General features: G+C 34.0%; 1 protein-coding gene across 3 annotated transcripts; it reads right to left on the reverse strand.

The window, feature by feature from the left end:
• Positions 1-20,526: 20,526 nt before the first annotated feature.
• On the reverse strand, positions 20,527-56,898 carry LOC131168679 (uncharacterized). 3 transcript variants are annotated; one of them, XM_058128313.1, is made up of 8 exons: positions 56,458-56,898; positions 55,329-55,512; positions 54,883-54,980; positions 41,356-41,461; positions 40,891-41,119; positions 34,373-34,415; positions 22,760-23,013; positions 20,527-21,165 (listed from the first exon to the last, which is right to left on the reverse strand). In XM_058128313.1, the coding sequence occupies exons 5-8, from the start codon at positions 40,902-40,904 to the stop codon at positions 20,754-20,756; spliced, it is 723 nt and encodes a 240-aa protein (XP_057984296.1). In that variant the 5' UTR covers positions 40,905-41,119; positions 41,356-41,461; positions 54,883-54,980; positions 55,329-55,512; positions 56,458-56,898; the 3' UTR covers positions 20,527-20,753. The 3 variants fall into 3 exon arrangements, with proteins under 3 accessions (XP_057984296.1, XP_057984289.1, XP_057984302.1); XM_058128306.1 differs by having other exon boundaries at positions 55,163-55,512; positions 56,458-56,824; XM_058128319.1 differs by lacking the exons at positions 40,891-41,119; positions 41,356-41,461; positions 54,883-54,980; positions 55,329-55,512; positions 56,458-56,898 and adding an exon at positions 40,214-40,281.
• Between the last annotated feature and the right edge of the window lie 15,191 nt (positions 56,899-72,089).

Genomic DNA, 72,089 nt, shown 5'->3' on the forward strand with positions numbered 1-72,089 from the left:
CACTGAGTTTCACTGTGAAACTCTCACAAATTCTAAGTATATTCTGAATTCTTTCAATCTAGAGAGAAAGCTCACGATGATATACTTCTAAGGTTTCAAATTCTTTCAATTGTTATTTTGAATTGAAGTATATTAGTGCTTAATTGTTGTACTAATTAGCTCTTGTTGAGAGTGTCTTTGTACACCAAATTTGTTTCTTGTTTTGTAGATGGTTCAGGTTTTTGAATCGTTATTGAACCAAGTGTGGAGTATCGTTTGGAGAGGCGAACTCTAGCATATTGAAGGTGAGATTGTAAATGCTACTCCTGCACGTCAAAGGAGTGTGTAAGGTTACTCCTACTCACAAATGAGTGTTATAGTGGAATCCTTAGGTGGTGTGCCTAAGGCGAGGATGTAGGCGGGTATAGCCGAATCTCGTAAAACGCTCGCCTCACTCTCTTCCCTACTAATTTTCAATTCATATAAACTGCGTGGTTGGATTTTAATATTTTGTTCATAATAATTGCGTGGCTTGGATATTAAATAAACTGAAAATTAATTTGACTTTGGGATTGCGGAAACCAAAAAGGGAGTACGTTGGTTGATCAATATTTATTGCGGAAATCGTAAGGGAGTACATTGATTGGTTAACACTCAAGACTTCTTAATTGAAAATTTATTTAAATTATGAATTTTCGGAAGAGTGTTGGAAATTTACTGTGTTGAGAAATCAAGTTCACTAATATAGGGATTTTATCAACTACATACTTAAATTCTACTTTGAGTTGCTCAAGTGTTGAATCTTTGAAACATTGCTGAATTCATTGTGAATTGTGTTTTGATTATCTTGGTTGGATTGAATTAAATTGCTAAGGGATATTCAAATTTATATATTCATTCATAAAGGTTTATAACTAAAAAAATTTCCGCTGAACTTGTGATTAAAAATCAATTTTGTATGTATGGTTGCTGAACTTAAAACAAGTTGAGAAAGAATCAATTAAAGAAAGTATTAAGAAGTTTTTAAAAACTCAATTCACCATTTCAACCACCCCCCCCCCCCCCTCTTCTTGGGAATACATCTTCCTTTTCAAAGGAATTTGAAAATTATGGATTATAGTAGTAGATGTCCAACTAGTTATTTACATTTAGCACTCTTTAGTGCTACATAAATATGTGTGCAATATCAAAATATATTTTAAATTTAAACTTTTCTTGAAAATTTATAAGTAGTGTAGAGACCCAGAAAAAAAAATAATAGCAATGAAAATAATAAAAGGAAAAAGGAAAGGAAAGAGAAATAAAAAAAAAAGGAAAAGAAATTAAAATAAGGGTGTAAGAACCCGAACCCGAGTAGGTTCTTACATATAAATTTTTCAGCGAATGCAAATAAATTTAAATTATTTTTATTACCAGAGCACTAATTAGCTTTATTATAAATATATGTCTCAACTATTAAAATGCAAATTTCTAAAATTCTAAAATACACAAATATATTCTAAATCATATAATGCTAATTTTTGTATTCTATTCTACTCTTTCTATTCCCGCTCATGTACTTGTTACGCTAGATTTCTAATACACTTTTTAAAATGATTTGAAATATAAAATAATGATTAGGGTGAGACGACGCTCGGTAAGTAAATAAGATTATTATTAGTGTGTGGCCAAAATGAGTTTTCATAATATTTTAATTTTGTAAAATAATATTTAATACTATAACTTCAAAATTGTTGTTGAAATAAATGCAAATTTAAAAATTTCTGTATAAAACTTTTACTATCATCTATAGTAGTAAAATTTTATAATCATATACTATAACTGTTAAACTGAACTTTTTAACTTTTAAAACTATAACTATAATACTCAATCATGTATATATATATATATATATATATATATATATATATATATATATATTTTTCCTTGTTAAATCATTATCTAAGTACAAACATGTCCCCGTTCACATAAATATATACTTTTCATTTAATTTATCAATAGTTCTGTATACATAATTATATATATACATGTACTATAAAAATTTCTTTTAAGCCTATTAATCGTTTACCCCTATGACTGGGTTACGCGGTCTGAAAATTGGACTTAACTGGCTAGTCGGGCAAACTAAATCAACGTACATCATCATTAAGTGAAAATTTTCCTATTAAATCCTGATCCGACCCAAGTGTGCACTCAAGACAAATCTACTACCATATAAAACCACTCTACAAACTGCGTGGGTGTACTCTGATCCGTTTAAACTTTAAGTTGTGGTACCGAACATTTGTAATTTTCTGTATCGTATGAGTCATAAGAAGTTTTAAAAATATTTTTATTATATAATTTGTACAATTAAAATAATATCATGAAAATCTCATTTTTACTCATATTTTCATGAAATACGCAACATAAAAAAAAAATTAACTCATGTAATCTTTACTCATATTTTCATGAAATATGCAAAGTATATATAAATTCATGCCACACAATTTTCGTGTTAAAAATATTTTCTTGAATAAAAATTAATGATGTAAAATACCTGAGGGGTTTAGAACATTTCTTAACTAAAAAATAAACGCAAGTATATTAAAGATAAAATTGGTATAATTAAACATGCGTAAAAATAAATTGAGAGAATTTTATGAAAACAACTAGCATAATCAAAATTTACTTACAAATAAATTTGGGTAAAAATTTTAAATAAAAATCTAACATAATTGAATTTACTTACAAATAAACTTGGGTATGAATTTTAATAAAAGTCTAACATAATCAAATTTACTTACCTCTTATCTAACCTTGTGCTACGATCACAACGAATATCATTTAAAAAAAAATGAGATCGGAAAGAGTGGGAGAGTGAGAATTTTAATTATAGCAAAAATTCTTCATCCACCACTAATTCTTTCACTCACTAATTTTTCTTTTCTTTTGAAAATTTTTTTGTGAAAAATGAATATTGAAAACTTCCTATTTATAGGAAAATTTTGAAAAAAAAAATTGAATTTATAAAAGTGTGGGGAGATTGGTAAAATTATAATTTTTTAAAATTAAGGAATGGGGCATTGATGAGTTAGGTATGCGATGGGGATGGAGGTCATGTGGGAAAAATGGGAGTGTTTGCCGAAACTCTCATTTAATTAATTTTTAATTAATTACTTAATTAATTAATTAATTTTTTATTTTTTATAATTTTTTTAAAATCATTATTATTATTATTATTATTATTATTATTATTATTATTATTTTTAAGTTATGTTTTAGTTTTTTTTTTTTTTTTGAATTAAGTTCAAATTTTGAAAACTCATGTGGGTCCCATATAACTTTGAGATCCAAGTGGGTCCTACATAACTCTAATAGTTCGCACACGATTTTATGAACCCTACATAATTTCGAAACTCATGTAGACCCCACACGACTTCGAGACTCATGTGGGCCCCACACAGTCTTATCAATCCCATATAGGATACCTATATTATTATTATTATTATATATTTTTTACAAATCATGTGTGTCAAAACACTATTTTATGTATATGTACTTATTTACGTATACAAACAGATTATATCCTATTTTATCTTCTGAAATTCCATTTTGACCAGACTGACCTCTAGGGAGCGACTGAATCGCAATGATCTCTGAGCACTCGCTAAGACAAGGTCTTTCTCAGGCATCAAACATGAAATTAAAAATCCTATAGAAAAGCACTTCTATATTGATATTAACTTAATGACCATTTTTATTATTATTATTATTATTATTATTATTATTATTATTATTATTATTATTATGTTTTAATTGTATATATATATATTTTTAGGTCATTACATTCTCCTCTCCTTATAAAAATTTTGTTCTCGAAATTTGCTAATTCAAAATGAGTATGGTACAATTGGTTGCGTTATTTGAAAGAGTAAATTGATGAACGATTTGACTAAGTCTTATAATAGATTGAGGGTCAATTTGGTGAAATATTTTATTTTGGAAACTGAAGTGTGAATCGTCGATTTAATAGGGTTTGAAATGGAAAAAAAATTCAGAAGATGTGGAAAAGGATAATTATATATATACACAATTAGTTGCGCTATTTAAAAGAGTAAATTGATGAACAATTTGACTAAGTCCTATAATAGATTGAGGGTCAATTTGGCGAAATATTTTATTTTGAAAACTGAAGTGTGAATCGTCGATTTAATAGGGTTTGAAATAGAAAAAAAATTCAGAAGATGTGGAAAAGGATAATTATATATATATATATATATATTATATACATGTCCTATAAATTAACAATATATATATAACAAAATGAAACGAAATCAAGCCTTTAGAGTCTTAGCTCAAACGTCAACATCTATCGAAGTGCTAGTAGTGTCACTGCTAACTGCCTGGGTTCTTTCTTAGCGGAGTTGACCTTTTGTAATGTTGCCGGCTTAGGTCTTAAAAAGGGAGAGAACACCCATTTGTTCGGCAAAGTAGGAGGAGCTACCATCTTCCCCTTGTGGCCTTTGGTAGAGATGCTCATAACGAGCCATCGATGGCCCGTACATAAGTCTTAACGCGTTTTGGATCTCTTGACAATGGTGGAGTAAGTCAGCATTATCACAAACCCTTAGTGTGGTAACTGTGATGCTACCATTGTAAGGGTTATGGTTCATTGGTATGATGTTAGTTGTAAGTTTCATAGATGAAATATTGTCGATAGGGATGAGGGTACAAGTGGTTTGGAAAATGGCAGGAGCACTGCTCGGGGTGATAGTGGCGGAGGAGGTAAGATGGATAATTGGTGGGGCAGTAGTTGAAATAGTGGCTTCTTCAACTGATTCCCGCTTACACCTATGGTTCTCAAACCAAAAGCGTACAATTCTCGACTCAATTGGACCATACCATCAGAGTCGTGCTGCAAGTAAGATAGCCCGCTCCATAAAAGGGAGTTCCTCTTGACTACTGTAGAAGGCCTCCTCTAAAATCTCCAACTATGCCTTGTTGGGTTTTCATCTTTGGTTTGGCGATCTAATGCTGCTCTCAGCAACTTGAGGAGTTAGGTGATTTGACAACATTTTCGAGTAAAGGGACAACCAAGAGAAAAGTTGGGAAGAACTAATCTTTATAAACCAAAATGTGGTTGTTCAAGATGGTAGAAAGTTGTGATGTTTAGAATTCGAGGAAGGCAGACCCTTTTTACAGGGGAATGGCCGCATGTTGTGGAAATCGAGAGAGAGTGACATGTGCCGCGAGAATCAAGAGAAAGTGATGCGTGTCATGAATATCGAGTGACGCGTTTTGTAAAAATCGAGGGATAGCGATGTGTGTTGCAAAAATCGAGAGAAAGCGACGCATGTCTCGAGTGACGCATTTTTTTAAAAATCAAAAGAGAGCAATATGTGTCGTGAAAATCGAGAGAGAGTGACGCGTGCTACAAAAATCAAGCGAATGACGCGTATTGCCAAATTTGCGGACTCAAGGTTCTATTCATGTTTCTACATTTTTATTAATACTTTAATTATAATTAATTTCATACTCAAGTCAACACTTGGGTGGGTGGCCTAGTGGTAAGGAACCGGTCGTGCATCCATGTGATCGTAGGTTCGAGTCCCTATTATGCCCAAGTGGTCTCATGCCCTAACCTTATTTCGGGGGTAAGTGAGCTATAGCTAATGATTTCCACCCATGAAACTATTTTTTTTTCACTATATAAAATTTATATAGATATATATATATATATATATATATATAATATAGTAAAATTTAAGTTGTATTAACTTTTATAAATTTATACAAAATTAAATTAAATTAAATTAAATATTCCGTCAAAATTTGTACTCCTAAATCAAACTTGGATATTTGATGGGAATTGAATATGCAATAAATATATATATTCATATTTAACTTGCACATGCTAAGAGATTTTTTTTTTTGAATTTAAATATAATATAGTAACATTTAAATTATATTTAATTCCTTATAAACTAATACAAAATTAAAATCAAAAATTTTGTCAAAATATATATTCCTAAATTAAGCTTGAATGTATTGATAAGAACTAAATATGTAATGTAAAAATACATATTTGTATCCAACTTGTACATGCAAAGGAATTTTGGGTAAATCCAAATTTCATAATAGATCGTTTGTTCATATCTATTTGTATGTGTTATTTCTTATATTTTTAATAAAAATAATAAAAATAAAAATAAATAAATCTTGAATATTATTATATTATTATATTTATGTATATAAAAATTTTAAATTATTAATGCATCCGACCTAGCAATTAATTATGAGTCATCAATATGAGTACGTATTTTTACAAACATAAATAACATATTTAAATTAATTAACGTGTTTTCAATAATACTACTATTTTTCTTAAAAAATATAGGATTATTACCTGCCCTTGGGAGCCTTCACGTTAATCTCATTTCCTCTAATGTTACTTTCTTTAGGATTCATTCTTAAATAATGATCAAATGTTATTTTAAAATCATAAATCTATTATTAATGTATAATAATATAACAAACTAAAAGAAATATCCTAAACTACACAATTCTATCCAAATCATATTTTATATTTAAATTCTAGTAAAATCTATATATTAGAGTATGCAGAACTTATATCATTTTCTCTAATACCAATTGTAAGGACTTGAACCTGAGTGGGTTCCTATATATAAATTTTTTAGCAGACTCATATAAATATAAATTATTTTTATTACCGGAACACTAATTAGCTTTATTACAAATATACGTCTCAACTATTAAAATGCAAATTTCTAAAATTCTAAAATACACAAACATATTTTAAATTGTATTATGCTAATTTTTTTATTCTACTCTACTCTTTCTATTCCCGCTCATGCACTTGTTACGCCAGATTTCTGATACACTCTTCAAAATGATCTGAAATGTAAAATAATGATTATGGTGAGACGACGCTCAGTAGGTAAATAAGATTATTATTAGCGTGTAGTCAAAATGAACTTTTATAATATTTTAATTTCGTAAAATAATATTTAATACTATAACTTCAAAATTGCTTTTAAAATAAAAGTAAATTTAAAATTTTCAGTATAAAACTTTTTACTATCATCTATAATAGTAAAATTTTATAATCATATAGTATAACTTTTAAACTAAACTTTTTAACTTTTAAAATTATAACTATAATACTCAATTATGTGTGTGTGTGTGTGTGTGTCTATATATATATATATTTATATACTTTTCCTTATTAAATCATTATCTAGACTCAATTATACTTTTCCATTCAATTCATCAATAGTTCTGTATACGTAATTATATATATACATGTATTGTAAAAATCACTCTTAGGCCTATTAATCATAAGTCATGTTAATCCCCATGACTGAGTTACGCGGTCCAAAGATTGAACTTAATTGACTGGCCGACCAAACTAAATCAACGTACATCATCATTAAGTGAGATTTTCCCTATTAAACTCTGGTCCGACTCAGGTATGCACTGAGAAGAAATCCACTACCATATAAAATCACTCTGCAAACAACGTGGGTGCATTCTGATCCGTTTAAACTTTAAACTGCAGTGCTGAACATTCGTAATTTTCTGTATCATCTAAACCATAAGGGGTTTTAAAAATATTTTTATTATATAATTTGTGCAATTAAAATAATATCATGAAAATCTCATTTTTTACTTATATTTTCGTGAAATACGCAACATAAAAAAAAATCAACTCATGTAATCTTTACTCATATTTTCGTGAAATATGCAACGTATAAATAAACTTATGTCACACAATTTTCGTGTTAAAAATATTTTCTTGAATAAAAATTAATGATGTAAAATACCTAAGGGGTTTAGAACATTTATTGACTAAAAAATAAACGCAAATTTATTAAAGATAAAATTGGTATAATCAAACAAGCATAAAAATAAATTTGAGAGAATTTTATGAAAATAACTAGCATAATCAAAATTTACTTACAAAAAAACTCTGGTAAAAATTTTAAATAAAAATCTAACATAATCAAATTTACTTACAAATAAACTCGGGTATGAATTTTAATAAAAGTCTAACATAATCAAATTTACTTACCTCTTACTTAACCTTGTGTTACCATCACAACGAATATTTAAAAAAAAAAAAAAAAAGATTAGAAAGAGTAGGTGAGTGAGAATTCTAATTATAACAAAAAATTCTTCCTCCACCACTAATTCTTTCACTCACTAATCTTCCTCTTCCTTTGAAAATTTTTTTGTGAAAAAATGAATGTTAAGAGCTTCCTATTTATAGGAAAATTTTGAGAAAAAAAAAATTGAATTTATAAAAGTGTGGGGAAAGAGGTGAAATTATAATTTTTTAAAATTAAGGAATGGACATGGATGGGTTAGGTATGAAATGGGGATGAAGGTCATGTGAGAGAAATGAGAGTATTTGCCGATACTCCCATTTAATTAATTAACTAATTTTTTATTTTTAAAATTTTTTAAAATTATTATTATTATTATTATTATTATTATTTTTAAGCTATGTTTTAGTACTTTTTTTTTTGAAAAAGAATTAAGTTCGAATTACAAAAACTCATGTGAGCCCGAGCCCTATATGATCTTATGGGCCACACACAACTTCGAAACCCAAGTAGGTCCTATGTAACTCCAATAGTCCTCATACGATTTTATGAGCCCTACATAATTTCGGGACTCATGTGGACCCCACACAACTTCAGGACTCGTGGGCTCCACACAGTCTTGTGGGCCCCACAAAGGATACTTATATTATTATTATTATTATTTTATCATGTATTTCTACAAATTATGTCTATTAAAATACTATTTTATGTATATGTACTTATTTACGTGTACAAACAGTATCTATCTTGTTTATCCTATGAAATTTCATTTTGACTAGGCCGACCTCCAAGGAACGATTGAGCCACAATGGTCGCTGGGTACTCGCTAAGACAAGGTATTTCTTAGGAATTAAACATGGAATCTAGTATCCTACAGAAAAATACTTCTGTATTGATATTAACTTAATGACCATTATTATTATTATTATTATTATTATTATTATTATTATTATTATTATTATTATTATTATTATTATTAGTATGCTTTAATTGCATATATATTTTTGGGTCATCACAAAGGGCATCAATAGGGACTTGTCAACGAACTTGTTTTCTTCGTCGACGAAAGTCCTTCTTGGTATCGTCAACGAGAATACGTGTCTCGTCAATGAAGAATTACTGAGAGCAGGGAAAATTCAGGTTTTTAAACGCTTCATCGACGAACCTGATGTTCTTGTCAACGAATCCTTCTTTGGTTTGTCGACGAACCTTTCTGACTTGTCGATGAACTCTAGATTATAAAGAGACCCTAGATCCATTTTAGCGTAAAATTTCTATCTCCTCCCGCTCTCTCTCGCTCTCTCTCTCTCTCTCTCTCTCTTTAGGGTTCGGCCTTACCACCTTCTCTCTTCGATTTTGGCTTGAATTTAGTCCAATTCGACGATCGAAAACAACCATGGGATTCTTGGAATGATTTTCTCCAAGTTCACCAGAGCAGAAACTTGATTTAGAATTCATGGGTATCACTCCAAAATTAGGGTAAGTATAATTTTTTTTAATATTAAAATTATTATTGGGAGTGTGTGGGCCTAGGAAAGGTTAAATGATAAATATTCTGGGGTTGAACTGATTAAGTTAGGATTTTTGGAATACAGGGTTCCATTTTCCCGTTCGTTTTAGGCAGAACTTCAAGGAACAGGTAAGGGGAATAACTTATACCAGACTTTTTATTAAATTTGAATCAGTTATTTTCGAGTATAAAAACTGTATAATTATAATATGATTTTCTAAACAGTTTAGGCAATTGAAAATAATGATTTTGATTATAAATCATAACTGGGGAAAAATCGTGTGACATGAAAATAATCCTTATTGGTTGTAAATATTGTACGGTTGTGAATACTGCCTGCTTGTTAGTGTTGTCTGGATGTGAGTACTGTCTGTTTGGCAATACAGTTTGTTTGAGAATACTGCCTACTTGTGAATACTGTTTAGTTGTGAATACTGCTTGGCTATGATCATTGTTTGGTGGTGAATACAGCCTATTTGGGTGAATATTGTCTGTTGTGAACATAAACGTACAGTGAGATACGTAGCTACCCTACGTGGGTCACGTATAGTGAAGTACATAGTTGTCCTATGTGGGTTATGTACTAGGTAGTATGTAGTAGTCCTATGTAGGCCACGTACTGAGATGGTACACAATAGTCCTATGTGGGCCACGTACATAAACATACAGTGAAATACGTAGCTGCCCTACGTGGGCTATGTATAGTGTAATACGTAACTTGTGACGCCCCAAAACCCACCAAGTGGGGCCCGGGTGCCACGTGTTCCAATCACATGTATCTAATACTATAATTAACATGCACGCAGCAGAACATAAATAAATAGCCTCAAATAAATACCAAAGTTCTATATAACAACCCAAAAACGAACACTGCAACATTCAGATATCTATATCCACAACCAGTATTTAAAACATAATCTCGTACAAATATATCTATACATATATCAGTATCTCACAATACCCAAAAAAACCACCAAATACAATCACAGCCTAGGCATTCAAACCCGGTCTCCAGAAGAACCTGAAAAATTGTTAATCTACTAGGGTGAGACACTTCTCAGTAAGGGTGAACTAAATTATAACAATGTGTGACAAATGAGTTTTAATATTTACATATTAGAATAAACTACTTCTCACATAATATCAATAACAACTGAGAAAACGTATCACTGATAACATCACTAACATATGATATCATACACACATCCAAAATACACAAGTACATAATTTTCATGCAGGCGAAAGTCCCCGAGAATAGGGAAGATTACCCGCCTATACAAGTAGCTTCCCTCTGTTCTAGTACTAAAAACTACCTACCAGAGCACTCATCTTACTCAGTAAGACCTTGGGTGAAGAATTATCTCGCCGCCAATATACACATTTTTATTATTTTAAAGGCGAAGGTTTCTGAGGATCAAGATGTCTACCCGCCCATACAAGTAGCATCCCTTTGCACTGATACCAAGAAACTACCTAACAGAGCACTCGTCTTTCTCAGCAAGTCCCCGGTGGTATGTTTATCTCGCCGCATGCACACACATGCATTCACAATATGTTATACCATTATTTTTATGCTATAATTAAATTCACATACGCACAACACATCCACACAAGAATCATGCATCTCATACTTCATCTTCCAATGTCCTCAGTACATGGCCCACACAGAGCAACTGCGTACATGTTAGTACGTGGCCCACACAGGCACCTAAGTACTTCTTATCTATACGTGGCCCACACAGGCACCACTACCCACACAGGGTACATAACATGACCCACACAGGCGCCATTATTAACACAGGATATAACGTAACCCACACAGGCACCATTACCCACACAGGGTACATAACATGACCCACACAGGCGCCATTATCCACACAGGATATAACGTAGCCCACATAGGCACCATTACCCACACAGGGTACATAACATGACCCACACAGACGCCATTATCCACACAGGATATAACGTGGCCCACACAGGCACCACTCCAGCTTCCGCAACACATAGCCCACACATGCACCACTATTCACCAGTATCTAATCCCCATGACCTACCTGTCATACATCAGTAGAACAAGCTCCTCGACCTACCAATGTCCTACCCCATATAAATGACAATATGACAAGCTCCTCGACTTGCCAACGTCATATCATGATTTACATCTAGGCAATATAACAACCTCCTCATGCCAATGTTATATTGAGATGCATACGAATAACCACACCAGTTAGCTCACATAGACACATCAATGCATTTCCACACAGGAATCTAACAGATCAAGTCATTTCTCACACAGTATCCCAACAGATCAATACATTTCCACACAGGATTCAAACATAACAATTTATTCATCATGTCATAATCATTCCAAACATTCCCATATGCAAACCCAAATGCCACAGCAATTTATATTCAATTTATTAGGAAAAATTATTCCCATGTCACACGAATTTAATATCATATGCAATTATCCCAAATATAAATCTTAAACAAAAATCATCATTTTTCTAGTAATCAGGCTATTTTGAAAATCATATAGATAAATAATAAATTTCATATGCTCGTAAATAACTGGTTCGCCTTAATAAAATACTGATATAATTTTATTCCCCCTTACCTAATTCTTTGAACCACGCCTGTAGGGCTCCCAAGATTATTCCCGCAGCACTCACCCAAACCCTGATTCAATCAAATCAACACCAATAAAATATTATTTTAACATTTCCTAATTTATAATAATTAAATAATAATTAATTTCTAAATAACCCATTTATCCTAGTTTTGGTGCTATGGCTACAACGATCCCACAAGAAATTCGCTCCGCTAGATTTGTAGAGTATTCCCTAGATTCTCGTGGTGGTGTTCGATCATCTATTTGACTTAAAATTTAAGAAAAATTGAAACAAGAATGAGAATTGGCTTACCCCAAGAGATATGCGCACGTTACTCCTACGATAAATCCACTTCGGTAGATATGTCGGTGGCGGAGAATGGAGTTCGATGGTATTTTCAGATTTTCAATTGGGCAAGAATCCACCGTGAAATCGTAGAGAGAAGAGGAGTGGAGAGCGTGAGATGAGAGAATTTTTTTTTTTTTTCTTTCTTTCTTTCCCTTTCCTTCATGTTCTGCACCAGCATGAGAAGTAGTTTTTTTTTTTTCTTCTTCTTGTCTCTATTTTGTTCTAGGTGCTTCCAGAGAAAGCTAAACACTAAGCTTTCTTTTTTCTTTTTTCTTTTTTCTTTTTTCTTTTTCCTCCTTGGTTCAGAGACTTAACCACTAAGTCTTCATTTTTTTTTTTCTTCCCTTTATCCATATTTTTACCTTTATATATTCTTATATATATATATATATATATATATATCTGTATATGTATTTAAATATACATATATATATACCCAAAATCCTCAAATTTCTTAATTTAATTAATTTTCTTAATAATAATTAATTAATTATTAATAATAATATTTTTTTTTTGGGTCGTTACATAACTGCCCTACGTGGACCACGTATAGTGTAGTACGCAGCTGTCCTATGTGGGCCACGTACTAGGTTGTACGCAGTAGCCCTATGTGGGCCACATACTACAAGGTTTACAGTTGCCCTAGGTGGGCCACGTACTTAGTTCAATGGATTGTATTGTATTCCATGTGGATGAACTATGGTGTATATGTTTGCAGACTATGTGGGATGATTGATGTGAATATGTGTGTATACTGGTATGTGACTTAAATGCATGAATATTTATGCCAAAGTAAATCTCTCCGCCCGATGGCTTATTGTGAAAGGTGAGTGCCCTGATCGGTATCAGTTTAGCCATACCCAAATCAAAGGGTACGGTTACAAACGGTATCAGAGTAGAGGGAAGGTACATGTATGGGCGTGTAATCTTACCAATCCTCGGGAACTTTCGCTATAAATATTAGTTTTGATTGTATGAATACAGTCTGTATGCGCCTTGCCATTTGTTGTGATTAATGGATGTGTTTATTTTATAAATATATATTAAAATTCTTCTGTCACACACTGCTATAGTTTATTTTTTCCTTACTAAGAGGTGTCTCATCCCAGCGAATTATTATCTTTTCAGGTCCTTCAAGTGGTCGAGCTTAGAAAGTTCCGGGGCAGGGTTTAGAATTTTGGTAACTTGTGAGTGGTAGTAAGAACTGAAATATGTATAATTATGTTTTGGAATTTCTAGTTATATAATATATTTGGATGGATACTTCTTTTTGGGTTGTATATAGTACTCTGGTATTTTATTTGAGGTTGTTCATTATTTTTCTGATACGTCAATGGTATCAGAAATGGTGATTGATCTCATCACACCTCGGGCCTTACCTGGTGGGTTTGAGGCATGACAAATAGTCTTTATTGTTTTTTTGATATAAATTTTAAGTTCTATGATGATTTAGAAGAAGATTAATACAACTTTATAATATTTAAAATTTATACAACTTTAATTCATGATTCAAACTTCAAGTTTAAAGACTAAATTTGAATTTGAAATATTATAATATAGTAACTTCTATTTTATTTTATTTATGAAGGACTATGCTAATACCCTCCCCCCCCCCCCGGGAGGGCTTATTGTAAAAGGTGAGTGCCCTGATCGGTATCAGTTTTAGCCACACTCGAATCAAAGGGTACGGTTACAAACGGTATCAGAGCAGAGGGAAGGTACATGTATGGGCGTGTAATCTTACCAATCCTTAGGAACTTTCGCTATAAATATTGGTTTTGGTTGTATGAATACAATATGTATGCGCCTTGCCATTTGTTGTGATTAATGGATGTGTTTATTTTATAAATATATATTAAAACTGTTCTGTCACACACTGCTATAGTTTATTTTTTCCTTACTGAGAGATGTCTCACCCCAGCGAATAATTATCTTTTCAGGTCCTTCAAGTGGTCGAGCTTAGAAAGTTCCGGGGCAGGGTTTAGAATTTTGGTAACTTGTGAGTGGTAGTAAGAACTGAAATATGTATAATTATGTTTTGGAATTTCTAGTTATGTAATATATTTGGATGGATACTCCTTTTTGGGTTGTATATAGTACTCTAGTGTTTTATTTGAGGTTGTTCATTATTTTTCCGATACATGAATGGTATCAGAAATGGTGACCGGTCTCATCACACCTCGGGCCCCACCTAGCGGGTTCGAGGCATGACAAATAGTCTTTATTATTTTTTAGATATAAATTTTAAGTTCTATGATGATTTAGAAGAAGATTAATACAACTTTATAATATTTAAAATTTATACAACTTTAATTCATGATCCAAACTTCAAGTTTAAAGACTAAATTTGAATTTGAAATATTATAATATAGTAACTTCTATTTTATTTTATTTATGAAGGACTATGCTAATACCCTTCGCCCCCCCCCCCCCCCCAGTCCTTGGCGAAAGATCTTTTAAAAGACATTTGTAGTTTTTGTAAGATAGAAAAAGAAAATTATTGTAGAAAAGAGAAGATTAATACAATTTTATAATATTTAAAATTTATACAACTCTTTAATTCATGATCCAAACTTCAAGTTTAAAGACAAAAATTTGAATTTGAAATATTATAATATAGTAACTTCTATTTTATTTTATTTATGAAGGACTATGCTAATACCCTTCGCCCACCCCCCCCCCCCCCACTGCCCCAGTCCTTGGCGAAAGATCTTTCAAGAGACATCTGTAGTTTTTGTAAGATAGAAAAAGAAAATTATTGTAGAAAAGAGAAAATATTAAAAAAAGAGCATAAGAAAACCTCCGTATAGAGAGAGAATCAAATAGAAGAAACATTAAAGCAAAAATATCCTTCCAATGAAATCTGATAGAAGAGATAAGACAACCCTTTAAAACAACATAGAAAAGTCTACAAAGATGTCAATTATATCATATCCGAAAGCATAGAACAAGATTTTTTGTTTTTGTTTTTTGTTTCGTGAAAATACGAGCATTTCTCTTCAACTAAGCACCCCATAAAACAACAAGCATTCCACACCTCAACAAAGCTTATTCATCTCTATTCCTTCCAAAACCTCCAAAAGAGATGTGCAATGCTTCCTAGACTATGTAAATATATTGCTCCAAAACCTCTTAGAAATGAACAATGAAGGAACAAGTGAGATGTGGATTCTCTACAAAATATAGAGAACAACCATATGAGATAGAGCTTTAAAAGGCCTCCTACTCTACCATATATTGTTTATGTTAGTTCTATTAAAAACAACAAAGCTTCATTCTTAACAAAAACTTTGGCCTTCCAAACGATAGAATGAAATGAGAAAGACTGAGATTCAAGGATGAAAAACTAAAAAAATAAAAAAATGAGGATATACCCCTAAAAAGTCTAGAACTAATGATCGATAGTTCCTCCTAAAGAAATGATGAATTCTTTCCACCAAGCATAAAAAAGATAACTCCAACATCTCTCTATCATCTACGAAAATTCCATGAGAAAAGGAAGAGCTAGGTTCATTGTGCAAAAGAAAAAGACAAAAAAAAAACCTATACAAAAGAGTAAAAGAAGTGTGAAGAGATTTTATTTCTAGCACCTATATAGAAAATTCAAAAAATTGACAAGAAATAGAAAGAGATACCAGACAAGAAGCGGAATAAAGGTGATTCTACCACCTTGAAAGTAAGGCATCACTCCAATCATCTAAACTACTTAAACATCTTCTCCACTTCAAAATCCTAAAAGCCACCCAATCAACCTAGTATACCACCCAAAGGCACTCCTAGATAAGTTGGTCAACCTAAAAAACCACAACAAGCCATTATTGTATAAAATTTGTGGGACCTAGACTCACTTAAACTACTATAAACCAAATCACTCTTCCCTAAATTGATTTGTAAACTTGGCATCCTCTTAATAGTTGTAAAATAGTGAGCACATTTAAAAAGATTTCTAATGATCTTCTAAGAAAAAAATAGTATCATCTATAAATTACATATGAGAAACCACTATTCTCTCCTCACCCACTCCAATCCCTTTTACAAGCCATTCACCTATAGCCCTATAAACTAATTTACTCAAGCTATGCACCACAAGAACAAGCAAAAAAGGAGAACATGGATCCCCTTGCCTAACCCCTTTAAAAGCCCTAAACCACGACCTAGTTTACCATTAATAGTGATTAGAAAAGATGCATCAGATAAACACCCTTCCTCCAACCCACCACCTCTTACCCATCCTATTTCTAATGAAGAATTTATCTAAAAATTCTAACTTACTAGTTCATAAGCCTTTTCAAATCCACCTTAAGCACAATCTTTTTCTTTACTTCTTTAAATATCCTCAACAACCTTATACAATCAAAATAGCATTCCACAAATAGCTTACCCTATCCCAAAAACACTTTGAGCTTCAGAAATAGTATCATCAATCATAAAACTCAGCCTATCAAATAGAACCTTAGCAATACACACTTGCAAGTAGACTAATAGGCCAAAGTAAGCAATTTTAATACAACTATTCTTCTTAGGCACCAAAGTGATAAAAGTGAAGTTAATACTCTTACCCCGAATCCCATTAAATAAAACTCCTTAAAAATCTTCATTAGATCCTCTATACCAACAATATTGAGAAAAAGCTATATTAAACCCATCTAGACTTCTCGCCTTATTCCTATCTACCTCAAACACAATCTTCTTCACTTCACTTTCCTCAAGGCCATTCCAAAAAACCTATGTTATCACTAGAAATTGAACTCCACTTTGATTCCTCAAACAAAATCCTACTCCTTTGCCACTCCACAAACAAATTAGAAAAAAAAAAAAAGAATTAGTTGTAATCTCATTCGTTATCAAACTAGGATCAACAACCTCATCTCCACTTTATATTCTTTATCCTTCTACTATTAGCCAACTTATAAAAAAAAAAAAAAACAAATTTAGAATTGCAATCACCCTGTCTTTCACCCAAGCATCCAAAGCCAAGCATTTTCATGTTGGAGGTTTCAAACTCGAATATTGTTAAGAGAAAAAAAAAACAGAGAGAGAGAATGGGAGATTGACTACATGTCATGACCCCATTTTTTTTTTTTTTCATAATTATCACAATATTACATATATTCATAATATTTTATAATATTACATATGTACCATTGAATGGCCAACGGAAGTAAAAATAAACCTTCCATACATTATACATACTAGAATACTACTTCACAACCATTATATCTACCATACCCAAATTCCATATTACAACCCAAAAAACCCAAAATATTTATATAAACAAACCAAGGTCCCAACAACACTCACCCTCAACGAGAACGCCTAAGTCCCGCTCTGGAGCTCCTAGGCTCGATTTCCTGTAAGACCTGAAAAGTTGATATATATATATATATATATATATATATATATATATTTATTAGGGTGAAACACTTCTCAGTGACGGAATAAATTATTACCAGTGTGTGGCTAACATGAGTTTCAGTGAAATCAACACATTCATTAATTTGCGTATCTGACTAACATGGCTTTTGTAAAATATAACTCACACTTATACAGTTAAAAATATATATTTTCTTTCACAATATAAATCAGCTCAGTAAATATCACCATTTACATAAATTCATATATATATACGTAGAAGAACCACCTTTTGGACAAACAACATCATCATGTATTAACCCCACATGATCGGGTTGTGCGGTTCAAAGACTAGACTTAGCCATGACTAGTCTACCACCAGGCTAACTCAAAATACCTTGCCTACAAGTCCGATTTGCCTACCACAACCTAGTTCGGACTACAGGGGGTATAACAACTCTTCGCAACCAAATCAACTTTCTATTACCAACACTTCTCAATACAGTGTGGCTGCACTATCTCATTCACTAGTTACAGTACCGTGCTCTCATTACATCTTATCCTCGGGGTTCTTAAACCATATAATGCAATTTAAGTAATAAAAACAGTATCATGATCTCATTTTCTCAACATACATTTTACATCAGTATTTCCAATCATTCACAACCAGGTTTGAAACCGTCATTTCACATTTCATAGCTCGGTATAAAATCGTCATTTTACAACTTGGTATGAAACCGTCATTTCACATTTCCACCGCATTCACAATTTTTCCATAAATCATAAATCAGTATAAAACACATTCTCACTGTATAATTTCATAAAAATCTTCAAATTCAATTATGTAATAAAAATATAACATACTCATGCCACACAATTTAAACGTTAAATTGTAATACGATAAAATGCCCGAAAAAATATATTTTTGCTGAAAACTAGGTATGATCATCTCCAAAATTTTATTTAAATAAATATATATATTTTTCAAAAAACGGAGATGATTAACTTACTCGCTTTGGTTTTTCCCCAAATACATATAATAATCAAAACTGTCAATTTCATATGCCTGATTCACACAGAAAATTATATATAACATTCACGATTTCACATACTCAAGTTTAATTAGTTCAAATTTAAGAAAAACTGACATAATCTATTCCCCTTAACTTATCCCAGGAGTGGTGCCTACGACCCCCAAACTACGAAATCTCCCCGATTAAAACGTTGGTGATCGAAATTGGAACTCAGAGATATTTTCCGTTCTTCAATCGGTGCAGGTTTCACCGAGAAAATTGAGGAGACAGAGAGAGAGACGAGAATGGCGGAGGGGGGTCCTCGAAATGTCTCTCGAAGGATCAAGATCTTTCAAGTTACTTTATATATATATATATAATTATTATATAATATAATATTATTTAATTAATAATTCTTATTAATTAATTTATTTCTTTATTTATTTATTTATTATTATTATTATAGGATCACTACACTGCATCCTATTGTGTTGCCAAAAAAAAATGTATTCATACCATCCCCCCCCCCACCCCCCCCAAAAAAAAATCCTATAACTATCCTTAAAAATTATAATGATTTTAGTTATATTCACAATACAATAAAGAAGTGAAATATTGAAATGTATATAGGTAAAAAAAAATACTACATCTACATACGTATATCATAACAAAAGACATTGTCAAGACAAAAGGACATAGACTTGTTCTATAGTTTCAAAAATTGCATGCACCTCCTTGGAGCAAAAAGAAGCAACTTTATTAAGATTTCAGAACTCCCATTAACCTCACTTGAAATTTGATTTTTACATTTATGACTTGTCTTTTTGCCAAATATGAGAAGAATTTCGTGTCTTTTGCAAAAGCTCAAGAAAGGTTCATAAAATTTTAAGAAGCTTAAAAGAGACCCATGTCTTTTTGTTAAATATTAAGAAAGATTCAAGAAAAATCTTTAAAGCCTGGACTCTACATTTGACTCGTAAAATGTTTTCCAAAAATAGACCAGTTATAATAAGTTAGATACAGTTAGTTATATAAAATATTATGTTGATACCATAAATAATAATGTAAAATTCTTTGAGTGCATAACAAAAAAATAAACAAAGAATAATTATTTCAAATTTCACCATGTAAATGTTTATTCCTTTTGTATTACATGTTGAATGAAATAATAAAAAACATATAAGAAATAACCATTACCTTTCCAAAATTTTCACTATATTTCATCTTATTCCAAAAAAAACTATTCTGCAAACCAAGCAGGCTAAAAACATGTATGCATCTTTTCATCAAATTTCAAAAAAGTTCAATGCATTTTATGCAATCTTTCATATATGTTTTTATGAGCCCTCTAATATTTTTGGGGCATATCTTAAACACGTGCTTGAAAAAGCACATAAAATGCATAAAAAATAAAATAGAATAAAAGCCAAGGAATTTACTCATTACCTTGCCCACTCTCCTATGTATTATAAACCAAACAAAGAATATGAGAAGTGCTGTAGTACTACTGTGTCCATTCGTCCAGCTCGACAAAATCTCAACCGCAAACAAAGCCTATGAAGACCTAGCCAAGATGTTTTAACTTAGAACTGGCCTGATAATTTAAAATATCATATACTATCCATCACTTACCTGAAATTTTGAAGAGTCATTACATGGAAACACACATACATACAATTGCCCTTTTTCTAGGCATCTACTATGGTAAAAACTTCAACAGGGGATGTCTGACTGATAATACAAAGATCTTATATTGGGCAGTATACCCAAAAAAGAGAACCAATAATACAAAGATGATGCTTGGTCCCAGGGGCGAGTGTACGTGTAGTCAGCCATCAGAACCATCTGAGTCTGAGTCACCATTAGATTGTGGCCCCCAAAACTTTGAGAGGGGCTCATCTTGGTGGGTAAGAGCGGGAGAACCAGCACTGGCGAAGTCCCTAAAGCATAAAAGTCCCTGCGCTTCACCACAGCTAGCAGTAACAATCTGGCATACTTTTACAGCCATGGCAGTGCATCCAGAGTAGGAGTATGCCTCGGATGAACAGCAAAGCAGGGAATTTGTCTGCCTGCCGGAGCCGGCCTCCCACACATTAACAAAGGGATCTTCCGGGCCACCCGTGATTATTTTGTATGAATCCATGTGCAACAGCGTTATGGAACCCTGGTGCCCATCCAACTCAGCAACAGGTTCTGGTTTTAGTGTCCCCTGGTTTTTCCTAATATCCCATAGCATCGCTCTGCAACATAAAAATCCTACCATTAGTGCCTAAAGTGGGGTTGGACCTAATTTCGGTGGGGTCCGTGCATTATATCATGTGTACTAATGTCATGAAAGAAGATAATTAAGTAATCTAATTATCATGCTTCTATGTTCATTCAGCCAAAAATATTGCCTCAAATGTTCAACTTTCCAATAGGTCTTTGTTGACTTCCATGGATTCCCTTGGATTTTGGACCAGTCTCATAACTGGGCTGAAACAAAAGAGGCGTGTATTTTGACTCCTAGGATGCCTTGGCCTAAACCTTCTGAAACTGATTTATGTCATCCATGTGGTTTGTTAGTAAGATTGTGCTGACCAGAAGGCATTAGTGCCTTATACCATACCAACAAACATAAATCACAAAAAATTAGCATTCTAATTTTTTTTTTTTTTGGTTGAAACCAAAAGCCATAGAACATAAACCAAAACAGATCATGGGGTAGATTTCAAGTTCTGGCACAATGCCAATAATTACATGGCAACATCTATTGTAGTGTCAACTGGAGCAAACCAGTTTTGAGATAAATAAAAGGTCATACTGTCTAAAGAAAAACAAAGAGCTGCATGGGATGCTAGAAACATACTCCATCCCTCAAAAACAAGTTATCCACTTCGCAGCAACAACCAAAAACCCTTGGACAACCATGAAAACTAGTCAGTTCATTGCATTTTGGCATAGCATTTGAATGCACATGCTGAGACGGGCTTCTTAGTCAGAATATCAGAATCACAAAAAAAAAAAAAAAAAGGGCATACTAGTGGCATCCAAGGGTGGAAAACTTGCTTATAAAACTAGAACTGAAACAAACAATCCTCAAATTAATGCACAACTCAATGGCTCAAATCAAATTTAGTGAAAAGTTCAAAAGCTCAACATACAAGCATTCCAACTTTTATTGTCACACATTACATGATAAGTTGTGAGATTGACCTAGTCATCTAAAGCAACAGATCCGAGCCAGCCAAAATATTACTCAAAAGAATATAAGTATCCTCAAATCGCTTATAAGAAAAAAAAAAAAAAAAGCATACTAGTGGCTTCCAAGGAGGGAAAACTTGCTCATAAAACTAGAACTGAAACAAACAATCCTCAAATTAATGCACAACTCAATGGCTCAAATCTAATTTAGTGAAAAGTTCAAAAGCTCAACGTACAAGCATTCCAACTTTTATTGTTACACATTACATCATAAGTTGTGAGATTGACCTAGTCATTTAAAGCAACAGATCCCAGCCAGCCAAAATAATACTCAAAAGAATATAAGAATGTCCGGATTCAAATATAAATACACTACAAGCAATCATGCAACAGTGCAAGTGTACAACAAAAAACTGATTGTGCATGATTGATAAGGCTTTTGATGGCTACGATGCTGAAAGTTGATGTGCCAATATTCAAAATGAACCTTACGAAGGCATAAAATCAATAATTACATCACCACCCCGCATAACACTTCATCAAGTGAAGCAGATGGGCAGTTTATAAGAATCTTCACACTGGCAAATAATAATACCATAATTCCAAATATTTATATCCTATAATATGCCTTTTTCCAAAAGAAACTCTTACTTGCCAATTGCTCCTGTGCAGATCATGGATTTCAAGGGCGTAATCTCAAATGAGTACAGTTTTGGCAGAAAAAGTGCAGCAGTAATGACTTTTTGCATTGTCCTCAAATCAATTGCAACAACAGAAGAACCTGCAGCAACATAAAGCAAAGATCCATGGCATTTCATGCCCACTGGTACACCAGGCGCAGAAGTCATTCCCACGCAGCATGAAGAACGAACAGCAGAAGATGTAGTTGTGTCCCAAAGCCTCACCTGTGTGAAATTCTAGAATCACTTCTACAGATCTACACACAACACGTGATGAAAAATATTTTCCTACATATTACCTATTATGAGTAAGATAAAGCCTCTTAATGAATATTTTGTAACTTTTTTCATAACAAAAACCCCTACACTTTATTGTTTCTATAAATTTACAGCATTATAAAAATATTTTTGAGTAAGGGAGAAAATTCAACTCTAACAGGCATAGATGGGTCCAAAGCTTGGGCTGGGATGCGATGGAGTTGGTGAGGAAAATGGGTTAAACCCATTAATTGCCTCTCAATGGACCGGTCAAAGCTTGATATACATTGCTGGTATACATTGCTGGTCCAACCCCTAGCAGCTTAAAATTTTACGTAAAGTGGTAATCTAACATGGAATCAAAGATTCAAAGCTATGATTGCTAGTAGGCTTTGTGTTCTAGTCTTGTTGTCTGTGTTTATTGTTTGGTGGTTAAAAATTATCTTAGTCCTAGTAATGGGTGTTATTATTGTTCATTTCTCTCCATGTGCAATCAAGTTGTATGTGCAAAGGAGGGTTAGGGATCGAGTGGAACCACTAATGGAGAAGCGTTTTTAGAAAAAGTGTTGAATTTAACAAGTGTTGATCTAGAGAAGTGCTCAAGTCATAAGTGGTGTTTGGTTATGTTTAAAATAAGTGATATTTGGATCTCATTTTTACTATAGGGCTATATAAATTTATATTGTTATATTTCATCAATAATTAATATGTTATAGTATATGATAAAATAATATATTATTATATTTAAAATTAAATATTAATATCTATTTAATAATTTAATTAAAATTTATATTGTTATATTTTGTCAATAGTTAACATGTTATAATATATAACAAGATCATATATGATTATATTTAAAATTAAAATATTAATATTTTGAAAATAACAATTTAATTAATAATTATGTTAATTATTTTAATTAACATTTATATTTTCTATTAATTATAAAAAAATAAGATTATTATTTTTAATTAACAATAATCTTGTTATTAATGCATATTTGTAACATATGACAATCATATTAATTTATGTTAAAAATAACATTATTAATTAAATTAAAAAAATTTTAAAGTTAATTTAAATTAACAGATAGTTCTTTTGTCATTCTAGAAGTGAATTATATTTCATTAATAACTAATATGTCATAATAAATAATAAAATTATATACGATTATTTTTTCATATATATATATAATTGATAATTATGTTAATTATTTCTGAATTCAAATTTAAATATTTTCTATTAAGTAAAATGATATAATATTATTAATTTTTAATTACCAATGATACTTTTATTAATATATATTTATAACATATGATTATCATATTAATTTATGTTAAGAGCAGTATTGATAATAAAATTAAAAAAAAAAATTATTTAGTTAATAGTAATTTAAATTAATAGACAGTTCTTTTTATTCATTCCAAAATTGAATTATATTTCATCAATAATAAATTGTAATACATACAAAATAATGTATGATTATTTTCTAATATATTTTAAATAAAAAACAGGGATCTGTTCTAATTAACAGTGTAATAAATAATTATGTTTAATTGTTATTTTTAGTTAACATTAAAATATTTTCATTAAGTAAAAATGATATAATATTATTATTTTTTTAATTAACGATAATCTTGTTCTTAATGTATATTCATAACATATGATTATCATATTAATTTATGCTTAAATAATATTATTAATTAAATTAATATTTAAATTTATTTAATATTAATTTAAATTAATATATGGTTCTTCTTCAGAATCGAATCATGTTTCATCAATAATTAATATGTAATAATACATAATAAAATAATATGACTATTTTCTAAAGTGCCTTTTTAAATTACAAAATTACCATTTTATTATATTTACAAAACTGACCTACCCATTAACATGAGTACCACTTATAAGTGACCAAAAAGTTATCTTTCATTGTTTCTCAAAATTCACTTAAAAACATTTAAAAAAAAAAAAAACTTATGAAAAAGCCCATTTGTTACAACACAAGCCAAACACCACCTTTTTTCTTTTGTAAAAGTGCTTATTTTAGTGATAAGTGCTATAAGCACTTTTTTTTAAATATATACATTGTTTGCCCACAACCTAGCAGCTCAAGTTTGGTAAAGTGTAGCTCACAACCTAGCATCTTAAGTTCAATAAAGTGTTAATCTAATAAGACCAAAAAAGATCTAATTGGGTTCGTAGAATGTAAATTTAAAGCCAATTTTGTTTCTCTTGATTTAATATATGTTTTTTTAAATTTAATAAATCTTATTCATAATCACATGTTAAATAGATCATATTAGATATTATATCCTAACAGTCGATTTTTATTCAACAAATAAAGGCAAAGATAAATATGATCTATTTCAAGTGGGCTAGTAAATCTACAAAGGAAAATAATTAGTAAACTCTACCATTTAAAATCTACATACTATATTAAAGAATAAAATACCATTATTGCATCGGACATAGAGAAGATAGCCTTTTATAATAATTTGTATATCAAATAATAGACAAATTAGCTTTTATTTAATGATGTTTAAATCTAATTCTAAATAAAAGAAATATTTTAGTTCGATTGAACCAACATTGTCATGTTTAAATTAATATATTGAGCAGGAGCCTAGTCAATTTATTATTGGATTTAATTTGAACTGATTTAAAATCAATTAAAGTACCAACTTATGCCCTTTTTTTATTAGGGTGAATTGGTAACAGATAAGAATATGTGTCCAATTGAATTTGATTGGACTTGAAGATTTTCTTAAACAAATAACATATTGTAATGCGGGATTTGCTTGGCCAACCTTAGGCTGAACTTGAATAAAAGATGCAATCAAGATGAGTCAAACTCAAGCTTGAACATGTTCAGACTTGACTTATATTAACAAGAAAAAGGAATTATATTAACATTAATCCATAAAAAGTAAGGGGAGAACAAGATGTCCGCCAAAGAACAAATGAAACAACCAAAAATTTTACAAAAGCGCAGCCTGCCAATCCCTAACAAGATTGGGAAATGGAAAACCCCTAACAAACCAGAAGGAATGGACCTAGAGAGGCACCGAAAACACAGCTCCATCTCACAGCAGACCTGAGGAGGTTGTGCAATCATTGAACATTATTGCATTTCTTTTGATCCATAAGATCCACAAAATAGCAAAAACTGCACTACAACATAACACTTCTTCCTTCCTCTTCCCAAAATCCCAATATATCACAAGCAAAAACTCGCCCAACCAGACCCAATCTGCTGAGTACCAAACTAATCCAAACCACATCCAATACAGTTTGACTTTGGTTTGAGTGTTTTCTGAAACCAACCTAATCAGTTTGATTGGAAATTTGAGCTCAACCTGACCCATGAACTGAGTTGAGGTTGCCATGATGGGGCTCCCCAATCCAAACCCTCCACTTTAGTCTACTATGTTTGTAAAAGTTTGTAATCTTCACACCGATCTGCGTATGGCTCCTAAACCTGATCCCAAATCTAACTCCAAGTCCTTAATAAAATTCTTCCTCCTCCAAGTAGCCACTCTATGAAAGAACCACAAGTTTCTGTCCCCTTCAGTGACCAACTTCACACTCAATTTCTGGCACCAGCTCATGACATACCTTACGCCACCTCCAAATCATTACAAAACCAAGCCTTCTCACCCTGGCTTCCTCATCTAACATGCCACTCCTCCAGCTATGCAAACCATTGATTCACCAAAAATGTTATTTTTAGCCTATTTGACATTACTGAAAACCTCTTCATTCGATTGTTTTATTTTTGATAAACAAAGAAATTTATTAGGTAGGAAAATAGTAAAAGAAGAAAACAGAAGAAAAAACAGGGAGGATAAGATATTATCCCAAAACAAAAGAAATGGAACAAAACAAAAGCTCCAGAAAACAAAGACTAAAAATCAGCTCTACTCGAGCAAAGCCACCAGTTCTGCTGTAAATCCGCCATAGGAAGATGCCCAAGAAACCATTAATTGGAGCATACAATGACGCAAGAAACACCACTCTGATCCAAAGCAAGTTAAGAGGGGCATCCAAACTCTTAAAAATTTTGTAATTTCTATCCAACCAAATACACCAAAAGATAGACATAATGGAACACTGCCACAAAGCCTCTCTCTCCTTTCCCTCCCCAAAACCCTTAAACATAAAAGAGCAAAAATCTCAGAGGAGGAAAGTCAATTCTCTTCAAAATACCAAACAATTGCTTTGAAGGGACCAAGTGAAGTGACAACGTAAGACCAGGTCTCTCCACTCTTAAACAGCCTTGTAAGTCTATGCTTAGAAACAAGTCCCTCCCTCCCTCCCTCAAGAGTCATTGGGAGAATAAAAACGAAATGAGCGGATAAGTGAAGTCAAAGGAGCCTCCCCGATCCAGTGATCCTCATAGAATCAGATTCTCTCCCGGTTGCCAACAGTGAATGGAAATGAATGATAAGCTTGGGGCACAAAATTTCCAATGACTCAAACCCCAAATTTAGCATCCCACCCATTTTGAAGAAATGTACATTTACTACGGACAACCATGTGCTAAAGAAACTTAGTTTCTAAAAAAAATGTTTTTGGACACCAAGTTACCTAGACGCAAACCTCCCTCCTATTTGGACCTAATCACTGCCACCCAACGAACAAGAGGGACTCTTTTGCACTCACCTATGCTCAACCACAAGAAGTCCCTCATCAACTTCTCTAATCTATTAGACACTCTCACAAGTTTTTTGAAAAGTGAAAGGTAACACAAAGGAATAGAAAACAAACAAGCATAAAATAAAAGTGATATGACCCCCAAGAGTGAAGAAACCACTTTTCCATGCATCCATTGTCTTAAATTTTCACGAAATTGTCAAAATTTCCGTCAGAATTTCTGGTTTCCATTGCCCTCGAAATTGAAATGGCAGCCGATTTCCATCTTACATAATTTCCATCAGAATTTCTACAAATCATCTAAAATTTATTGAAATCCCAAAATCTTAACGAAACTTGTCAAAATTTTAACTATAAAATGAGATTTCCTCGTAATTCAAATGAGAGATTTTGGAGTGAAGTGAAATTTCTCTCTTAATTTAATTTACTTTTTATTAAAACAAAAGATTATTATAAGGGCTTTTGAAATTATATGAAAAAAATAAACTTACAACAATATTTTATTTAACCATTCATGTCTAAATTACCATCATTTGTATAATAAATAATATTTAAATGATTTATGAATTTCATTTGTATTAAGTGAATATGTTTAATGCATATTATCTTACAAAAATGTTTGATACACATATTATATTACAACTTTTCCACCTCATACACAACATAAATGCATTTAACTTGCAATATATTAGTCCTAAAACTTACATTATTATGTCTATTAACAATTTCTAAAGTTTCATAAAAGGATTCCATGCTTTACTACTGATTTCTGTTATTTTTTCAAATCGAAATCGAAATTGACATCGAAATCAAAATTGTCATCAAAATTTTTGTACTTTTGAAGCTTCGAAATTTGGGTCAAATTCAAAATTTAAGACCTTGCATGCATCCAATTTCCTACAAACTCTCTCAAAAAAATTGGGTCCCAAAAGGAATACATAGGGTTACAACTGAAGGGAAGATCTTAATACGTGATAGGCCAATTAAGAACACCACAACTGACTCACTTAGCAAAAGAACTTGAGTTTATCCCAATAACCACAATGCCACTAATCTTAAGACCAAACACTTGAACAATGGTAATAGATTGAAAAACCTATCCATATCATTTGAAAGAAATAGAATGGTGTTATTCCCAACTTGCAAATGAAATATGGGTAAGTTTTCACAGCCCACTTTAAATCCTATCACCAAGCCTCTATCAACCGCATTATCAATCATTATGCCCGAGGCATCAGCGAAAATCGTCAAAAGCCAAAACTATAAAAAGGAAAGGGGAAAGAAGATCTCCCTGCTTCAGACCCCTAGGTACTTTAAACCAAAGTTTAGCCACTCCTTTCATGAATAGACAAAGCCACAAATGAGTGGCAGCCCCCCCCCCCCCCCTCTCCAAACACGTCTCTCCAAAACCTATTATGTTCCACAATCTATCCTAGAGACCCTGACTAACACAATCATGGGTTTCTCCAAAATTCAATTTCAAAACCAAACACCTTTTCTTTCTTTTGATAGTATTTTCAATAACCTCATTACATCTCAAAGTTGCATCTATAATCTGCCTATTACCAATGATCACAGTCTGACTATGAGGGATGGTATCCACCAAGACACTAAACAATCTCGTAGATAACTCTTTAGCTAGAATCTTACACACTGGTCATAGGACCAATTAGCCTAAAATCTTTTATTCTAACAGCAAAGTCTCTTTTAGGTACTACAGTATTAAAAATGGGATTAATGCCCCTACCCACAATCCCGTTATGAAAGAAACTCACAAAAAACTTTGAGAGGATCATCCTTCAAAAAAATCCCAATCATCTTGAAAAAAAAGCCAAAGTGAACCCATCTAGCCCAAGAGCCCTCTCTCCATCCAAATCGAACATAGCACTTCTAATCTCCTTCTATTCAAAAGCCACTCTATCCATTCTTCTTAATGGAATACAACGCCAAATCATAGCCCTACCTCCATCCACCTTAGTAACAATCATTAATGATACTTGCAATGTAATCAAGATCCTTAGTAATCATGCCGTATCATCCTTCTGAATTCTTTTTATAAAATTCCTCCCCCTCTTCCCACTCACCACCTAATGACAGTCTCCCTCTTTAGCCCAATTCAACATAGACTTCAACTACCAATTAACTTCTTCCCCCAAAGGAACCTAACCAAATTCATTAAAGAATTGAACCCTTCTACTAACTAAAACTTCTGAGAGACACCTACTCAACTAGAAATCTACGACACCTAGATCTAGTAAAATCTCTTTTTTCCAAGAGTGCACATCACTAAAAGCCTCCACATCCCAAGTTCTAAGTTTATCTTCAAGAAATTTTGATTCTCTCATAAAGCACAAACCTTCCTAATTTGTTCTAGCAATAGACCATCTGATAATTGGGCTCTGGTCCGGGAGATGTGAACGATAGATTCCACACTTCCTTAACACAAGCAGCACCTGCCCACAAAGGGCAGCCCCATTTTTTGAAGCTTGTCCACGGTTGCCTCCCATGCAAAGGAGGCAACTTTAGTGGGGGCTATTGTTTTCCACAGGAGCTTCCAAGGAAAGTTGACAAAATTTTCTCCTTGAGGAGCGAGTTTCCTTTTGAAGAATCTAACTATACATGCCACCATTGTCTAAAGTCCACTTGGTATCATTTATGGTGTTACCATAATGGCTTTTGTATAAGCAAACAAAGAAGTTGATAAGTTACACCATTTCATGGTCTAAAGCATTCCTAATCAAAGGAATGTTCCAAAAATTCCCTCGATTAGAAATTTGGAGATGATTACCAATGACAACATCCTTGTCACAAATGGAAGGAAATTTGTTGCTAAGGAGTGATTGGCCACACGAAATATCATGCTCATGCCAGAAAAAGATATTGTCCCCAATCCCCAGTCAAAAATTGATACAAGGGAAGAAATCCCCCAAACCTTTCCTCATGAATTTATATACTCCGACACCATGAGGCCCTCTCCCAACTTTGCCGGTCCAACCATCATCCTAAAGACCATACTTTGAATCAATAACCTCTATCCAAAGATTATCCTTGTCCTTCATAAATCTCTAAATCCATTTTCCAAGGAGAGCTTTATTGTAAATAGATAGGGATTCTATCCCTAAACCTCCATATCTTAGAGGCCGTTTAACAACTCCTATTTTACTAGGTGGCATTTGAAATTCTCCCTTGATCTTCCCCAAGGAATCTCCTTTGAATTCCTTCCAACCTTTTGGCAACTAAGCAAGGGATAGGGAAGAAGGGCATAAAGTAGACTAGAAAATAGAAAGAGTGCTCTTTACAAGTGTAAGTCTCCCACCCTTGAAGAGATATTTCCTTTTCCAATTGGCTATTTCTTTCTTTCATACCATTCAACGATTGAGCCCCAAACACCTTTGATTTGAATTTAGAATCCAACGGGAGGCCAAGGTTTGTAGTTGGAAAAGCCCCTAGATTGCATCCCAAAAGGCTCACAAGGAATGACCCTTCTAAAGCATCCCCAAGAAGAATAAGCTCACCTTTTCCCAAATTCACCTTCAACCCAAAGATTGCTTCAAAAACCAGGAGGACACATCGAATACCGAGGATTTATTGAGGGTCATTATCACAAGAAATAATGGTACCATCAGCAAACAAGATATGGGAGACTTCCATTTTCCTCCCGTTCATTCCAATGCTAAGACCCCCGAGGCGGCGTCCATCAGAAGCCTTCTTCAACATAAGGCTTAAATTTTTTATAACCAAGATAAATAAGAAGGGGCAGAGGGGATCCCCTTGCCTCAGGCCTCTGGTAGAACCAAAAACATCCAATGGGCAGCCATTAAAAAGCACCAAGAAGGACGGAGTTGAGATGCATTGATAAATCCATCCACGCCACAAATCCCAAAAGTTATTTGCCTAAGAATATCAAGAGGAAATCCTAATTCATGTAATCAGAGGCCTTTTCTATATCAAGTTTGCAAACCAGCCCCTTCTTCCTTTCCTTTTTTAAAGCATCCACAACTTTGTTAGCTACAAGGGTTGCATCCGAGATCTGCTTTCCTGCTACAAAAGCATGTTGGTGCTGGCCACTGTCCTCTAGAATTGCTTTTTTTGAGCCTCATATTAAGGACTTTGAATAGGATCTTATAGATACCATCCTAGATAGGGCGAAAATCCTTGATGTTGCAAGCCTCAATTTTCCTGGGATCTAGATGATAAAAGCAGAGTTCATACTACTCACAAATCTGCCTGTATGGTGAAATTCAATAAAAATGCTGATAATATCCTGCTTGAGGTTACCCCGGTTAGCTTGAAAGAACGATAAAAGTAAAACCATTAGGGCCAAGGCTTTGCCACCAATACTTTCCTTGATAGCTTGAAAGATACCCTCCTCGTCCCAAGCCAATGCACAGTGGAAGGGTTCAGGGTGCTAAAAGTGATGCCATTAGCTGCTGTCTCCAAGGGTCTAGCTCAGAATAAAGACCCTTGACTAGAAACTGCTGATGCCCTTTGTAATATCTTACACTTCAACTAAAGACTTCCCCCCCCCCCCCTAACAAAACTTCAATAACAGAGAAGTAGAGAAAGAGTTGAATCTGCAGTGAGCATTAGCTGTACAATGGAAGAAGCTGGAGCTTCAATCCCCCTCTTTTTAAGCCAAAGAGCCCTGAATTTCTGCCTCCAGGTGATCTCTTCCATGCTAATGACATCAACAAGCTCTTTGTAAGTGAGAGTCTCCTTGTATTACCCTCAGCATTGAGGCTATGGTTCAGTTCCTTCTCATCCAATGCCTTCAAGCCATAAAATAAAACAGTTTTCGTCAACTAAATGTTTCCAAAAAGAACTCTTTTCCACCATTTCAACATTGCTTTCAGTTCTTTTAGCTTTGAGGCTACCACAGAACTAGTTTCCCCTTTAAAATGAAAAGCAGTCCATCATTGTTCACCAGAATCACCAAAATCATCATGCTTAAGCCACATGTTCTCAAATCAGAAAGGATAGGCCCTAACCTAATACCACCTGCACAACTGCGTCCAACAGGATAGAGAAATGATCCCAGATAGGCCTTGGGAGAAGACTTTGAGAGACCTTAAGAAAATGTTCTCCCCAATCCATGAAGATTAAAAACTTGATCCTTGAAAAGGATGGATGGAGCCTTGTTAAGAACATATCAACGAGTGCATTCTCATTAATGAAGTAAAGAAACTCAGATGTTAGCCATCTCTGTGTTGCTGCCACTTACAAAACCATATTGAAATCATCCCCAAGGACCCATGGGGCATCCCTATTACCTTTAACTTCAAAAAACTCATTCCATAGACTGCCCAGAAAGTCCTTCACCTGGACTATAAACACAGGTGAATATCCGCTTAAAATTATCTTCCAGGTTCTTAAAGCGACAGGACACCAAGAAGCAATTAATTGAATAATCCAGCAAATCCATTTCTTCCATAAACAAGAATACCTCCAGCAATAGCTTCTATGGAAATCCATCTGCAATTTTTATGACCCCAAAGGCTGTTAATTATGTGTCTATTCATGTGTTCTGTTTTGGTTTCCTGTAAACAAACCAGCTCTCCCCAATCCTTAATAAATGATTAATCAGAGTTCTTTTTGAACAGTCATTAAGGCCCTGAACATTCCATGAAATCAGTTTTCTCAACATGGGCACACTGAGACTCCCAGGCTGATGTTAGCCTTCCCCAAATCTGAGCACCCTCCAACTTTGTCATAACTGACTAGGAACGTCAATCTTAAGCTCCCCACTGACATCCTTCTTACTACTGCACAGTGGCTTTTAAATGGTGAGTTTTCTTCTTCTCTTCTCTTTCTTTCAATTTCTTCAAAAAGACTGATTCTTGCCCTCTCTTCAAATCCCTCAAAAGAAGCTCCAATGGTTCTGCTAACCATTTTCATTTTCCAAAGCACCCAATCAGAAACTGTTGTTCATACTCATCACTTCCAGATCCAATCCCTTTTAGCCCCTCAAAAACAAGGGAGAACTGTCCTCCAAGCTTCCCTGGCTTGGAAAGAGAGCTGGAACTAAAGCCAGGCAATTTTCCTTCTCATGAGAATTCAAAGACTCCAGGGGCTTCCAATCAACCTCCTTACCCTGTATGCTGTGCTCCTGCAGTGGCAATAGCTCCTTAGTCCTTATTTGCTCGAGCAGGGGTCCTGGACAGTATCAGGGCCTCAGGTACGCCACCGCTTGGGCCTCCATGAACAGAGAAGGGGGAGAAAGAATAGGGCTGAATAGGAGTCTTGGGGGAAGCCAAGGGGGTACAAGCCCAAAGAGTTTACCTGGCTCAGTTTTAGCAGAGCTCAAAGCAAGGCCCAACCCAAGATCACTACAGCTTGTATAGGTTTTGGGTTTTAGTGAGCCTGGCCCAGGCAAAAAACTATGTGGGTTGCTGGCCTTCCCTTTACTGTTCTGCCTGACTAAACTTTTAATATATGTACTAACATGCACAATTATTGACAGTAAATAAGACAGTTATGTGCACGATTAGCATGTACAGAACATTAAACCCAACAGCTATGTTCAAGAAAAATTGATCGTGCAGAGAAATTTGGAATCATGACAAAATGGCCAATTACACCTCGTGTAATTTGATCATACCTCTTTAGACAAATCCAAGTGGAATAATAATTTTTTTTTTTTAAATGTACCAAAAAGGACTATAAATACCTTAGAATCATTTGAAATTGATGCCAAAAGAGAAGTTTTATGCCTGCAAGAAAGAAGAGAAAAACATAAATAAATGTAGTCAACAATAAAGTCATCGAAGCTATATAGGAAATTAGGCAACATGTGGCACTTGTTAAAGGAATATGCAATGCTGGTCTTGCCAGTTGAAGTGCTGAGAAGGGTTTTTTGGATAATAAAGTCAAGGTCATAACTTTCAACAGATTTGCAGTAGTAGTAGTACTAATACAACATAAAGAGCAACCAAATTTAGACATCTGAAAGAAGTTGAGCGAAAAGTGAGGCCACACAATACACAGGACATCAGTACTCATTCTCCATCTGGTCTAGGTAAAAGTCAAGGCTCCGTTTGGAACTTGGAAAATATTAGGGAAAGGAAAATACAAAAGGAATCTACTTTTTCATGTTTAGTTATCAAGGAAAGTAGGGGAAAAAATTATAAAAAAAAAAATACCAAAATGAACAAAAAATTGGTTTAACACATCATTAATATTTGATTTTCTTAATTTTTAATCATATTACAAAAAAAAAATCATTTTTAATAATATTTGATATAGAAAGAATAGGCAATGAAAAATGAATTTCCCTCAAATTTTCCTTTCATTTCCTTTCCCAAACAAAATTGTTGATCCAAACAGACCCAAGAGTACCGGAAAACCCATTCATTTGATAATCTTAGTTGCTTCCCATCAATAAGCTTCTAAACTGTACGACAATTGATCATTACCTCTTTTTTTTTTTTTTGGAAGGGGGGGGGGGAGATAAAAAAAGAAGAGGTTGACAAACCTTCAAACAGCAAAGGAAAAGGTGAAAAAGAAAGAAAAGAAAAGAGAGCTAACAAAAAAAAAAAAAAATTATGCTACTAAAGTGTTAACTCCGACCAATTGCTCTGCATACCAGAGAACACTATAATGCCAGAACATCCAGTAGAGAACACCAAGAAGGAAGACCAAAACAAATCTTGTCCCAAATCAAATTTATAGATGAAGCACAATCTCAAGAAATCCTAGCATTTCTCTCCAGCCAGATTACTCTTACAGCTGCAAAATCTGTGTACCCTACCCAGCCACAAAGCAATGAAGAAATAAATGAGTATGATCCTCTCAACTAGACTTAACCCATAACACAAATTGGGGGAATGGCCATATATGGTCTGCAACAGATTGTTAGCACCAACTGTATTAAAAATGGCCATCCACATAAAAGCCTTTACTTTTGAAAGGAACTTCAGCTTCCCAAACTCGACTAGCAAGAGGAAAAGAATGAAAAGACTGAATTAGGTGAGAATAAACATATTTTCAAGAAAAAAAAGCCACTTATATCCATATTCACCCCATTGTAGTGGGGGAAGAAGCTAAAGAAAGAAAATGACTTGTGCATCCACAGTGGCAGCGCACTGTATACCTACAGTGTTCATGTACCCCAGCTAAATATAATAGATATAAAATATCATAGATGCTAATGAATTATTCGCTACCTACCTAGAATGGCACTTATTAACTGATGATATAAAGTTACTAACTTAATTCATAACTTATACTTAAAAGTGAAGCCTAAGTTGTAGAATTTGTAGTCTACAACAGCCGACTAGCTCATCCAAGCCAAACTTGGGTGAGTTCAAAATGTCAAACATGCAATGCATTTCTACTGAAAAGCACAAACTAATTATTAACAATAACAATAAACTCAAGTCAATTAGGTCATAAAACTCAACCCAAAGTGGCTGCAGTCCAAGTCCAAGGGTTAGTTTGCTAGTCAAATTCCAGTCAGAAGGAAATTTTGACATTAAGGCAGAAATGCAGCCATGAAACAAGAATGTAAAGATTTTAAATATTCTTTATTCTGTGAGCATGGTAACTCTTTGTCGATCATCAATTTTGACCGTGCAACTTAACTCCTCTCATATCATTTTGTATGATCCTTCTTACCCTCCCCTCCTTCCCCATTTGTCCTTCTAACATTTATTCAAAATAATCTTTCAGATTTCACCATATACCTTGTCAATTAAAAATGACAAAAATTTGAAGTTAAATCATAAAGAACTAACCCTACATTTGGTTTACACAATGTCTACTCCTAGGAATAGATTAGTTATATAGGTTAGCCACAATCAGTTATACACAAAAATTATGTTGAAATCATAAAGAAAATAACAATGTGAAACATTTTATGAGTCCATAACAAGGAATAGATTAGGAATAAATATTCCTAAATTTCACAATGGGAATGCATATTCCTTTCTTATTACATGTCAACTGAAATAACAAAGAACATTAAAGGAATAGCTATTATCTAGAGTCCCAAAAATTTCACTATATTCCATCTTATTCCAAGGAATAGCTATTCCGCAAACCAAATGAGCCATAAATTCTTGAAATTTCATTGTCTTGAGCTCATAAAAAAAAAAGGTTTGATTTTTTTTTTTTTTTTTCCTTCGAGACTTTTGTTGAAGATCATTACAGCCTAATATCTCATGTCGAGTCGCACTTCTTTCATTTTTATTTTTGTTTAAAGTTTCAAAACCTTATTTTTGTGCGCCTATTGATTTTCTCTAGATTTTTATTTTTTTTTTTGGGGGGGGAGGGGGCATACATGGATTGAATTCCAAAATTTCAAAAAAATAAATAAAACTACCATTTCTCCTATCTGAAATTGTCAAAAGAAGTATCAAAATAGAATGGCCTAACACATATTATTGAAACTAGAGAACATATATTTTCATAACATGCTATAAAACACGAGGAGAGCAGAAAGACATATACATGCTCTTAGCTTCCACTTAGCCTTTCTCTTGATTTGCGCTTTCTCTTATTTTCGAGCCTCTTCCTCTTCCTCTCTCTTAACTCTTACAAGTTCCCTCTCTAATAGCAGTGCACTCTTAATGCTAGGTACAGTGCTAGTGATTAAAGTCATTGCCCTTAGCAAAAGGAGAAAGAGGGTATTTAAAAGACATAGTAGGAATCTTGGGGGTGCATGGTGAGTTGGAAATTTACCATTGGTTGGTTCTCCTATGATATGGATGACGGGGACATGTGCAATGTCAAGGATCAACATTCAAACTTCTTCTTCTTCTTCTTTTTCTTTTTTCTTTTCTCAATATTCTTACCTTTTTGTTGCATTCTCATTGGGCCACTCTATGGGAAGGATGCAGGAACTTGATTGGGCTATGTGGCCCCTGCTTTGCTCACGTTGAATAGCTTAGGAGAGTAGCTCATTTGCATTTGATCATAGATTGCTTTTTAATGGCTCAAAGTCCATGTGAATTTATGTTGCATTCTTGCATGTGTCAATGAAATTCAATTCTTGCATATAAAAGTGAAATTGAATTTCAATTGAGATGAAAGAAAGAATTTGCACGTTCAATTTGACGTGAATGTGGGGAATTAAGGTTTAGTTTGGAGTTGGGAATGCAATTAGAGTTTAGTTTTGAAAATGAAAGAAACTTAGTTTGAATTGGGAGAAAAGAACAAAATTACATTTTCAATTTGATGTGAATGTGGGGAATTGAGGTTTAATTTGGAGGCAGGAATGCAATTAGGGTTTAGTTATGGAAATAAGTGAAATTGAGTTTGAATTGGGACAAAAGAAAGAAATTGCATTTTCAATTTGATGTGAATGTGGGGAATTGACATTTAATTTCAAGGTGGGAATGCATTTATGGTTTAGAGTTGAAAACAGTAATGAAATTGAGTTTAAATTGTCGTGAAATTGAGGTTTGATATTGCATGTGTTAGAAATGATATTGAGTTTAAATTGTCATGAAACTGAGGTTTAATGTTGCATGTGTTTAATCAATTTGACTTTAAATTTTGCATATAAGAATGAAATCAAACTTCAATTCTGCATGTTGAGATGGGTGTGAAATTAATTGGGGGGAAATTGAGTTTAGTTCTGAGGGTCAAATTGGGGTTTCAATAGTGAATTTGGTTAAATTTGAAGGATTTGGTATAGACAAGAATAGTGTTTGTTCGTTCAAGGCCTGTTTGATATCGTTGCTATTTTCTGTTGTCTATTTCTGTTTCTCTACAGTGAAAAAACATATTATAAAAATGTGTTTGTTTCAGTTCTCACTTTTTCTATTTTTGTTGCCAGTTTTCAGCTGTTTGCCAATAAACTGAAAACCGAATGTCGCCAGAAATTTTAATATTTAGAAATATTTTTTTTCGATTAAAATATTTATTTTATACACTTTTAAATTAAAATTAAAATTAAATGATCATATGAATTTAAATATAATTATGATAAAAATATATATAAATTTCAAAAAATAATAATAAAGCCAATTACAAAATAATTTTACTATTTTTCAATTTTCATGTCCAATAAATTTTTCTTGTAAAGTAAAATTGGAAAGTAGAACAATTAAGTAAAATAATTATAAGAAATTTTATTTTTATTATAGTAATTTTTTGGGCAAAAGATGCTAACCTCCCCGAGGTTTAGCAAAAAGAAAATGACCTTACCTGAGGTTTCAAAAATTCCAAAGACGTCCCCTGAGGTTTCAAGAATTCCAATGACCTCCCTTGGGGTTTACCAAAAAGACAAAAACCTCCCTTTATATCTTGCAAAAAGAAATGTTTCTTTGGGGGAGGTCTATATTTTTTTGGCAAACCTTGGGGATATTTGTGGCATTTTTGAAACCTCAAGGGAGGTTTGTAGCATTTTTGAAATCTTAGCAGAGATATCTATCTTTTTACCAAACCTCAGGGGAGGTGAGTCTTTTGCCCTAATTTTTTTACTATAATATTCTTTGTAATTTTATAATTTTAATCATATTTTTATGATATTTTGATTTAAAGGTGAAAATAAGCATTTTTTTAATTAAGTTTTTAATTTGTATTAGTTTTATAAATAACACCAAACAAGTTGCTGATTTCTAGTTTTTAGTTTCTATTTTTGGTTTTTGCTTTTCGTTTTTGGTTTTTGTTTCTTTAATTTTGGACAGTGATACCAAACAGCCCCTTAGATTTTTTGTGTGAATTCCATAATTTGAATTTGATTAGTCAAGGCCAGTTTGAAATTTAATTTGTGAACTTTGAGTAGGTGAAATAAAATTGACAATGGAAGAGTCCGCTCTTTTTTGTTTGTCTTTGTTTTTTATTGTTCTAACTTTGTGTATATTAATTTTGTCAGTTTTGGTCTTATTATGTTATAAACATGATGATTGATAAAAGCTTTATTTTCTCGTTGAAATCTGATGAGGTGGGAGGTGACGGAAAGCCTTTTACAATAATGAAATGGTGTGCAATCCCACATGTGCAAAATGAAATTGGGGAAAGATAAAGAAAGAAAAAGAGTCAATTTTCATTTTCAAAAAGAAAAAGAAAAATTATAGCATTTTTCAATTTTTGAAGTAATGGCATTTTAGGAATTTGGATTGAAAATAGAAATTACTATGAAGAAATACTTTGTTTAGGGTTTAAAAAAATTAAATCCAATCATTTGAGCACTCTCTTTACAAAGAAAGGCAGAATTATGAATGATGGAACCAACATTTTTTCATTTTTAAATCAAGGAATTTGAATTATTCATTAAAAGCAATGTAGCATGTGTATTTTAATTATTTGAATACAAATGAAATTAATCGTGGAGAAAATCAGTTTGACACCTCATTAGAAATATTTAGGTAGGAGAAAGGATAGTTCTTAGAAACATTGGATTTTGGGTCATCTATAGCCAAAACAGACACAGAATAAAAACTCCCAAAGAAAATCAATATGCACACAAAAATTAAAATTTGCAACTCGAGACGAAAAGCAAAATAAAAGAATGTGCAGGCACTGCACAAAATTAATTGTGCAGAAAACCAATTTGACAACTAACCTGACAATTTTAGATAGGAGAAAGGATAGTTCTTAGAAACATTAGATTTTTTGGGTCATCTATAAATCTGTAGCCAAACCACAAAAAATTTCCAAAGGAAATCAATAAGCACGCAAAAAATAAAATTTGCAACTAGAGACAAAAAGGAAAACAAAAGGATGTGCAGGATCTACATGAAAATGAGATCAAGAGAGAAAGAAGGCACGTGAAAGTCAATGTCATTCAAATGAGGTTGGGAGGAGAGGATGTTAGTGTTTAAAGGTCTTCAACAAAAGGTTTAAAAAAACTCAAAATGAATTTGTTTCTTTTCATTTTTCAAAACTCAAAGTTCAATGAGGTAGAAATTCAAGAATTTAGCTCTTTTTGACATAACAATTTAAGTTGTTTCTTTATTTTTAATTGAAAAGAAATGAATAAAGTAAAAGATTAAAAGACTTGTTTGAATAAAAGATAGAAGGAAGGGATGGGAGGATAATAATGGATCCTAGTGAAATGTGCGAGTAAAGTCACCCAGTCAAAGTGTACTCTCCTCAAGCACAAGAATATAAATTTCAAAATGTAGAAGTGCAAATGACGTTTAAAAAATTAAGAAAAAAAGTAATAATCTTAGCACTTGATAAGTTGGAAGCATTAAATTTAAAGCTGTGATAAACTTCTTTCAAAAGAGAGGCTCATACCCAGCAACTGACATTAATTTGACAGGTTTCTCGTGGCCATAAAGTGTAGCCTTTAAAGCACGTTGGCCACGTTTTCCGCTTGAGCTTAGGGACCAAAGGCGAACTGTACCATCTTCCCCTCCACTTGCAAATATTTTGCTGGTATCATCACCTAACAATTTATCTGAAAGTGTGGAAACTGGGTGGAAACTGGGCCATTATGACCTCTGAAACATCGTTGGCAAGAACCCTACAATCAAAATATGCCAGTGATGCAATTAAGGGGATTATAGAAGAAAATCAGGAAACAGACAGATGAGAAAGATAGTCTCTTCCTGCACTAAAATAATAATAACAATAATAATAGGTTAGTAACTTAGTATATGTTCCTATGATTGCTTTGGAGTGAGCATGCAAATGTCAAACAAGCTCAGAACCTTTTCCTTACTAAAGGTACTTTTGAACAAATGCTGTATCATGCAATACCTTCCACCACAACCGAATGGAGTGATCACAGCTTGAGGTTACCAGAACATTTTCGTTTCTGTTTGTTTTACTTCGAAATAAAGATGTTTCATTCAGGGGAAACAATCTGCATATAAGATTATCATAGCTTAAAAACTACAAAACAATCAATTATTTTTCTTTCATAATAATGCATCAAAATACAGCCAAAGGGACACATCAAATTGAATGGGGCTTCATGCGTGTCAGAAACAGTAAAAAAATACATGAGTCATAAATTTAAATCAACCTATGTGTTAAAAGGATTGTTATGAACAAAAGTCTTTCTTAATCTGCTCTGTGCCTAAAAAGTAAACAAGTAAACACAGTTCCCTTGAACCAAATAAGAGGCCAAAGACAACAACTTCAAAATCCACAAGAAGCATTAATAAATATCACAAAGACAACAGTGGTTCTCTCATATTTTGTTCTTTCTATCTTGCTATCAAAAGGAATATTAGAAGCCAACTATATATATCACACAGCAGTCTATCAAAACATAAAGAACAGACATCCAGATCTAAAGCCTTAAAAGGCTTCCTTCTCTGCAACATATTGTTAGTGTTAACTCTATTAAGAACAACCAACCACATTGTTAAAAGGCATGATACACATTGTTGACCCACAAATTAGCAGCATATGGTTTTAGATGAAGTGGTAATCTAACATGGTATCAGAGCTACGGTTGCCAAGAATTCCTGGGTAGCTTTAAAGCATGAAACTGATGACCAACCTGATTGTGAGGATCAAGTTTTAGAAATTTTTGAGTACTTGGGAGATGATGGTGAGCTTGTTGATGATTTTTACGAGGATGATTGCCATGTTAGTGTGGCTAGGTGTATCTTATCCAATACCATGGACGACTATTTCCACACTTACATTCAGAGTGGAGATAGGACATATAAGTTATTGATGAGGGTTGTAGCATGGATGTGATCTCCAAGGCTGCTCTGGGAAGATTGGACCTAAGGGAGAGCCACACCCTCATCCCTTAAGTTGAATTGGGTACACAGGACAAATCTACCAATTACCAAGAGGTGCCTTACCATCCAAATGAGAGATAATAAGGATAGGGTCTATTGTGATGTACTCCCAATGGATATGACCTATGTCTTGTAAGGGACACCATGGTTTATTTGATCATGATGTAACCAATCATGGTAGAGAAAACACTTGTGTTTAGGCACAAAGATAAGAATATCATCTTGAACCCTACCAAGCCCACTCCCAAGGACCCTAAGTTAAGGATCAAGATAGCCCTTCAAGTCCCAATTCAAAGAATCAATCACTTGCTAGATCGTAGATCTCAAAAACACTGATACAATCAGAGAGTGTGTGAAACAATTCTCTACTTTGATGTTGGATATCCGAAAGATGTCAAAGAAGGACAAGCTATTTTATTTCCTAGAAGGGTTGAAACCATGGGCAAGAGAAGAACTTCATCAACAAACAGTTCAAGACTTGCCTACTACACAAGCTGCTACAAAACGCCTAATTGACTATGCTGAAGAAAGTTCCACAATGTCCACAAAAAAAAAGTGGCATGGGTGGAAACAACATAAATTCTTTCAAAAAGGGCAAACCCAAAAGTGGGGAAGCTAACATCAAGGCATCAACTTCAAAGGAAGCTTCGTCATCTCAATCTTTCAACACATCCATTGGTAAGGGTAAGATGGCAAGCTTCTTATGTTAAGGCCCTCACAAAGTTGTTGATCGCCTCCACAAGTCATCAATCAATGCCTTGCAAGCTTTCACTATGGAGGGGGCACAAGGAGATAACTAGGATTCGAGAAGAAAACCCCGAGGATGGGTGCAATGTGATTACTCATCATGTTGGAGAGGCAAACAAAAGAACCAAAAGTGATGTAGGACGAGAAGAGGCTATTTGGATGGATCATATCAACCCAATTAGGAGGCCTATGTCAAATAATAGGGTGAATGGTTTATTTGGTCCAAAAACAAAATTTGCTTAGTTGGTTAGTTGATTAAGTATGTGTGTGTAGTTTGCTTGTTTTAGGATTATTTATGTTGAGGCTTATTTGTAGTAATTGTGTACTCTAGGGATATGTTTGTAATGCAATATAGTTTTAGGGGTATGTGTGTAATTTCATGTGTTTAGAGGCTTTCTTATAAATAGTGTGTGAAAGCCATGATGTAGGCAATTGCTGATGAATTTGAATTGGAATTGAACGTGAGTTCCCCCTTCGTATCTCCTCTCTCCTCCCTTCCCTTTCCTTCCTCTCTTCTATTTCTTCTAAATTCTCCCATGGCTGCAGAACCTGAATGCTGCCCCTGCATCATTTGGTATCAAAGCCCAACCACAATCTCTTTCTTCCATTTCAATTCCCCCATCTTTTCCTTTCAATCTTCTTCTTCTTCCCCTTCTTCTTCTGTTCTTCCTCCCCCCACTGTTTTGCAACTTCTATCTCCCTCTGCTGCTGCTTCTTCTCCTTCTCTTCTTCTTCTATCCTCTCACCTTTGTTCTGTAACTTCTCCCCCCCCCCCCCCTCTTCCCTGTTGTTGCTTCTCCTTTCTTCTCTTCTTGTTCTCTAGTTTTCTGCTCTACCTGTAGAGACCCGAACCCATAAAAATAAGAAAAGGATAAAAAGGGGATTTTGCAGGCTTTGTCAACGAAGCCAATGTTCTTGTCGACGAATGCCCTTCAGTGCTTCGTCGCCGAAATTCAGAATCTCGTCAACGAAGAGATCCCAACCGACAGAGAAAATATCAGGCTTAGGGTTCGTCGACGAGGGAGAAGGTTTGGCGACAAACAGCCTCCTATGGCTCGTCAACGAGGGACCAATTCGTCGATGAGTTGGACAGGGTCAAAAGGCCTATAAATATCATTTTTCATTGCTTAAGGGTTAAGAAACCCAAATTTCTCTCTCTCTCTAGAACCAGCGAGTTCTCTCTCTCTCTCTCTCTCTCTCTCTCTCTACAGATCTTCGCCGTTCGTTGCCCGTTTCGACGATCGAAAGATACTGCAATGGTCAGGGAGCTAGGATCTGCAGTTCTAGCGGATTAGATTTTCGATTTGGTGAAAAGGGTCAGGATTTGGTTTTCGAGCGTTTCAGTTTCTGTTTCGAAATCAGGTAAGGGGATTATGTTTAATGTAGTGTTTTAATGATTTTGAACCAATAGAAATGTTGTGGAGTGAGTATGTTATGTTTTCAATTGAGATTTCTAAAAACCAACCGTTCAAAAGGCTCATTTTTCGAGCCTAGGATATACTATATGATATTTTGAGTAGAAATGAACAGTGGAAGGATCGGTTTGTTTCTACAAACCATTTATACAGTGTTTTCATAGTTGCCTACGAGCTATGTTTTAAATATGGAAAATTGTGTGGCATGAGAATATGAGTTTTAGAATGATGGAAATACCAGGATGGATATGTTTGTGTAATCCTGAACTATTGCGAAAATACTAGAATTATTTTGAGAAATGCAGGAACTTATAAGAGGGCCGAGGTCGAGTTGGTATTAAATGACCGAGGCTAGGTTTTATAAATCACAAAGTTTATTTTGAGGCTAGAGTTTGTATTAAACGGCCGAGTTGTAACAGAGGGGCAGAGGCCCGAGATTGAACTTTATGAGAGGGCAGAGGCCCAAATGGTGTTAAACGACGAGTGGCCGGGTTTTATGAAATGAGTTTTGAAGTACAGTTTTATTTACTTAAATTGAACGATATGCTTTAGGAAACCTGTGAACTTAGTGTTGCGAGCGCGGTACCGTTGCTAAAGAGAGTTTCACTAGTAGACCACGTGCGCCCATATCTACGAGCGTGTGGTGTTGGGTGGTCCTAACCGATTGACCGAGATGCAATCGGACCGTAAGCGAGCTTGCGGAAGCCTACTGACATATATAGCAAGGAGTTGACTTGGCTTGGGTTAATCTCCCGAGTTTTTGTCCAGCCTTTGGGTCGCACAACCCTGTCCACAGGGGTTTATACATGGCGAGTAGTTCCAAGGTGTATCTTTTATTCATATCTGTATATTTATGCAATGATGTAAATGTTTTCCAATATTGATTTATGTTTTGAGAAATGAGAAATGAATAGGCATACTATGTTCAATATAAGAGAGAAGTATGATTCTAGTATACACTAAAAAGCATGCTGCCACACACTGTCATTAACTTAATCTTCCTTACTAAGAGGTGTCTCACCCCATTGTACAACATATCTTTTCAAGGAATCCCAGAGATCGAGTTTAGCAGGGATCCAGGGGGTGGAGACTAGTTTAGTTACTTTTTGTGAGTGTCTTCAAGAACTCAAGTGTGAGTAGTTATTATAGTATGCCTTCGGGCTTATATTTATGGTCGTGTGGACCAACTTTGTGGACTTTAAATTGAGATGTAATATGAGTATGGAAAGAACCTTGGTATATATATGTTGATTTAGACTCTGGTAATAGTATGTTGAGATTGTTTCAATATTCCGCTGCATATCTTGTATGTTGAGATGGTATCAGGTACACAAACGTCACTAAAGTAGCACCCTAGACCCACGTGACAGGTCGGGGCGCTACAATGCCTCTGCTCTGTTCTCTCACTCTTTGTTTTGTATTAACCCTCCCTTCTTTGTTCTATCTTTCTCTCTTCTTCTTCTTCTTCTAAATTCTTCCTTCTTGTCTTTTCCTCTCTCTATATCCCTTCCATCATTCTCTCTCTGATTCTTCTCTATTCTGAAATTTAAATTTTTTTTTTTTTTAAAAAACCCCAAAAAGCAGTTCTGTGGTTTCTGAACTTTTTCAGAATTTCCAGTTGTGTCCCATTTTTCAAAAACCCTTATTTCCACCCTAGATTCTACAACACTACCCACACCATCAAAAACAAAACCCCTAGAAACCCTCTCTCCTAAAATTTCATTATCGTCCGACCAGCTGTAAAGCCCCATGCGCCACCAGAAATTCTCCAGCAACCGATCCATTCAAAATCCACCCTTGCAAGAGTTTTTTTTTTTTTTTAAACACCCACTACCATTCAACTCACCACCCTTCTATCTACCATCCCCCAGAAAATCATCACCAGAGCACCATCTCCAGTGCTCCACATGTCCCACATGCTGGCGACTGCAAGTGAGGATTCTGCCTCACTTCCTCCTGCTGCCAGAATTGCACGAAATTGGTTCTCAAAATGAGAAAGTGGTGTTTTCTCCATGATATGTTGACCTGCAAGGAGAAATTTTGATTGCGCAATATATTGCAAGCAAGCACGATAATTTGGCACAAAACCCTAGAAATTGTCACTGCCAGCATCAAAAATCAGGTTTTGCTGTTGTAATTTGTGAGTTTTCTTTTTAAAATCTGTTTCATTCAGCAGGACAACCAATATCAAGGTGAATTGAAGAAAGTTTTGAGAAATTGGGCATAAGGCTTGTGGGAAATTGTGTTAAAAGGCTGTTGGTGATATAAAGGTGCAGCATATATATATATATATATATGCATAAATTCAGCAACATGATGACAAATTATAGGACAAAAGGAATGCCATTTATCATATCTTGGGCACAATTACAAGCTCTTCAACAGCATTCTCAAATGCGGAGAAAAGGTTTGCAAAATCATTATTGATGGAAGATGTTCAATGAATGAGGTTTTCATAAATGGAGTCACTTGAATGCAGCTTCATCCAGAACCTCACCCAGAGCCTTATGAGATGTCATGGGTTGATAACTCTATTGTACATGTTTATGAAAGATGTTTGGTTCCCATCCAAATGGGTGAATATTTGGCTAATGTTTGGTGTGATAGGAACCTATGAATATTGGCCATGTACTCCTTGGTTCTCCTTGTTTGGATGATTTGGGTGTGACTCAGGGGCTTAAGAATACATATGTCTTCCACCATAATGAGAAGAAAATCGTTTTGAAGTCCACTCTACCAATTAATCAAAACAAAAAACCGGTCACATTCACTCAACTTGAAAACACTACAAGCAAGGAAATGCATATGTTTGAAGACATCCATAGTCTTTCAAACATTCCTACCATTGAGTTTGTCATCGCCGATACATCATTGATGCTAATTCTCAACTCAAGTCCAATGGAGCATGGTTTTTTGTCTCATTCAAGCACTGAATTTCAAAGAGTCCAAGTTTGCTTCTCCATTTTGATTCTCCAACATTTCAAAATTCGAGGCTGACTTCTAACTGGGGGAGAGTTGATGTAGGACAAGAAGCAAGACCTTGGGAAGAGCCATCTTGGAGAATAATTAAGAAGAATTGGGTTAAGGAATTGTTGGGTTTAATTATTAGTTTATTATGTATTTAGTTTAATTAGTATAATAGTATGCTTATTTTGGGGGCTTTTTTGTAATATTTGTGTTAAGTATGGGTATGTTTGTAATGCAATGTAGTTTAAGGGGTATGTGTGTAATTTCATGTTTTAGAGGCTTTCTTATAAATAGTGTGAAAGCCATGAAGTAGGCAGTTATTGATGAATTTGAATTGGAATTGAATGTGAGTTCCCCCTTGGTATCTTCCTCCCTCCCCCCTTCCCTTTCCTTCCTCCCTTCTATTTCTTCTAAATTCTCCCATGGCTACAAAACCTTGATGCTGCCCCTGCATCAAAAAAGTTACCCAAGCGGAAAGAGTAATGTTTGTAGATTTGCGAATCAATGGGGACACATGCTATGGTGGATACTAGGGCTACCGTAACTTTGTCAACAGGCAAAAGCGCTAAGACTCAACTTGAACTTGGAGAAAGACTCGCGGCGCATGAAAGCTCATACCTTTGCATCTCAACCTACTCTGGGAGTAGCCAAGCAAGTGACTACACTTGGACAATGAGCGCAACATGAGAATTTCACAACAGTGCACATGGACGATTTCTAAGAGATACTTGGAATGGAATTCTTAAGGAAACTAAGGTGGTATAAATGTCGTTTGCTAGTTCCCTTTGTCTTATGGAGACCACCCTTGCATGGTGCAATTCGTTTGCGAAGAAAGGGGATGATGAGAAGTTATTATTAGCCATGCAACTCAAAACGGATTTGGGTAGGGGTGAACAAACATATCTTGCCACATTGGTGTTACATAAAAAGGTAGGCCAACAGCTGATGCTTACTGCCATCCAAGCTATGTTGGATGAATACAAATTGTGATGCCAAACAAGTTACCTCACGACTTGCCTCCATGACGAGGGATGGTGTATAAGATCGATGTTATCAAGTGCAAAGCCCTCTGATAAAGGGCCATACTGAACAAAACCTCCACAATTAGCAGATTTGATGAAGCAACTTGATGAGTTATTGGTAGTGGGTTATATACATACTCCTAAAGCACCGTTCAGAGCACCGATGTTGTTTAAGAGGAAACATGATGGAAGCATACGGACGTGTGTGGACTACCACGTGCTCAACAAAGTAACAATGCACAACAAGTATCCCATCCACTTATTGTTGATTTGTTTGATCAGCTAAGGCATACCAAGTACTTCACCAAACTCAACTTGCAGCCAGGATGCTATCAAGTGACAAACTAACAATAGTAGATGGTGATGAGCTAAAGACCACTTGTGTGCCTTGGCACGGGGCATATGGATTCTAGGTGATGCCCTTCAGGTTGACAGATATGCCAACAACATTCTATACATTGACGAACCAAGATCTTCATGAGTGTTTCAACAAGTTTGTTGTCGTGTACCTGAATGACATTATTGTCTACAATTCCACTTTAGATGAACATAAAGAGCATCTACAAAAGGTGTTCATAAGGCTAAAGGAAAAAAAAACCTCTATGTGAAGAAAGATAAGTGCTCTTTCGCTCAAACGAGCATCAAATCACTTGGAATGTGATCAAGAAAGGTCATATTTTGATGTATATGGAGAAGGTGAGAGCTATTTAAAATTCGAAAATCCCAACGACGGTGAAGCAATTGTATTCCTTCCTTAGACTTGTCAATTGTTATCATAAGTTAGTGGACAAGTACTAGAGGAGAACTATCGCATTGACATAACTATTGAAGAAAGGTCATAGGTGGAACTAGACAAAAGAGTGCTAAGGAGCTTTAAAGGAAGTCATGATGCAAGATCTGGTACTTGCTCTTCTGGACATCATAAAGCCTTTTGAGATATAGATAGATCCACTAGACTATGTCTTTTGTGGAGGTTTTGTTACAGGATTGGCATCCTATTGCATAAGAGCCATTAGCTTAGTGAAGCTTAACAAAAGTACAAAGCTTAAGATGCTGGTGGCAATACATTGTCGTCATGTGTGGTGACAATACCTACTTGGATCGAAGCTCATGGTGAAAACAGATAACTGAGCTATTAGTCACTTCTTTACACAGCCTAAGTTATCACCCAAGCAAGCCCGTTCGCAAGAATTCCTCGTGGAGTTCGATTTCTCATTCAAGCACAAGGCAGTGTGGATGAATCAAATCGTAGATGCACTCAACAGGAAAGCCGAGTTTGCAGCCTTACAGATGTTGACACAGTTGACAATAAGTAAGGTCACCACAATAATGAAGGAGCATATTAAAAAGAACTTTGTCAAAGTTCCAATTGCCCCAAACCTCATAAAATTGTTGGAAAAGAGCAAAGCACACCAATTCTAGTTAGAAGATGAATTGTTGATGACACATGCTAACCAGCTCTTTGTGCCTCGAATTGGAGATGCAAGGCAGACACTATTGCAAAAGTGTCATGACAGCATGTGGGCAAGCCATCTAGAATGGCATTGCAGTTTGGCATTGTTGATGCAAAGATATTACTAGCCACACATGTGTGATGGGGAGGTTGAGTATACCCAAACTTATCTCACCTACCAACAAGAGAAGTTGGAGCGAAAGATGATTGCAGGGCTGTTGGAGCCTCTTCAAGTACCAACGAGACCGTGGGAGAGTGTCTCACTTGACTTCATCACCAACCTGCCCAAAGTTAGAGGCACAAGGTCTGTACTCATGGTTATAAATAGGTTTACAATACTTTCGTACCTGCACCAAAGTAATGTTCAACAGAGGAGACAACACAACTAGTTTTCAAGCATATTCCAACACATTGTTAGTGACTGAGACTCAAGATTTACAAGCAACATCTAGACAAAACCTTTTAGAATCCTCATTTCACAACTTTGACCTCTCTTTGACCTACCACCTATAGACACATGAACATACAAAGAGATTTAACGGACTACTAGAGGAGTACTTTTGCTATTTCATCACCGTCAACCAAAAGAATTAGGTGCAACTACTCGACATGACTCAATTCTGTTTCAAAACCTAAAAGAGCTCAACAACCAACAAGAATCCTTTAGAGCTTGTTACAGGCCAGCAGCTACTGTTACTCCACACAACGGATGAGTCGTATAGAGGAAAGAGTCTGAGACCATACATCTTCACCAAAGAATAGAGATAGAATGCTGCTATTGTCCAAGCTTACCTAGAGAAAGCTTCCAAGTGAATGAGCTTCCAAGTGAATGAAGAAGTGGGCAAATAAAGAGAGAAGACCACTGCATTTCAACATGGGTGACTTGGTGTTTGTTAAGCTCCATCTATAACAAATCAAGTCACTACGAGATCAAGATAAGCAACTACTTTGCAAATATGAAGAAGTGGAAGAACTAGTTCCCATCTAGCCCAAAGTTAGAATAAGATTGATCCTCCCACTCAGATGAGAGTGCATCCTGTGTTTCTGGTCAATTGTCTCAACTCATTCAAGGCCGACAATGAAGATCCGAGTAGAAGTCAATCAACTAGTGTATCACTAAAGACAATGCAACCTGGCATAAGAGAAGTTGAAGTCAACCTTGCAGACTGAGAGTTCGGACTTTGGAACATCAAGTAAGAAGCAGCACAAGATTTTAGTGAAGTAAAAAGGCCTTGATATGTGAAAAAAAGACATGGAATCGTTCGTGGACAAAGTTAAAGAGTATTTAGCGTCAAAGTCAATGAGGACATCAACAGAATAAGTGGGGGGAGAATGCCACAAGCCAAGCTTGTTAAGGGCATTATGCTTGGCTATAACGACTTGCCTTGTGTGCATAGGATGGGTTATCACCATGTAAATAGTATTTATTCATTGAGTATTTTTATACCTTTGGGCAAAGTGAGAGTATAATTCCTTAATCAGTTTGATGTTTCCTAGTGTTAGAGCAAGAAAAGCATAGAAAGCTCTTTAGAGGAAGGTGAAGGTTCATTGATCAATGTAAAACTTACTAGCACTTGTAAACGTGTTTAGCCCACTTGCATCACTCACTAAACACATGTTAACCACAGAGGTGTGTTAATGAATTACGTGCTTTAATGTTTACCACATGATTCTCATTTGCTTACATGATTGCTTACTGCTTCCACTTACTTGCATTCAATGATTATGATTGTATTATTGCGGTAAACCACGATATAATTTTGACTGACCAAATAAGCAAAAGTGCTTTAGCTAGTACCACATGGCCCTTCACAAGGTGTGGAATGTTCTACCCGTGACACCTATCCCTAGCTTAAGGATATGCTTAAAATATGCTAACTAGCTCTAGTTGGTACTCCAAGATTGACTACACAATGGGTATCACCAAATTAGAATTAGATCAAGAGATTTATCGGAAACAGCTAAGACCCGAGATGATTATTTGAGTGGCTGGACATGCCCTTTGACCTCCAATGCTCCTAATACTTTTATAAGGGTTATGACACATGTTTTGAAGCCATTCATAGGAAAGTTCATAGTGGTCCACTTCCATGATATGCTAGTCTACAATAAAACTAGGAAGGAGCACTTGATACATCTTCCTCAGGTCTTTGTCACCTTGAGGGAAGCAAAGTTGTTTGCTAACCTCTTTTTATAGTCTGGTGTGCTCTTTCATGGTTTTGTGATCTTCACACAAGGAATAGCCACTAATCTAAAAAAGGTTAGAGCCAGTAGGGAGTGAGCTTGAGTCTAGGAATATCACTAAAGTTTGTAGTTTTGATAGCCTCGTGAATTTCTATAGGCTATTCATAAGGCATTTTGGCACCATCATTGCTCTTATCACTAGGTTCCTGGAGAAAGGGTAGTTTCATTGGACCCCATCAACTACTGGAGCTTTTAGAGAGGTCAAATAGAAGATGACGAAAGCACTTGTACTTAGGCATTCAAACTTTAGTAGAATATTTGAGGTGGCTTGTGATGCCTCTAGAGTAGGTATAGGTGCGATCTTGAGTCAAGAGGGACACCCTATAGCATTTTTCAGTGAAAAACTCTCAAACGTTAGACAGAGATATAGAACATATGATAAACAATTTTATGTTGTAGTAAGATCGCTTCAGCATTGGAGAGATTACTAGTTACCCAAAGAGTTTGAATTCTTTTCTAACTACCTTGTTTTGTGATATTTAAGGCTAGCAAAAGAAGTTGAATGCAAAGCATGTTGGTTGGCTAGAGTTCCTCAACAAGTACACCCTGTTCTTAAGCAATATGTCGATGTTGATAATAAAGTGGTTGATGGCCTCAGTAGGGTAGCAGTTATTCTCCATATCTTTGGAGTCGATGTCATTGAGTTTGACCGTTTGAAGGATGAATATTCTACTTGTCCTAATTTTAGGCTTATCTTTCAACAGGTGAGTGAGAGCAATCATAGAGATTTTGCAGATTTCATCATCCATGAGGGATACCTATTTAGAGGTACTAGGTTATGCATTCCTCATAGTTCTTTTAGATATTTTTTAGTTTCAATAGTATGCCAAAGGGTTAATTGGTCATCAAGGGAGCAATAAAACCATCGCGTTAGTTGAGGAAGGTTTTATTTGCCTTCATCGATGAGGGATGTTGCTAGGATAGTGCCTTAGTGTCGCACTTGTCATTTAGCCAAATCTAGCAGACACAAACATTGGTCTTTATACCCATATTCCACTACCACACATACCTTGGAGAGACCTAAGTATGGATTTTGTTCTTGGACCCTCTAAAATAGCCCAGGGGCATTATTCCATATTCGTTGTTGTTTAATAAATTCTCCAAGATGGCACATTTTATCCCATGTAATAAGACTTCTTATGCATCTCATGTTCCTAATTGTTCTTTAAAGAGGTCGTCAAATTTCCTGGATTGCCAACCTCCTTAGTGTTTGATATGCATATCAAGTTCTCTACTTACCCTTGGAAGACACTTTGGAAAATGTGTGGGACTTCGCTATGTTCTTCTGCTTGCCACTCCCAAGATGAAGATCAAACTAAGGTTGTGAATCATAGTTTTAGTGACCTACTTGGGTCTATTATGGGAGAAAACAAGGCAATTGGGACTTGGTGCTGCCTACTGTTGAGTTTACTTGTAATAATTTCGTGAAAAGGTCCACAGGAAAGGGTCTTTTCAAGTGTATATTTGGTTACAAACCTTGTGTGCCCCATTTATCTTGTTCCTTTGCCACCAAATGCTTATATTTCAGAGGCTACTAAGTCTTCTATTCATTACATTGATGAGTTGCATGCTAAGGTTAGGCAAAAACTTGCTATCGGTAATATGGATTATAAGCTTGTTATAGATGTGCATCATAAAGCTAGAGATTTTAATTTAGGTGATAGTGTCATGGTTCACTTTAGACTTGAGCACTACCCTAGAAATTCATTTAAAAAGCTCCACACTCGTGCCATTGGCCCTTCCCCCATCTTTAAGAAACTTGGACCTAATGCATATTTACTTGATTTTCCTACTCATATGTCCATAGTCCAGTTTTTAATGTGGATGGTTTGACACCTTACCAAGGCACCTTAGAGCCTCTTTCTTTGCCATTTGGTGCTCATACAGGGTCAGTGGCTCCTCAGCATACCTCTATTTCTCAATCACACAAGACAATAGAGTCTATTTTGGATGATGAGTTCATGACATCTCCTTATGATGGTTTTCGTCGATACTTGATTTAGTGGAGAAGTTGTCTCCTATTCGATGCTACATGGATTACCGAGGATGCTATTCATGAGAGCACTCCTAAGTTTCTAGAGTCATATTTGCAGTCCCACTCTTCGGAGTAGAGTTCCTTTTAGCCAAAGGAGAATGATAGAGGACGGTCCATATCCTATAGGCCACCCATTCAACATAGATATTTTAGGTATAGATTTAGGAAATAGTGCTTGTATTAGGATTTCTATGAGTTGTTTAGTGACTTTCTTTGGTTTTTGTAATCTTCTTCTTCTCTTATTCTTTGGTATTTCTTAAATATGTGTTAGTGGTAGTAGTGTTTTATAAGTGCTAGACTATACAGTTATCATTTGAAATCAAAATCACTCTCTCTCTCTTAGTAGTAGTAGTAGTAGTAGTGTTCTCTCTCTCTCTCTCTGTCTCCTTAGTTGTAGTAGCAAGTAGTAGTAGTACTTCTTCTTTTTCTTCTTCTTCTTTTTCTTCTTGAGATTAGAATGACACAAGCACACAAGAGAATGTAAAGCAAAAAAGGGAGATAAAAAAATAAAAGAAAATCTAGAGAGTACTAAAGACAACCTTAGATATATTTCACAGCAAGTAGCTCTAATGGAAAATAAACAGAAGCTGCCAACACATACAAGATAATTGAAGGAACAAGAGAATTTATGCAAAATTCTCACCTCATACAAGTAATTCTTGCATTATGATCAGTTAGTGTGACAATGGAATCTCTTCCGCTTAAAAAGCTATCAACCTTCATAATTTGGATCAAGGAACCCTATTGAATATTATCCAGCAAAGAAGTTACAATTTATCTTCGGCCAGTACCATAAGGAGCACATAGCAATGCCAAAAGAAAACAAGAAAATGCATTATCAGGCTCCCTGTGACGTTATTTAAAAAATAAAAATAAAACAAAAATTGAAAAAAACAGGTTAGGATTTTGATGGGGCCATGCACCTGGGCAGAGGAAGGGATAATTGCACCTTGCACGCTAGTTAACAAGCGGATGAGTTAAGAGAGATAACTGTATTCTTGAATCTTGAGTGAAACTACTGGAGTATAAAACACTATTACCCTATGATAGTGGCAGGGAGTTTATCATGAAGAAAATTGTAAATGATACCTTTGAAAAGATTATATCACTTTTGTCTAATAATACATGACTGCATGGTATTGCATCTGTATAGAGTTCAGCAATTAACGGATCAATAAACTTGAACTGCTGCACCGCAGTATGCCTAAACAAATATGCTTCCCTGACTCCTGCTGCCTGCGAAAGGCTAGGTAGCTTCCCTGGCCAACACTCCCTGCATCCAAAAATAAATGCGCAAGTCTTAATCATCATAAAGTAGTCATATTAGTTAAAATCCAAAAGCAAAAACAAAAACAAAAACAAGAAAGAACAAAACAAAACAAAGCAACAGAAGTGGAAAAGATGAAGACAAACCCATATAAACTACTTAGCATACTACTTTCAAGGAGTTAGATCTGACTGCATTATGCTAAATCACATACATATGTCAAAGAGATCTTTATCTGAGGACTACAGTTACTACAAAATACTAATTATTACTAACACACTAGCAAACCAAAAATCAGCACAAACATTCCAAAACAGGGCGCATCTTTTGTTCTGGAAATGATTCAAAGTTTTAATTGAATATTTTCCATATAAAATTTTTTTATTAATTAAAGTGGGGAATCATCGCTTTGTAATTCTATTTTCAGTCATTAGTAATCCATTTCACAAAAGAAAATCTCTTATGCAAGTTCCATTAAACATTTTCACCGATGCATCTGTATAAAGCATACTCCTAATGTTGCACACTTTAGAGCATATGCCATGCCACAACCGTGTGTTCCAAATTCTTGACAATTTTTTGGGTATGAAACTTGTATGTTGAAAGCATACAAATAGAGTCAGCTTTTACATGCCCTAAAATGCCATTTAAATAGATAAAGCCTCAAAACAAAAGCGAGGGTCATAAGCTCGGATCAAGACAGCAAGAGTTTAGGCCATCAACCAATCAAAGAGCGAAAGCGGCACCCATCTTATTACCAATAGACAAATTACACTCCCAAAAACTAATTAACAAATCAAACCACTTTTCAAAGCGTCACATATTTACTAGAATCAGTTCTCACTGGCACTAATCCAAACATCTTCGCATACATTCCCACCCAAAGAAAAAAAGAAAGAGAAATTAACTAGGACAAAAAGCGGAGAGAGAATCAAACGAATGGAGATGTACCAGAAGAAACGCTGCCAGATGGCATCAGAATAAGCGACAGATTTGAGGAGCTTGCAGGACATGGCCAAGTTGGAGAGGTCTTGGAGATTACGGAGGAAGCTGGCGCAGTGGACCAGAGAGTCTTGATTCAAGTCGGTGATGGTGGTGGAGCTCTGATTCGAGGAAGGGGATGGGTCCGCCATGTTCGGAGGGCTCTAAAACCCTAAAAAAACCACTGGGGGATGCATATACGTGAAGATTGACAGGAGATGAGAACGTGAACAAGCGAAGAAATATGATGGGAAACCCGGGTAGATGAACAGAGGTGGCGGGTGAGAGAGCAGAGCAGAGACAGTTTTCCGTCCACGTTCGTATTTTCACGCAGAAAGCTGACTACCTGTTTCTCTCTCTAGGAATGCCGGTCATCACGTGCCGATCACGGACCTCGTGATGCAAAGTCACACCAGGCAACATCTCCTCAACACTCCCCTTTTGAATTTTTGAAAGTTGTCACAAAATTTTCTAAAATTAAATTTTATTAATAAAATAAATCCTCTATTAATCGACCATTAATTAACCATTAAATTTTATTCCAAATTTAATGAAAATTTACCCTTTCTTTTAATTTTGATAACATGAATTTTAAAAATAATATTAATTTAATAAATTAAGTTAGAAAAATTGATCAGTATAATATATTTTGAAAATTAAACTTATAAATAAGTTAAACACCTAATGACTAAGTTGGGTCAATCATTTGACATAAACATGATAATATAATTAAATTATTATTTTAAAAATTAAAATTATAAAAAAATAAACTAATAATTCAAAAAAAATACTTAAATAAGTATATTGTTACAAAATATTTGCTATATACAATTCATAAAATTTATATGACTAAATATATCTTTAACAAATAAAATATAATTTTATAAATTGACTTGAATCAGATAGTTGGTCGAATTGTCGCTTGCTTTGTTTGGTTTGATTGAATTTCATATCTAATAATAAGCAACTTGAATAAAATTAGAAAAAATCGGTGAATTATTTTCAAACAATGGTCAACCAATTAATATAAATTTGAATTTTTTTAATTATTTAGCATTCATATTTTATACACACAAAAAAACTAAAATCCAATTTTATAATTTTAATTCATAAAAAATAAATTTTAAAATATTTTAACTCTGATGTTTGGGAGTGCACAGTAATCCTAGAGACCATGCATGTAGTGATTATTTGCATTCAGAATCATTTTTTGTAAGCACAAAGTCGATTTTAAAAATAGCGGTCTAACCATGCCTTAACTCCTCTAAATATTATTAATAGTTTAATTTAATTATTGACTTATTTCGTATAGTTTTAATGACCACCTTCAATCCTACATTGGAGAAACTACTCTTGATCTCACTCATGTGAAATCCTTTTTTGGGACCAACTACAAGCCTTGGAAAGCAAAATTTTATTTTACCTTGAAAATGTTGCTAGTGATCTATGTTTTAGAGACTCCTAGACCACAATCAAAAGGAAATGATAATCACGCCATAATAAAGTGAGAGAAAGATAATGAGAAGTGCAAGAACTACATTCTTGATACGTTGTTGAATGATCTATACGATGTCTACTGTAAGTATGACACTATCAAGGAAATATGAGAATTTTTCAACAAGAACTATATCATTGAAGATGTGGAATCTCTATTTTACCTATAAAAAATTATTGTACTACGAGATGATTGATGTAAAAACAAAAGAGATTTATATTTGGGAATTTCAAAAGTTGTTGTATGACATGTTGGTAGAGGAAATAAAAGTGAATGATGTGTTCCAAATAGCCTCTCTGGTTGATAAATTGCCTATCTTAAAGTGAGACCAAGAGAACTTTGATACACAAGAAGAAGGGCATGAACTTGGAACAACTTATCATTTACTGAGGATAGAAGAAGCTAATAGGAAACTGGCGGTTCAAAATAATGAAGTAACGGGAAAGGGAAACTTGGTGGAAGATGACCAAGCGATTAGGGGGAATTTCTGAATAGGGAGACAAGTTACAGGGAGCCACAAAATAGAAAGTTCAACTCCAAAAGAAACAAGTAGGCCAACAACTAGCCACACAACCCAAGAGAGAATCAAAATAATAACCACTATGACAACCAATTGAGGTAAAACTCCTTCAGCATAAAAAAGACAAGAGGTAATAGTTATGTTTGTAGTAAACTAGGATATTGTGCACCTCATTGTAGGTTTCACTAGAGGGGTGGTAATAATAATCCCTAGGCCAATATATTGGAAGATAAGGTGATCGCTGTTGTGGTATCTAAGGTGAATCTTATAGAAAATTCGTGTGATTGAGTAGGAGATATTGGAGTCACTAAACATATATGTAGCGATCATAACCTTTTCAATATATATGAAAAGGTTGATAGGGAGTAAGTATTTACCGATAATGTCTTATCCTCACTATGCTATGAAAGGCTATAATGAACCTTAAACTCACTTGGGAAAATTTTAAGATTGACTGATTTACATCATGTACCAAATATTAGGAGAAACTTGATTTCTAGATTCATACTTAATAAGGTTCGAATTAAATTGGTTTGAGGACTCGTAATGTTGTCTTCTTGGGTTAGGGTCATTGTAATGGTGGACTATTGTGTTGATTGTTAATAATAATGTTTGTTTTTTCTACCTATTTAGTTTATTCTTTAGATAAATGACATGATAGTTCAGGACATATAAATTTGACTTCTATTAAAAAAAAAAAGAGTTTAGACTTAATAACATACTTAACTAACTTTAACAAATAAAAATGTAAAATTTGTATACAAGCTACATGTTGTGATAATGGATCAGATAATAAAGATGCACAATGGAAATTAAACAACAAGTAAATAAAAATTTACACAACCAGAACAACAATACAAAGATTTACGTGATTCGGCAAAGCCTACATCCACGGAAGCAATGACACACAAATTTTCACTAAGAAAATCAAGATGTACACAATACACTTCTCTAATGATCGTCCACTCTCTCATATATGCCCAAAATAACATATATAAAAATTTCTTGGAGGTTTCCCCCCATTTGCCCAACCACCCAACGTTCAAAATTCAAAAATTCTGAAAAACTGCTTGCAGCGCTAGCGCCTCTCGTCGATGAACTTCAGAACCTTCGTTGGCGAGCCTCTACTGTCCCCTCGTCGATGAACATAATCCTTCGTCGATGAGGCTGCTGTGCTGCCCCCTTTATGTTTTTCCTTCTTTGCTTATAAAAACAAAAGTATAAGAGCTACAAATAACAATCTCTGTCTTGGCAATTATATGCCCCTTAGAAGAGTCCCGAAAAACATGATCAGCTCCACCTTGAACTTAAAAACATTAGGTTTGGACTTGTCTCCCTTCAATCACTTGGAGACATGAAGCAAGTCCAAGCAATACTTGAACTTCTCTAAAGTAACTGATTTGGTCAGAATATTTGCTGCATTATCAGATGTATGAACTTTCTTTAACACAAGTTCACACGAAAAGATCAATTCTCGAACCTTGTGAGATCTCACATCAATATGCTTGGTTCTAGCATGATATACCTGATTCTTCGCCAAGTAAATGGCACTCTGACTATAACAATGCAGCACCACACCATCTTGTTGTATTCCCAGCTTTCTAACTAAACCAGTAAGTCATAAGGCTTCCTTTGCAGCTTTGGCAACTACCATATATTCCACTTCAGTCGTGGATAATGCAACCAGAGACTATATCATGGATCTCCAATACACCGATCCTCCTATAAAGGTAAGTACATATCCCGTTGTAGACCTTCTGTCATCTATATCTCCAGCATAATCTACATCAACAAACCTCATAATTGAAGGACAACCCTGTTGTTTGCCGAACATGATGCCATATCTCGATGTACCCCATAAGTATCTAAATATCCATTTAACAGCTTCCCAATGCTGCCTTCCTGGGTTAGAGAGAAACTTGCTCACCACGCTTACCACATGCACCAAATCTGGCCTTATACATATCATGACATACATTAAACTCCCCACAACACTAGCATAAGGGACCTTTGACATGTCCCGAATTTCCTCATCCAAACTTTGGCAATCTGCAGTAGACAACTTAAAATGATTCGCTAAAGGTGTACTCACCGGTCTAGCATCAACCATGCTAAACCTCTCTAACACCTTCTGCACATAACCACCCTGAGATAACCATAATCTCCCTGCAGTCCTATCACGGCGAATCTTCATCCCAAATATTTTCTTGGTTGAACCAAGATCCTTCATGTCAAATTCCTTATGTAACAGATCCTTTAACTTATTCACCTCAGTTAAATCCTTTGTGGTTATCAACATGTCGTTGACGTACAATAACAAGAAAATAAGAGAATCATCCTCAAGTTTATTCATATAAACGCAGCAATATACTCACACCGTTTGTAACCAATCTTGATCATGTAAGAATCAAATCATTTATACCATTGCCTTGGAGACTGTTTCTGTGATGAACCAAAAATATATATACGATTAAAGCATAATAATAATAATAATAATAATAATAATAATAATAATAATAATAATAAAATAAAAAAAATGCTCATTAAGTTAATATCAATACATAAGTGTTCTTTTGTAGAATCCTTAATTCAATGTTTAATGTCTAAGAAAGACCTTACCTTAGCGAGTGCTCAGAGACCATTGCAGCTCAGTCGCTCCCTAGAGGTCGGCCTGATCAAAATGGAATTTCATAAAATAAACAAGATAGACACTATTTGTACGCTTAAATAAGTACATATATATAAAATAGTGTTTTGACAGACATAATTTGTAGAAATACATAATAATAATAATAATAATAATAATAATAATAATAATAATAATAATAATATAGGTATCCTATTTGGGGCCCACAAGATTGTGTGGGGCCCACATGAGTTTTCGAAATTCGAATTTAATTCTTTAGAAAAAGAAAAAATACTAAAACATGGCTTAATGATATAATAATAATGATGATAATAATAATAATAATAATAATAATTTTAAAAATTAAAATAAATAAAATAAATAATTAATTAATTAATTAATTAAAGGGGAGTGGTGGCAAGTACTCCCACATGACCTCCATCCCTATCTCATACCTAACCTATGCCTAACCTATCCCATGCCCATTCTTTAAATATCTTAAAGTGAGACCAAGAGAACTTTGATACACAAGAAGAAGGGCATGAACTTGGAACAACTTATCATTTACTGAGGATAGAAGAAGCTAATAGGAAACTGGCGGTTCAAAATAATGAAGTAACGGGAAAGGGAAACTTGGTGGAAGATGACCAAGCGATTAGGGGGAATTTCTGAATAGGGAGACAAGTTACAGGGAGCCACAAAATAGAAAGTTCAACTCCAAAAGAAACAAGTAGGCCAACAACTAGCCACACAACCCAAGAGAGAATCAAAATAATAACCACTATGACAACAAATTGAGGTAAAACTCCTTCAGCATAAAAAAGACAAGAGGTAATAGTTATGTTTGTAGTAAACTAGGATATTATGCACCTCATTGTAGGTTTCACTAGAGGGGTGGTAATAATAATCCCTAGGCCAATATAGTGGAAGATAAGGTGATCACTATTGTGGTATTCAAGGTGAATCTTATGGAAAATTCATGTGATTGAGTAGGAGATATTGGAGTCACCAAACATATATGTAGTGATCATAACCTTTTCAATATATATGAAAAGGTTGATAGGGAGTAAGAATTTGCCGATAATGCCTTATCCTCACTATGCTATGAAAGGCTATAATGAACCTTAAACTCACTTGGGAAAATTTTAGATTGACTGATTTACATCATGTACCAAATATTAGGAGAAACTTGATTTCTAGATTCATACTTAATAAGGTTCGAATTAAATTAGTTCAAGGACTCGTAATGTTGTCTTCTTGGGTAGGGGCCATTGTAATGGTGGACTATTGTGTTGATTGTTAATAATAATGTTAGTTTTTTTCTACCTATTTAGTTGATTCTTTAGATCAATGACATAATAGTTCAGGACGTATAAACTTTACTTCTATTAAAAAAAGAGTTTAGACTTAAGAACATACTTAACTAACTTTAACAAATAAAAATGTAAAATTTGTATACAAGCTACATTTATTAGAAAAACTTTTACATTTGTGACAGCTAGAAATGCACAATTACTAGAAATTATTTATAGTGATTTAGGAGATTTTAAAAGTCAGACAAATAGAGGCAGTAAGAAATATTACATAATTTTTATTGATGATTTCTCAAGGTATACAATAATTTATTTATTTTATTTTATATATATATATATATATATATATATATAAACTGATCAAGAAGGAGAATGTGATTCAAGATTCTTGAGTGAGTTTTATAAACAAAATAGAATAATACATGAAGCATGAACTCCTTATACACTTGAACAAAATGAAATAGCTAAAACGAAAAAAAATAAAATAAAACATTGAAAGATATGTTGATTCTAATGTTAGTAAGTTCAGGTTTGCCTTCAAATACATGAAGGAAAGTATATCTACTAATTACCTACTTAATAGAATACCATCTTAAAAAAGTGATAAAACAGTAAGAGTTATAAAATTGTCATTGGTCATTTTGATTAAATGACCAAAATAGAGAATTGGCAAGTCTTTTTGCATTTCCCTAGCTCTTATGCTTTATTTTTAACCTTTCTACTTTATTTTTGGCATTTTTTATTGTGCTAATGATCCTGGACACTCCAAAATGGAAAAGTGGAGTTGACAACGATTTTTGACCTTGTGCAAGCAAATCAAGACAAAACATCTATCATTTCATGCTTTTCTACTCTCTTCTTATAAATCTAATAGCACAGGGTGATCCAAAAGCAATTCAAAATGGAAAGAGGAGCCATAACAGTGATTTTGACTTTAAGCATGCAAGTTGAGGCAAAATCTCTATCATTTCAGGCTTTTCTACTCTCTTTTTGCCAAACTGACTCCATCAAGTGATTCGGGATCGTTTGAAATGGTAAAATAGGTATGACAATAATTTTGACTTTGGGCATGCAATTTGAGATAGAAGTCTGATTCTTTCTAACCTTTTGGCTCTCTTTTTGTTAAATCTAACTACACCAAGTGATTGGGAGTAGTTCAAAATAATGAGGGGTCAAATTGTAATCTTGACTTTTGCACAAAAATTGAGATAGAGTTCTGACTTTTCTATGATTTTAACCATTTCTAGACACTCCTAATTTTTTTTTACCATTTTTTTGGACCACACATACCTTTTTCTTTTTTTTAATAAAATAATTTTTTTATAAAATTAATTAACATAACATCTTATTATAATATTTAAAAAATTAAAAATTAAAAATTGAAATAAAATTAGTGATAGTGTATTTATAGAAATAATAGTGTATTTAAGTCAGATAATAATGTGTTACACCTAATATAGAAATAGAAACATGAGATACATAATTTTTTTTATAACATTTTCCCTTTAAAACATAAAGAAGAAACAATAGATAAAACTTTAGATAAAAATGAAACATTTAATTGAAAGGACATTGTTGACAATAATATAGAAAATTATGAACCTAGGAAAAGTAAAAGAAGTAGAAAGGAAACAACTTCTGGTTTAGATTTTTGTAATAACTTTTTTAGTTGAAGATAATTCATTTATGTATTAACAAACTATAACTTCACTAGATGCTATTTTATAGAAAAAAAAAAATTGAAGATGAATTAGAATCACAAAAAATAAATAACATTTAAGATCTTGTAGATTTACCATCTAAACATAAAATAATGGGGTATAAAAGTTAGGTTAATTAGTAGCTAAACATATAAAAAAAGAAGAAGAAGGAGAAGACGTACATGTTTGATACTTGTTCACCAATTATTGAGGCAACAATTATTAGAGTTTTAATTGTCTTGGCTTTGATATATAGTTTACATATACACCAGATGGATGTAAAAATTACATTTTTGAATATTGATCTTGAAGAAGAAATTTATATGGAACAACACAAAAAATGTTATAAGGTAGATAACATTGAACATACAGTTTGCAAATTAGTTAGATCTTTTTATGGACTTAAAACAAGAACCTTTACGAAGGTATGAAAAGATTGATAATGTTCTTATAAGTGATGGATATAAAATCAAAGAATCAAATACATGTTTGTATAGTAAGTTTGATGGTGATAGTTGTGTGCTAATATGTTTATATGTTGACAATATGTTAATATTTGGTGCTAGTTTAGAAATTATCAAAACAGTCAAATTGTTTCTTGCTTCAAAATTTGAAGAAAAAGACTTGGAACAAGTAGATGTTATTCTAGGTTTACGAGTTTCATATGAACACAATGACATTTGTTTATCCTAGTCACATTATAAGGAAAAACCCTAACAAAATTTGATTATTTAATTACGCACTTGTTAAAACTTCTCATGATGCTAATTTACAATTAAAGAAAAATAAAGGTGATCATGTTGCTAATGTTGAGCATGTGTAAGTAGTAGGTTCTTTAATGCATTTAATAATTATACATGTCCAGATATTTCATATATATATATATATATATATATATATATATATATATAGACTAAGTAGATATAATCATAATCATGGACATGATCATTGGATTGTACTAAATAAAGTTTTAATATATCTTAAGGACATTCTAAATTATGTATTGTTTTGTTGTGCATACCCTATAGTTGTAGAAGTATTTTCTGATGCTAATTAGATATAGATATAAATGATATCAAGTCTACAAGTGACTATATTTTTACCTTAGTTAGTGTTGTTGTTTCTTGGAAATCTCATAAACAGACATGAACAACAAGGTCCAGTATGAAGGTAGAGTTTGTAACTCTAGAGAAAATTACTAATGAGGCTAATTGGCTAAGGAATATATGTTGGCAAATATTCCTTCATGGGTATCACCTTTGTTTATATGTTGTGATTGCCTAGAAGTAATAGCTTGAGCAAATAATAAGGCTTATAATGACAATTCTAGGCATATACGTCTAAGACATAAGCAGTGAGGGAATAATTTCACTCGAAGTAACCACATTGAGTTTTGTGAGGTCAAAGAGAAATTTAGCGAATCCTTTGACAATGGGGCTAGCTAGAAATCTAGTAAAAGGAATATCTAGGGGATGGTTCTTAAGCCCTTAACATAGACTACTAATGATCACAACCCAACCTATATGATTGGAGATCCCATGAATTAGGTTCAATGGGCAATAACATGCAAGTCATTAAGTAGTTTGTTGAGCACTATTAACTGTAATGATTATGAACTTGAGTTTATCTCTTAATGAATACATAACCTTTGTTAAGTGTTATGTTTAGTTATAGTTACACACTTGAAGGGTTTACCTATGTGAGTGTGGAAGTGGGGTCACTTCCTATGAAGGTTTTTTTAGCTTAAACTTTCTAGAGCACTCATGAAAATTCAGGTATGGTGCTTGACCTATTTGTACCAACCCACAGGAATTTTACGTCTATAGATGTTATACAAGTGATGTGTTTATAGTGTTATGCCAAAAGGAATTTGATTTAAGAATTTAGTATTACCAAGTTCTTGTAACTCATAACACAATTTCTAAAAAATGCAATTCAAAGCCAAAGGATCGTGGTCACCCAATAATTTTTGCCTCTCTATCTTTCTTTGGTTATTTTTAATTTCTTAATTTGAAATATGTGAGGGGATTGTTGTTGTTGTTTCAAATCATTTGGATGGATTTTCATAACCTTTGAAAATAGATTTGTAGTAGTAGTTTTCAAATTTTTATTGACGAGCTTTAATTTTTATGTTTTTCTAGTGTTTTTAATTTGTTCTTGCAATAGTAAGTGTAATATTTAGATGGAATTTGAATCGGCTGGAGGTTACCCCTCTAGGCTGCCTATATAAGGCTTGCTCGAGCCCTTACATTTGCATCCCGTTACTCACCCTCTCTTCTTCTCTTCTTTTTTCTCTCCACCCATCTTCATATTCTCTAACTTTGAGTCTACTTATATTTTTAGTAATTTTTGGACCTTGGTTTCATCTTTTTATCTATCAGTTGCAATTACTTCGATAATTATCTTTTTCTTTTGTTTCTATCTTTGTTTGGGTGACTAAATACTAGCTTCCTAGATTTAGGTGTTTGTGCGTGTGCACAAACCTAAGCCTCACTAAGTAATCCTAGAGATCATGTGACTATTTGCACCAAGAATCATTCTCCATTAGCATGAAATAGGTTTTAAGGACAGTGGCCTTACCACGCCTAAGCTCCTCCACAATAATATTATCGTTAGTTTAATTTATTATTTTCTTATTGCATATTCATTTTTGGCACCAATTTTATCCAAGTTGTTTACTTGAAAAGGAAAGCTATATATTCTGATTTTACTCTTTGTGGAAAAGTTCAAAAAGATAGGAGCCATTTATTTTTCAATTGTGAAGTAGCATAAACAATTTATATAAATGCTTGCTCCTCCTGTAGCTTTTCTAGAACTTTTACTTCATGGGAAATGAGCTCAATTGGATTTCTTCAATTCCAAATGGGAGAAAAGGTGATATATATAGTTTGGTTTGATTTGCAACAGTTTACTTTCTAGAGTTCAAGGTGTTGGAATTTTATGTGTGAGTCTGTGATCTTCATGATCACATGTTGGGGATATGTGTGTCGATATAAAAAAAATTAATTAAAAATTAAATATGTTTAAATTCAAGAATATGTTCATTGACCAAAGTCATGCACCATATTAATTGATGTGCTAGATGCATTGCACTAGTCATGTATCTTCAATTGTAATGAAGTCTCCCAAGATACATTAGAATAATGGAGATAAATTGGCCAAAATCATGTATCTTCAATGGAGAGTTGATATTGAATATTGAGAAAAATTTATTTGCTAAAATTTAAAGTTTGTCTAATCATTTTAATTGTGTAGTGTGAGACTACAAGCGTTCTCTCCGAAGATCACATGGTGAGAGACCTCCCTATCCAGCACTATCACTATCCCACCTCTTACACCCACACGATCACATTTATATACACACAGCTATTCCACTTTTATCATTGTAATCAAAGCTTCTTTCAAGGATTTTCTGGCGTGATTTAAGCTTATGGTGAATAATATCAAGTCATCCAACGATTTCCTTTGGTAAGATTATTATTTTCCTTTAGCCCTTATTTGATTGTAAGCTCTTACTTAAAGTCAAACAACCCTTGTTTAAACAGCCCCTGAATTCCTGGATTTTATTCAAAACTTGTGGGTGTTCAAGCGACTGATAACATAGGTTCAGTCAACTGAACCGCTACTGCTAGTTAGGAATTCTACTTCTAAATTCTTCAAGCGACTGAACCCTGAAGTTTAGGCAAGTGAAGTCACCCAGAACCTTTAGTTTTCAATATTATGATACTCGCTGATATCAATTGTGGGAATATTGTTGTGTTAGCATAGAACTCACATTCTTGACTTCTTTGAAATAGCATCTTTTCCGCATATAACTTGATTCTTTTGTGATGAAACAATTGAGATTTAATTTCTAGACGAATCATACACCTTTTCAAAATCCTTGAAACATGTGAATCATAGCTTAGTTCATAATGCTTACATTTGGTTGATTAAATTCTTAATTCAAAGTATTTAAAGTGTATGTGCTTGCTTGAGAGTTATCAGTTGGATTAGGCCACCAATACCCGTCCTACATCAACTGAAGACGCAGGGTTTTGGTGAGATGATTTTGGTGGTGCAGACACAGGCTATAGGACTACGATTTGGGATATTTCCAAAGGTTCAAATGTGTGTGGTTTGTGTGGTGGTGATGTTTCTGGTGAATCCATGCTATGAGGTAACTCGTAAGCGTCATTTGTTATATTATCTGTTGTGGTAACTCGTGAGACACTATGCTAGGTGGGGATCGGAGGTGAAGGTTCGGGTGACATGGAATTTTGTGAGGATGATGCAGCTGTATCGTGGGGTGGCATTAAGGGATGTAACCATGGAGGTACGGAAGAGTCTGAAGGTGTCCCTGCAGAAGAGTAAGTTTTAGTATGTGGTAACCAAGTTTTGAAAATACTAATTACTTATGGATTTGTTGTTGGCATGCAGGGGGTGTTTGTAGACTTACAAGGGAAAACTAACTCATTAAAGACAACATGCCAGGAGATAAAAAATAATTTTGCTTGATGATGAAAATATTTATAAGCCTTGTGTTTGTCACTGTAACCAATAAAAATGCAAAGGAGTGTTTTAGGATCAAATTTGTGGTGTCGCATGTCCCAAGTGTAGGGAAAACACTTAGACCCAAAGGCTCGAAGTGAGGAGTAAATCGGATAGGTTCCATGCAATGCAAAATTTGGGGTTTCAAAAATGAGAGCTGATGAGGGTAGCTGATTCATGAGATAAACATTTGTAGTGAAGGCTTCTACCCATAAAAATAAAGGAGCACCACAGTGAAACAAAATTGTTGTGATGACCCAAAAATATATATATGATTAAAGTACAATAATAATAAAATAATAAAAATAGTCATTAAGTTAATATCAATACAGAAGTGTTTTTCTGTAGGATCCTTGATTCCATATTTGATGCCTAAGAAAGACCTTGTCTTAGCGAGTGCTCAGAGACCATTGCGGCTCAGTCGCTCCCTGGAGGTCGGCCTGGTCAAAATGGAATTTCATAGGATAAACAGGATAGACACTATTTGTACACGTAAATAAGTATATATACATAAAATAGTGTTTTGACAGACATAATTTGTCGAAATACATAATAAGATAATAATAATATAGGTATCATATGTGGGGCCCACAATACTATGTGGGGTCCACATGAGTCCCGGAGCCACAAGACACTGTTTATATACGTAAATAAGTACATAAAATAATGTTTTAACTGATATAGTTTGTAGAGATATATGATAAAATAATAATAATATAGGTATCCTATGCGGGGCCCACAAGACTGTGTGGGGCCCACATGAGTCCCGAAACCGTATGAAGGTTTTCACAAGTCTCAAAACTATGCAGGATGCATAAAATCGTATAAGAGTTATTGGAATTACGTACGATCCATTTGGGTCTCGAAATTGTGTGGGGCCCACAAGACTACATGGGGCCCACAAGACCATGTGGGGCCCACATGAGTTTTTAAAATTTAAATTTAATTCTTGTTCAAAAATAAAATAAAATAAAATAAATACTAAATATAGTTTAAAATTAATAACAATGATAATAATAATGATTAAGAAAATAAAATAATAAAATAATTAGTTAGGTAATGGATTAATTAATAAGGTAAGTAATTAATTAAAAATTTATTTAGTGAGAATGGTGGCAAGCACTCCCAAATGGCCTCCACTCAAGTTTAAAATTAATAACAATGATAATAATAATGATAATAATGATTAAGAAAAATAATAAAATAATAAAATAATTAGTTAGGTAATGGATTAATTAATTAGGAAAGTAATTAATTAAAAATTTATTTAGTGGGAATGGTGGCAAGCACTCCCAAATAGCCTCCACTCAACCCATACCTTGCCCATTCTTTAATTTTTAAAATTATAATTTCACCTATCTCCCCACACTTTTATAAATTCTATTTCTTCCCCAAAATTTTCCTATAAATAGGGAGCTCTCAACCTTCATTTTTCACAACAATTTTCCAAGGAAGAGAAGGATTAGTGAGTGAAAGAATTTGTGGTGGAGAGAGAATTTTTGAATAAATTCTTAATCACCCACTTTTTCCGATCTCATTTCTTAAAGATAATTATTGTGTTCGTAGCACACGGTAAAAGAAGAAGGTAAGTAAAATTTGATTATGTTAGTATTTTTATTCAAAATTTATACCCGAGTTTATTTGTAAGTAAATTTTGATTATGTTAGTTTCTTTTTATTTTAAATTCATACCCGAGCTTATTTTGTACGTAAATTTTAATTATGTTACTTAGTTCCACAAAATTTCCATGAGTTTATTTTTACGCATATTTAATTATACCAATTCTATCTTTAATAAACTTGCATCTATTTTTGGGTTAAGAAATGTTCCAATCCCCTCGGGTAAATTTTCAGCATTTCTTTCTATTCAAAAATAAAATTATATATATTTTTAACACAAAAATTGTGTGGCATGAGTTTATTTCTACGTTACATTTTTTTTATGTAAATATGAGTAAAGATGAGATTTTCACGATATTATTTTAAATTGCATAAATTATAATAAGATGATTTTCAAACCCCTTATGGCAACGAAAGTTCAAAGTTACAGATGCTCGGTACCGCAGCTTAAAGTTTATACGGATCAGAGTGCACCCACACTGTTTACAGAGTGGTTATTTATGTTAGTGGATTTCTCCTGAGTGCACACCTGGTTTAAGTCCAGGACTTAATAAGGAAAATCTCACTTAAGTTTACATACGTTGATTTAGTTTGGTCGGCCAGCCAACTAAGTCCAGTCTTCGGACCGCACAACCCAGTCATGGGGGTAAACATGACTTACGGCAAACAGGCCTAAGGGTGGTTTTTACAATATATGTTTATACATATTTAATTACGTGTACAAAGTTACTGATAATTTGAAGGAAAAGTGTAAGTTTACGTGAAAAGGATCATTTTGGTGCTTATATGACGATCTAAGGAAAACGTATAAGGAAAAGTATATGTATGTTTATCATTAAATATTTTTACAGTTTTAAAGTTAAAAGTTTAATTTAACAGTTATAGTATATGATTTAAAAATTTACTGTTGAAATTGATGACAAAAGTTTTATGCAGAAATTGTTAAATTTATGTTTATTCTAAAAGAAATCTTGAAGTTATAGTATTCATTATTGTTTTACGAAATTCTTTAAAAACTCATTTTGGCCACACACTAATAATAATCTTATTTACTTACTGAGCGTCGTCTCATCCCAATCATATTTTATTTCAGATAACTCTGAAGGACATGTCGGGAATCAGGCTTAGCAAGCATGCGGGTGGGGATTAGAAAAATAAAGATTGATTAGAAATATTAGTATGGTTTCAGATATTTATGTTTGTGTAATTTTCCTTCTTTTGAAATAAATGATTGTAATATGGATAATTAGCGCTCTGGTTTAATAAAAATTGAGTTTATTTGCTTCCGCTGTAAATCAGTAGTAAAAAGTTAATATCCCAGGCCCCTCGGGGTCGGGGTGTTACAATTGTCATACCTAGTTCTCTTATAGTTCTATGGCGTCTTTCAACCACCAATTTGCTTAGCGGTAGATAGGGCTGATACTTGATGAAAAATGCCTGTGGAAAGAAAGTGAGTTGACAATTTGGAATTGATGAACTCACCACCTTCATCTAAATGAAAGATTTTTATTTGCTTGTTCAATTGTCTAGCAACGTATTTTTCAAAAGCTAAATATTCATTGAAAAAATCAAATTTTTGATGTAAAGGAATAATCCATGTATACTTAGAGAAATAATCAATCAAACAAGCATAATATCTGAATTTTTCAATAGAAAAAATAGGAGCGGGTCCCCACAAATCACGATGAATTTTTTCAAAAATATTAGATCTTGAGTGTTCTGAATAAGAGAAAGGTAAACGACTAAGCTTTCCTAGTTGACAACTATCACAAAGATTTTGAGATTTTGTTGTCCCTACA

This window comes from Malania oleifera, chromosome 1 (genome assembly GCF_029873635.1).
Source record: "Malania oleifera isolate guangnan ecotype guangnan chromosome 1, ASM2987363v1, whole genome shotgun sequence".
NCBI classification, from domain to species: Eukaryota; Viridiplantae; Streptophyta; class Magnoliopsida; order Santalales; family Ximeniaceae; genus Malania; species Malania oleifera.

Coding starts and splice junctions, on each gene's coding strand:
- LOC131168679 (XM_058128313.1), bottom strand. Junction 23,014..34,372: donor CAATTTCAAATGATTCTAAG/GTATTTATAGTC, acceptor AATTTCACACAG/GTGAGGCTTTGGGACACAAC. Junction 21,166..22,759: donor TGCACAGGAGCAATTGGCAA/GTAAGAGTTTCT, acceptor TTTATGTTGCAG/AGCGATGCTATGGGATATTA.